We start from the raw sequence: 72,089 nt of genomic DNA, 5'->3' as shown, positions 1-72,089 counted from the left end.
GTTGAATGAAGCAGCTGTTTTTTGGTATTGTGGCTGCTCCTGAACAGTGAAATCTGTTACATAATTTGACAAAGGAAGGATTAAAATCATCTGTCACAATTTCATACCAAAGGGAGGCAAAAATCCACAGTAGAGATCATAATTTCAGTACAGCATCTGTTCCTATTACAGAACTTGCCTAGCACAAAGCTCAGATAGACTTATCACTTTTTTCTTGCAGCCTTCATCGGAAATGGGGAGCTAAATTCCTGCCCTAGTTGAGGCAAATGGGTTTTGTTCCACACTGCCATCTTTTGTGTGTTTTTTTTTATGTTCTAAGCCAAAACTGGTCACCAAATTTGCTCATACATTTGGAACACCTTTTATTTAAGACTAGTAAAAAAAAAAGTAATTCCACAATCCCACAAGGCTTTTAATGGCAGGCCTATTTCAAAGCTCTAGGCAGCTGTTATTGATCATTTTGTATCTGAAAAACCTATAAAATAACCTTACCGCTCTGTGGCAGTCTATTAAAAATGTAAAAAAACAAACAGTCTTTTCAATTCAATACTATCACTAATTGCAATACCTTAGTTTTCGTGTAAATGCCCAAAAGGTTAAGAAATTAAATATCAAAGGCTTCACAAAAAATAAAAACGTAAAATACCATTTATGCCACTAAGTACATTCCTCTGTCACATTTCTTTAATAACAGCTAATGCAAAACATGTTATATAACATGCAACACTGTAAACTGAAAATGTCTTGGTATACCAAGTGGCTGACTGGTCATAGCCCCACTGACTCTGGGAAATTAATCCTTTCACAATGGGATAGAACTTGCTATGTCCTTCTCTAGATTCAGGTAAATCTACTCAAAGCTGAGACACAGCACTTTAATGCAATATCTGTTATTTTGTTTCAAATGGAATGTGCTGGAGCATAAAGCCTGAGGAAGAAAACAAGTGTAACTGTCTAAATGTTTTTGGTCTGGACTGTAAAACATGAAGAAGTCTTACAATAGTAGGAAAACAATAATTGCAGAGAGCTGTCAAATTCACATCATTGTTTGTGTATTGTCAATCGATTAATTGTATTGTTATGACTTTTTTGGGGGGGTTTTAATTTTCTCAAAACTTACCAGGTGAATGCAATGCAAGGTCTGAGATGCCTCCCACCAAAACAATGATGGACATTGTTCTATTTTTATGCTTTCAAATGCATAACAATGAACCAAATTTGAAGAAAAGGAAAACTTAAAAAAAGGAACCGTTTGCGCTTTAAAATTATCATATTCAGGTTTGGAAACATCTGTAAGCAGGATATCCTTGTTACTCCCTGAAGAGAAAGTTGGGATGAGAGCTTTGGGTAAGGACACACTAGGGAGACTACAGGTGTGTTGTGTTCCCCTTAAAATGTTTCTCTTTCCCCTCCCTAGGCCCTTCTTTCCTACGTGACCCAGAAACTGATAGTGTTAGTGCTTTCATCTCGCCAGCTGTCCTGATACTGCAGGAAACACAAGCAGCTTCAAGGCCCCCTACAAGGAAACGCTGTCTGAAAAAATGTCAAGAAAATCCTATCAGGAAAAGTTTTTAATGGCACAACCTTTAATGCCCAGTCCACTACTCTGGCGCAACAATTGTCTCAGTTCTCTTCTTCTCTGTCTCCATCTTTCATTCACTTTAAGTCACTTCCTGATCGGGAGACAAGTGGTATAAAGGGAGGAAAGGAGAGCAGTAGGAAAGACATATTCAGTCAGCACTACATCTGTCAGTGTGCGTGGGAATGGATCTGGAGGAAGCTGCAGGAAAAACAAAAAAAGTGCAGTTTAGACTGAACGAGAAGAGAGTGAATGGACCGGGGGATGTTGTGCTGTGTTTAAATTGTACCAGCAGAGGGCACCCTGCACCCAAGAAAGTGCACATCATGTCTGAATGACAATGATGAAATACTGTAGTCCCGACATGACTCCTTGATATTTATATAGAACATTTTCATGTGACTCACATTAATATCAATCCAGGGTGTACATCACTGTGTTCGGATAAATTGTGAAAAAAAAAAAAAAAAGTCAAGAGTCAAAGAGAATTCATTTCACATGCTGTCAATTTAATACTTAAGGTTTTCAACAATATAATGAAATTGCAACAAAAGACACAGAAACACATTCAAGGACAGTAAGTGCATTTTAATGAGCTGGAGAACAGTCAATAAATACCTCTCCCTTTCTTCCCAGGTCTGAAAAAACTATAAAAAAAAGAATTCATATTTTGGCACTTTCAAGTCAGTGCCATGCCTGCAGCTACAAATTTCACACTTCTGAGTGTGCAGGAAGGATGCTTTTGAAGTTAAGATGATTCACTTTCTCATTTAGCACCATTTTCTTTGGATTCAAAAGCAACTCAGCGGATCGCCAAATAAATCCCTTATCCACACAGGGGGAAGACGTTACCTCGCTCACTGATGTTGTGTCAGCTCTATTATGTTTTCAGGTTGATGCTAACAAGGGCAAACATGTTTAGGGAATAGGGACTGCCTGCCACAGCGCACTAGTTTATTAGAGCGTGTGGAGTAATGGGAATGATTATCGGCTTAGATTGAATCATTATGCTCTTGTTATATTGTAGTCTGAGTAATCTACCAAGCAGGTGCTAAACGTTCTCCTCTTTGTTCACGTCTCACTGATGGCAAGACATTTATTTCATTATTAACTTGCCATAAACAAAAAGTAAGTAAAGAGAGAATAATCATTAGGCCTGGATACTGTTTTTTTTTTTTCAAATGTGACCAGTGTTTCACCAGTTAATAGAAGAGGCTCTGGTAGAGTGAATGCTCTCTCAGTAATCCCCGTCTTATTTGCATTTCAATTCTTTTGCTTTTCTCAGCCTGGAAGCTAATCCAGCGCAGTCTGAATGTAGCCTAAGCTTGCATCTACATTTCTTAAGTTATCTCAACGCAGAGATACTACTGTCTGTCTGCCATAATTCCTTAATTTATGTTATTCTATGAAACAGACAAATCCTAATGTCACATATTCTTTAAGCGCTGATGCAACACCCCTACTATCACTTGTCACTGAAAAAATCCACTTCATAGACTTGCGCGACTTGGATCCCCTGACAGTCACAAGTGAGGAGAACAGGTACGGATTAACCACATATATGCAAGTGATTTCTTCTGGAGAGACTATACGACAAATGATCCCCATCACACATTTCGCAGCGTGATGGCAGTAACTGCTGCCAGTATCCTGAAGGTTTCTTTATCACTCCCTCCCAGTGCCACTTCCTTTTTGACCCCTTCAGTGGCATTCAATAATGTGTCTGGATCCCTGCCTTTAAGATTCCAAACACACACGCTCTGCTAAACCAACTGCTGCAGGGACACGACTGATAGGGAGTGTTTGCATTCAGCACTTGTCTTAGCTGCTATTGATAGACCTTTATTAACTTAACCAATTTCAAGATTTGCTTGGTTTTCTCATTTATCAGAGGATAAACTTTTTCAACTCTAGGAGACAGTGGATTTGGCTCGATTCTGATTATTACCATAGTATTTTTTTGTGCTTGTTATTAAAAAAAAATAAAGACAATGTTCGAGGGAAATGTCGAGCACTGTTATTCAAGCTGTACAGTTTCTCATGGACAGGGAAATATAGGATATGTCCATTGGACCAGGGGCACTGATATTCTCTTACAGCATTTTACATGACGTAGCAGAAGATGCTAAAGATTTAGGTTTGCTATCCATGGAAACATTAGCAACTGGCCCATAAAAAGATCCATGACCAGGAGGCACATTAATGAGAGAAAGTTGAACATAAAGAACAGTAATAATGATAATATGCAGCTTGGCAACTCAGTTCAAAAGTTCAACAGAAATAAACATTTGCAAAAGAGAAATTCCAGTAATTAAAGCATATGTTGTTGTAATTAAAAATCCCCTCACTCATACCGCAGAGACTATTTTTAGCAAGACTGTAAATAATGAAGGTATAGGAAAACAACAGTTCTGTGTTGTCAAGCTAATTACCATTATATGTCCCCCTTCTCTGTGCGAGAAGTTCAAGATGACACTTGTGCAAGCAGCATTGTGTTGTATAACTGCATTGCTGTCCCTCTGAACTCATCATTTGGTCACACAGATCATTACAGCTCAAAGCAAGACTGACATGTGTACAGCACATTGACTGTAACGCAGTTCCACTTTGGCGTTCGCACAGAGGTCATATCATGATAATACTCCATAATCATGTGAATTCGAGTTGACATATCGGAAGACATTTGAAAGTCAGTTTTGGTTTAATGCAAGACTGTGCAACAACATGCCATAATGTTATAATATATATATATTTTTTTTCTTATGTCAAATTAATTTTTGATGCTATTTATGGCTGGAATTTTTTTCAGCGAAAGCAATTCCGCACACTGTAATTGCTTCAGTATTGTAATTTCACTGTCACTGATGGGGTTGGGCTTGGTGCAGGATTTAAATTGGCTGTCAATACACAATTCACAGGAAGTGATGGATGTACAATTTGGACATAATGTTTAACACATTAGAGACGGACAACATTGTTGTCTTCTTCATTAAAACGATGATGCACATAGGCTACAGCTGGTTTCGATGACTGTATAATTAACACACACTTGCTATTACAGTCAGTAACCACAGGGGTCACAAAGTCGACCAGGATTCAAATCTAGTATTTACATAAAATCACTGTATAAAGTTAAGTGGCCAAATGTGTTGGCAAACAATTGGTCTCCACTAACTCCCGGGGGAAATATCTGGCTCTTTAGCTGCTAAATGTGCCACTATGTTCACCAGCTTGCTACTGTTTTTATTTGTCTGCTGTTTGGTACTGGGCGATAGAGCACAGCTGCCAAAACAATGGGCAGAAAGACACTAAAACTAATACAAGCAAAATACAGCGTTAAGTTTATTGATGTGTTGCCTTGAACCCTGAAAACACAAGAATAGCAGCGAGAGCTCGCAAGCTTAGAGCTTCAGATGATGACTGATTTATTCTTAAACATGCATATTATGTGGGTTCATGTATTCTCTTTTAATCATTCTCAGCTGAGTCACTGTTTTGAAACTTCTGTCTGACACATATCAGGTCTCAGGATGCTTAGTCTGCAGGATCAGTGAAGATGAGATGGGCTACGGTTGCAACGGACAGAACAGGAGTTGGAATTTTTGGGATGGATCAATGATATTCTAATTTTGGACACATTTAGCAAAAGCTCAGTGCACCAGAATTTCTTAAATAAGGACATGGAGCACTTGCAGGGTTTCAAATTAATTTGTAAGTCTATTCAAGAGCACTGGGTCATTTCCTCAAAGATACAGATGGCACGATGGTCCTTTAAACACGCTGAGAACCTAATTAAACAGCAGACTAATTAACAATTTATTAATAAGGCTGTATGCCCTGACAAGGATCTGTTTTCAAGCTTGGTAAGATAATGTGAAGGAAAAACAAGAATTATGAAAGAAAATCTTATCTTTAAAAATATTAACAAGATTTTATTGATATATTCAGGCATTTTCTTTCAATTTTGCTGCCAGTCAACTTCCACATTTCCCACCATACTATTTGTTGATGTTTGAATGTTAAGCTCGTCCAATGAGTCACCACAATATTTTTTGGTCTTTCCTGTATTAATCAGCTATTTAAAATAGCTAAATCCAGCTCTGGCACATAGAAAATAGAACTACAAATAGAAACAACTAATCTACCACAAATTACTATAAGAACAAATATACAGTACATCAATAAAATTAGGTCATGGGAATACGTTTGGTTTCTTCCCAATAAATCTGCATATATGATTATCCTGTGCTCACATATAATTAGATATACAAAATATATACAAATACAATGATATACCGTCAAATATTGAAATATTAATGGAACAGAAAATGGAATACTGAACGGCTTTATTCACCTTATTTATGTTTATCTTGCTTTTGTTTGTTTGGTTTTTGTATTTCACACTAGAGGCGCTTCAAGCAAACAGACATTTAACTTCCTGGTTAATATCAATTTGTGACTGTATTTAATGTTGAGTTTTAGATTTTAGGACATGGGGAGCTTCTGGTTGACAAAATAACAATGTATTTATGTCATGCATGAGAGCAATTTTTAGTGCCATCATAAATAGAAGCAGAAATGTCACAAAGAGGTGATGCAGCTATTGCAACATCAGGAACTGGAACAAACGTCCAACCATGAAAGTTTAATCCTACATGCCTCTGATGCTCTCATGTAAAACCACTTTCTCTATTCTACACTATCAGCTTCAGCTTTTTGGTCTAAAAGTCGGATTTACTGTGAAATAGAATTACAAAATACTGCAAAAGCATAATAATAATTTGTCTCATAAAATTAAGAAGTGTATTACGTATTATCCATTAATTGTGTACCACAGGATGATGAAACCTGTCCTCTGGCTTTCAAGCACACGGGAAACCACCTTCTGCTTAATGGCAATTCATATTTTAGTCTGTAATTAGACCTTAGTTACCCCAGTAGACAAATGTAAAGTGATGTGTTAACGATTGCATAATGATTAATTGCATTATCTCAAACACGCAGGGATCAGGTATTGAGATGTGAAGGGGGAGTAGTTACAGAGGCAGACACACAAGCAGCACACTAGCAAACACACACACATGTCTACAACCACTACACCGGTGCTGTTTGTGTAAATGAATTCTAGTCCTTACTACATTATATTATGCAGAGGCATGCTGATGTCGACAGTCCGACGTCAGTTGATGAGAAGGCTGGAGAAATTTAAAATCTTTCCAATGTTACAGCTTCTATTTGTAAATCATTGATGAGTTTTACAGTACATTCACATTGCCTTGACACTGCAAAACATTGTGCTCTGCTGCACATTAATGCAGAACATTTCCATTTCATGACCGCGGCAGTGGGGGGTGTGCGGTGGAAATAGTGACAGTGTATTGCAATGTCTGTGTTATTCCCTTACAGAGTAGACCCAGATAAATCAAACAGGAATACTGTACTTTCTGAGTCACAGCCACCTTATGACAAATAAAGACCAATGGCCATTTTGATTGAGTTGTGTGCGAGGACGGTATTTTTTCTCGTCTGGAGTGGGTGCAAAAGTGCTGCTGTCAGACTGAAAGGAACTTTTAAAATTGGTGCACGGTTATCAAAAGGCCAAAGTGGACAGTAAATAAGAAGATCTACCGAAAGGGAAAGAACAAATGTCAGGGAACAACAAGAAAAAGTATGAAATCTGCAGAATCGAATGACAGATTGAAAAATAAGAGCTATTTTAGGTTGCCCAGAAATGTCAAGTGTTTAAGAAAACTGATATTCCAGATCTGTTTTGCAGTGCACGGATGTATTCTTTTACATTCCCAGAAATAATAAATCAATGAAGGAATGACGCGCTGTGAGGATGAAGGACGTTTTTTCGTTGTTTTGTTCCCTCACTATACTGTGTATGCACACTCGAAGCCAATGCAGGTTTCCACAGCTGCTGTCAAACCCACATATTTAATGGATTTGACAATGATGGAAACCCAAAGTGGTTGACCTCATTCTTGAGAATTGATGCATTATGGCACCTTCTGATCAGAGGGAGTTTTTAATGATTTCTGTCTTTGTGGCTTAATGCTTATCAACATATCCTGCTGCTGATTAGACCCCAGTCCTGCTTTAATCCGGACAACTTAATTATACAGTAGATGTCAGACTTCCAAGGACACTTTTATTCTGAGTGTGGTAAATCCAAGTGTGAATATTTGATGTTGCCATCTTCCTGTGCCATAGAAATACAGTCTCAAGGGAAGGGCAGAAGGGCATATATGCAGAGTAAATGTGATATATACAGTACATACATGCATGAAAAAAATTAATGTTTAAAGATTAATTATCTGAACCATACTATATACACAACATAAGGAAAATGTTTTTGCCATAATGTAAAGCCAAATAAATTTATTGTTGGTGTAAATATCCTCCCTGTGATATCTGTAAATAAGCACACGTCCATAAACAAAAGCTGCTGCCGCCATCTGCAGTCATCACAGCAGGTGGTGTTGTTGTATGAGCAAGAGCTTACGTTGATTAATGTAGTTAATATTGCTCCTGTCCTAATAATAAAATTGTAGTGTGATACCACAGAAGAAGTGATACACGTTGCTATAGCAACCAGCCTTTTCCCTGCTTAACTGTTTTCCTGTGAATGGATGTTGCTTTGATCTAGTAGCCAGTGGCTAGGTGAGGAGTTTAACTGTGTTATAACCAATGGGAAAATTCTCCCTGTGGGGAAAAAGAAGCCATCAAGATAGAAATCAACACTCAGATTAAAGGGGACGAAATCTGATGTAATCTGTTGGTATGAGTTTATAATCTTCTAGAATCGTTTACCATCTTTTAAAGGTCTGGACTATTTTATTGCATGACATTTAACAGGACACTGAACCAAAAAAAAAGAAGGATTTTGAATTAAAAGATACTATAAATATGCATGTAAACCTCCACACAAACTCAGGTATTTTCAAATATGCAGGGGTATGTGATGAATTATTAACAGACATTGTGAAATCTAAAATAGTGTCTTTGAATAATTTAGCTTACATTCTTATGAGTTTCATATTGTAAAACAGTGTGGAGATTGATTTGTGACCATATGGTTTTAAAGACTTTGTATTTATTTCAACACCACTTTAAATCTATTGCAATTAGTTTAGCGGTGCAGAGGAGCTGCATTTAGTCTCATCATAAACCAGCTCAGAGGAGGTTTTTCACACACTCGGTGAGCTCAGCTGCAGCAGGTGGCTCTGGTGTTACAAAGTGGATGAAAATATCTGTTTTCATGCTTTCCAGAGGGGTGATCACTTACTTTGCACCTGGGTGTGTCGCCACAAGAATGTACTGAATTTTCCGGGATCTATGCCTGTGGCGGTAAGCTCACATTCTTCTATGACAATAAACAAAATACAATGACATGTACCTTGTTTTCTCTATGTCATATAGACACACAATTGAGCCATCAGCTGCGTGGATCAGGAAAAAAAGGAATGTTTTAACTAGGAGGGGAATTTATTCTATTTTTCAAGTAGGCACGGCTGAGCATTGTGTTGTGTTAAGTGATCTGTATGGAGTGTGTCAGGCCTGCAGTCACCTGAGCTGTTGTAGCTGATGCTGCAGAGGCAGATACAGCTGTGTTCAGGATTCATCAGGGATTGAAGTGCCTTCTGAAGCTTTTTAGTGCTAACCTCAGCTACATTTGTGGCGCTGCACTCGAGCTTGGCCTTCTTTTTGATTGGAGCATTCCTTTTGTTTGAGGAATGCATGATAGAAAAAAAGGGTTTTCTAAATGTTAAATTCACCATCATTTAGATATACTGTAGATTGGACTTCAGCCTTTAATATAACTGAGAATATTGTTTGTAAGCGTGAATGAAAACTGATGCACTCATTATGCACAAAATTCAGAATCACTTCAATTTGAAAGTCCAATGACAAATTTCAAGTAGATATTCCAGTGTATTACCTGTCTAATATTTTTATCTACAGACTCAACAGCTTATCCGCTGCATATCAAATGTTCGGTAAATTGTCCTGTTTGTGTCAGCTTAATGTATGCTCATTTTAATGTAGTCTTGCAATGATTCACATTGACATGACAGTTAGTAGACAACTAAAATAAGGTTTTGGCGTAGGCACAATCTGAAAGAGGGTTCAGACTTCAAAAAGAACTCAGGGCATATGTAAGCCACTATTTGTTGATTTTTTTATGATGTTTTGGCATCTTTCAAATTACTCTACAGGCATAAGTTTTTGTTTGTAGAAAAATGAAACAATCCTTGTCAAAAGTCTTTAAGTGGTTGACTGGACGATTTTGACATGTCTTTAGGGAAATCTGTGAAATCTTGGCAGTCGACCAACAATAGCCTGTCAATTATCCAGTCAACTGAGAACAACTGAAGTAACGTCTTCCATAAATTGCGATGAGCTTCATCAGTATTACCAGAGCTGACACATACAGAGCTCTGACAGAGAGTCGTCTCAGTCTTTTGGCTTGTTAGGAGTTGTATAGCTGCATGATACTTGAGGAACTTGAAAGAACTGTTTTGATGCACTTGCCACCAGTGTACAGTACACAGCCATCAGCAAATAACGCTTCCCAGTGTAGTTAATGAGGAAAGATATGAATGGTCAAATGTAGTTAATGCTGAGGCATTGGCTTACCACTCTTTGATGTGCTGCTTTTTGAATATTAATGATATTCATGACCTATTTGCTACTTCATTTTATGGAAATTCCTGATGGCCTTGTTACCCTGATGCATTCATAAAGGATATGAAGATGCTGTTGGCACAGCAACAATATAATTAATAGGGGAGTGTGTGCATAAACTTCTTAACAAGGCCCAACAATTTGAAATTAACACAGTATTCACAGTTCTCTTGGATGTCTGAACAATTGTGAAAATGAATGTCAAAGTCCCAGTCTCATTATATTATAACAAAAAAAAGTCAGGGTGAAGACATTTGTCTGACAGCTTGTATATGGCAGTCCTCCCTGGGGTTCAGGAGATGGTTACCCAACACCCCCACCTTGCCATCTGTCTGGATCCATTGTAGCTTGCTGTAAATCCCACAAGCATTCTCAAAGCGAAGAGAGACAGAAACACGGAAAAGTGCTTTCAGGAACCACAGCACACCCTGAGCCTGTCACGAGAGTTGATGACATGAGAGTCCTGTTGTGCCTTGAACTATACACTGCTTAAAAAGTTCTCTTCAAGTTTAAACATAATAGTGCCTGACCAGCCGCGAACCGCCAGAGAGGAAAGTTTTTCTTTTAGTGTTTGTGGACAATGCTGAGTACATAAATATCTCTCTGAGTGTTCTACGATGCACTGGAAAAAAGGATGACCAACAAAACTGCTGCTACACTTGATTTTATAGTGGTGCCTACGTTACTTTATAATTTATCCCAAGTGAAGTTAAGTAAGAATGGCTTATGAACAGCAACACATGAATAAGAAAAAGAAAAAAATGCAAAAATGCAAGGATAACTAGCAGGTATTTGCATTTTCTTTTATAAGACATCTTAAAGATAACAATGATTTAAGTGGACAATAGCCTGTGTCCAACATGTCAGGGTTTATGTTGCAGTTTTTTTTTTAAACTGTGTCCTGTGCTGTTAAGTTACTGAACCGGATGCCAACAGCGTGCGTGGTGATGAGGGTCACAGTAGGTTTTTCTGTCACCCCAAGTGTTTATTCTACTGCAGTGTCCTTGAGCAACATACCAAATCCTCATCAGTTCAGTCGGTGTTACATTTCAGTTTAACGTGTGTATGGCTTTCAGTAATAGTGTCTAAATGTGGTTTGGTTTAGCTGTATTCAAACATGACAAGACACCATGAGGAAATGAACAATTTATATGATTCTCCAAAAAAAACTTGAAATACTGTTGCTGAATTGAAAATCAAAATAGAAAATGATACCAAATGAAGACAACAAAGTGAAGCAGTTTCTCACATCAAAGGTGCACTGCACTCACAATCCATGTAACTTTTGAGCACACTTCTACAGCTATGTACTGTACCTTTGAGCACAATAGTTAGATAAGAGGCCTTGGCGCCAGCTGGTATTTACTGCAGTGTGCTCGCTTCCTTTCAGAGGGTTATGATTTAGGTTTTCAGATAGTATTACCAAACAAATTCAAGGCACTGCAGTCTGCAGAAGTCTTTTCCACAAGTCTGTCCACAGGAACTTCAGCAATGACAAAATACAGAAAAAAGTGATTTTAAAACCCAAAGATAATCTTGACATTTATGAACTAATAAAAAAAATGCTTCAGAAATTACAAAATGAAACAGATGTTTTTGTCCTATAATTCTAGCTCCGAAAAACATTTTACCATTGTATGTGGTGTTCCCCAGGGGTAGATTCTAGGCCCATTACTGTTTAATTTGCACATGTTGCCTCTGGGCCAACTTATTCAAAAACACAATGTCACACTGTTGGTGGGTGCTGTCCCACCCTCATGCCCAAAATAAACATTCTGAGAAAACCGTCACCTAAATTACTTGTAACTATACTGATTTGGAAAAGGTAGTCAAATGTAGCCTATGTATTTTAGCACTGGAAATAAACAGTGACAATTGTCAAACTTAAACACAGACTGATTGGAGATGAAAAGTCGATACAAGACATGAAATCCAAGTAAAGTAATATTCACCAAGATTATTTAGTAAAGAGGCTCACATGAATATAAATCATAGACTAAGTGCACAATCCAACACAATACTGTTACACAAAAAGAAAGCATACAAGCCCACGCAGTAAAATACAGACACATAAGCCCACGTAGCTACTGAATATTAAGATTTGATTTGTTTTTACTCACCAATGATTGTACTTTTTCATGGGGAAAGTGTTACTCCATGCAGGCGTGCGCTTTTGGAATTTACATCCAGGTTCACCATCATGAAAACTCCGTACGAAAACGTGCAAAAGCTTTCAAAGATTCTTGATCGTGCTTTGTTAAAGGAAGTGGGGCACCCATGTCTTTCTCTGTGGTGCAAGCCTCACAAAATACCTTGTTTTTTGTGATGTTATAGGCTATCAAGGGAATGTTGTTTTCCAGCTAGCTTGAAAAGTCAGTCCCTTCTCTTGTCCATCTTTGCTGCTGCATTTGTTGTTATCTTTGTGGCTGTTAGTAGTTTCACTTGCTGTTTTTGTGGTTTTCTGATCACAAATTAGTAAATTTTGTTCAAGCAAAGTCTCTTTGGTCGAAGCAAGTTTCTAGCCAGCCTTGTCCTACTTTGGCAATTCGCTTGACCCCGCTATGCAGTGCACGCGCACTGGGTGCTGGGTCAGGTGGAGTGTTGAGTGTGGTAAATGCTAAATTGGATTAATTGGAAGGGGCGCTCTGTGATTGGTGGTAACAGGTAGAGGCAGGGGGCTGACAGCCAGAGCCCCTCAGGCTCTGCTGCATGGATGTATTATAAGACCTGGATCCTGGATCTAAAAATGGCGCCCATTCAGTTATATAGGAATTGCTCGCCTGGCGCATACGCAGAAAAAGTTTCTGGCTTCTGGGTTACTTCCACGTTATGCAGCCCACAAAAATAAATTTGGCCCCAATTGCAGATTGCGCACGTGGGTGATCGGCCCCCCGAACCACCCACAGTATCGTGCCAATGGGTGCTTCAATGCTATTTTCTTTTAAAACTGAACTGATTACATTATTTTTAGCTGCGCCTTTCAGTAGTCTGGTTTGCTGGTCTTAACTTACATTTCATTTTGTTTTTATACCTTTTATTGGTTTTAACTTACATGTCTTATTATTTATATCATTATATATTTATATTTTTTTTAAATCTTATTTTATTCATACTTTTTTAAGTTTTAATTTGCATGTCTTATTAATTTTTACTGATCAGTTGTTGGTCTTAATTATTTTTTAATTTTAAATGGTTTTTAATTCATATGTATCATTCATATGTTTGTTTTCATTTGTGTTTATTTATGTTTAATGTTTTATCTTCACACTAGCCACATAGTCTTAGTGGTAACTCATGCTTTCTGCTTCCACCTGAATGAAATGTGCTATATAAATAAATCCTTGCCTGCTTGATATAGTAGTTTACCCTTACACTTGTTACCCTGCACCTTTTTCTCGCTGTTATCACTTCCACTGACATTCATTGTTGGTTATTAGAGGGAATATAGGACTGAAGTGATATTACATGAACTCAATTTAGTATGTTATTACAAATTAGATATTTGCAATGTCACTTTAGGTGTTTCTCTTAAAGAAATACCCAATAGGAAATGTGTTAGGGGAATAATTGTTATAATTTCCCTCACCAACTATAGAAAGGTATGATCATATTTACTGCTACTTGTGAGAACAAGCTGAACATTTGAACATTAGCAGATGAGTGGTTAGCCGCCTTCCTCCAGTTGTCAGTATGGTTTTATGAGATGGCCAGAAGACGGAAATGTGCAACAGTGCAGCAGAAGCTACATTTAAATTCAGGCTGCCACAGTACATGGGCAATCTGTAATAGTCCACTCATACATCACAGCACTTGATTCAACAGCTTTACAAGGAGGCCAGATTTATTTTGTGTGAAAAACTGGAATTATGAGACTTCCAAGGTAAAAATGTATGTGTGAAATAGTACAAAATATGACTAGAATTTGTTTTGGCTGTGAAAATATATTAAAGATGACTAGACTTTAGATATAAATGTAAAATCCTGCCCTACAGTTTTGTTCAAATTGTCAGTTGCCATTGCCTCTGTAGAAAATCATGCTCTTTGTGACTGTCTCTTGTCTTGAGTACACCATTATTGTTCAGGCAGGGCTGCTTTTACATTGTGAGATTTGTGTCTCTCCTCTCTCTCAACTGAATGAGGAAACACAAACAGGGCCCTTTCAGGTCACATCTTTTTCAAATCAGGAGGAGACGTTGCTGTAGTGGATCGTGCTGGTGTGCTGTGTTTATAAATAAATCCGCCAAGAGACCATGTTTTGATAAAAAGACTTATTTTATAACATATTCACAAATGCGTTATGTTGTCCATCTGGGCCTGTTTGTTGTCACTATAAATTACAGGCCAACAAGCATGCCGGTCTGTTCTAGCAGCTATAGTGACACTTCAGGCCAAGATACAGAGAAGGACGCGCCCTTGATGTGCTGAAGAGCCATGAGGAAAAAGGGGCTGATAAAAAAGAGTATGGGTATTGGGCATGGACAGAGGTTAATGCGAGATGAGCGACTCTGCAGGGCAGCATGAGCTGCACAGTATGCTTGTGACTGAGGGAGGGAAAACATGATATTCAGAACTGCGGAATATTAGTAATTTTGTCTGGATACAGTCAGGGAATCTCAGAGAATGATGTAATGCATACAGCCAACAGTCTAGCATTTATAATATGGAGCACTCAAGAGCTATGAAAGCCTCTTATAAACATTAATTCACTGTATTCACAACACAACATTTTATTTAGATTTTTTCAAAAGCTTTTCTCTTTGCTTGATGTGAAATATCATTCTCATGTTTAGTGTAGAGTACTAAACGGGAGGATGAAGAAGGATTTTGTCACTTTTCTCAGGTTGGCAGTCATAAGCCTGGATAAGCCCTCATAAATATTAGTGCGTCTCACACATACTGTTTCCAGTTGTTGCAGATATTTTGGCAAAGTTTAGCGGATCCCAATTCCAAATCCTCCTCTCTAGGATTGGGAATACCACTCCATCCCTGCAGCAATTTCCCTTCAAATCAATCTAAAACAATGGGCAACCCCGACGTACATTATTTACAAGCACACTGGACATAGATAAATGGCAGTTTATGTTCAAGATGTAGCACATTAATTATTACTGAGGACCTTTCTTTGCTTGTGAGTTTTGTGAAGGTTTTTGAAACAAAAAATGTTGAAAGACGGAAAAGAGTGGGTAAAGGTATTTCCGCGTTGGCTGGCTGAAGTCCTTGAGGGAAGCATGAATACACTCTGAGTCAATAATTTATGCATCCAGACACACACATTCAAACACTCACACACATAAAGTGAGAGTGAGAGAATCGGTGCAGAGCTGCATAGAGAAACAGAAGACTGAAAAAGCTTCAGGGACAGAAACATAGTCTGAGACCAACAACTGGAAGCCATACATATGTCGCCAGATGTGAGATTCTATTTTGCTCTCTACTATGAAAGAAATAGAGGTGTATCAGGGAGGCTTGAGTCAGTGGTATTTCTGCTGTGTTTGCTTGCCTGATGTGAGCAGATAGTAAAGGTTTTCCTTTTGGTGAATGCTTACAGTCATATGCCATCTTCACACTGCCTGACACATCTCTTCAAGCTTACATAATGCAGATCTGCCCTAATTTCCCTCTCCCTGGCCTCCTCTGGGGTCTTCACGAAGCTAAAGCAACATAACACCATCAATCTAAGTCAAGGGTCATCCACAAGGGTTAGGGTGTCTTATTGAAATGGACACTTTTCAGACACAGATCCTGCGTCTGAAAGGACATGTATTTAATGCAAGTCATCTTCAGTCTTTGATATGCAAAGTGTACCATTTAGCAGCAAGCGACATACAGTAATCACATATCTGTCAAAAAGCTGAGTTACAAATTAGTTCTTACTTAGTGTCGGCATAGTACCTCTTGCTCTAAAATTGTTTTTCTGTGTCAGGTAATTGGATGTTTCCATGGATACTGTGCCTCCTGAAAGCTATGTCTGCTAAGAATATGGTTCCTCTGTAAGTGTCTGCTTGCACATTCATGCAGATGCGATCATACTGAACATTTACAGTAAAATTCAGATGATCTTATTCCAGCTTTAAACACATCACATTTAGCACAAGACACCCATTCTTTGTTGCTATGAGGAACCGGAGATCAAACATTTTGAATTCAAACTTGTATAAGAAACTCAAAATGTGGTATTTGCACATTTTGCAATACAGCCCTAGGCATGTTCTGCTGCTGCTATTTGTGCAGCTGTGTGAACACTTTGGGCATTAGATGATTATTTCATTTATACATGAGAGAATTGATCATTTAAGTTCTTAGTCAAAATGTCTTTGGGTGATACTGAGTAAAGCAAAGGCATCATGAAGTACGAACCATGCCATCTCGATGTTGATTATGTAACACAGCCGCTCTCGTTATTCCCCATTTGCCTAATTGAAACCATCACAATGAACACTTGAATTGGATATTGTAACTTCAGTAATGCTCTCAAAAATGCCAATGGGGTTTTGGGTAACATTTTCAAATCCGTCCTCCATGTGCACTATGACATTTACTGCTATACCACAATAAGGGTGGAGGGAAGACAGAAACAAGGGTATATCAAATGAATGCATATCTTTTATTCATCAGCTAACAACTAAAGAAACAGCACACTGTAGATATATTTACCCCACATATTCCTAGTTGGACTGCGTGTTTCTGCAATACGAGACCACGTTTTTGCTTTTCAGAGCTGATGCAAGTTTGCATGGAAATGCTGATGAAGTGTTCTATTTACAAATCAGAGGCTGACATAGAAAATCACTGTTTCATATGAAAACCAAACAAACAAAAGCAAACATAACAACAGGAATACAAATAAGACACTGACTGGACTGCTTCTTCTCTGCAAATTCAACATTTGCACATATACACAGGACAGCCACATTTCAATTGAACATATTTTTTGGATCATCAGTATTTGTAGTCTCACGTGGGACAAAAAAAAAAAATTCTTGAATTTGGTCGTTGATTACAAAAAGATGAAAGAGAAAAGACATTATTACAAATTGGTTTTATATACAGTTAATGCTGTGTTTCCATCACACAGTTACCTTTGCAAGATTCTTACTTAAATAAAATGTTAAAATTGATCTTCGTAGGATTTCCCTCTGAATGCACTGGCAAACTACTATTATTTGCCCTGCGTTGATGTGCTATTCACTCATCTGTTGCATTAGTTTGGTCGTACAAAATTTTAACCTGACATTTAAAAAAGAATCATTGTAGAACTGAAAAAATGAACTAAATGCCGGACACTGTTCATAATAATAATTATAATTATAATAATAACATTTTGTGTGTATCTGTCTGTGCATTTTTGCAGGTTTACAGTGTTTTCACCACTAACTTCACAGCAACATTTTGATACAAAAAAAAAAAAATCCTACACATTTCAATGTACAAACCTGTGCAGGCTTACATCATGCATCACTGTGTAGATTTCATTTCATTTGTTCTGAGGAATTTCCAATGAGCAGAGACAGGTCAGGTGACAAAAAAATCACAGGATGACTCTGATCATGTGAAAGGCAACAAACCAAGACTGTATCCTTGATAAACAGCGTGACTAATGCTGCAGTGTAATACTTGGTGACATGCTGACAGGGTCCAGATACACCATGCCCTCTAATTAGCTGAGTTAAGATGACAGGTTCAGTGCATAATACTGCATATGATGTGAATTTACTCTGTGTATTAAACTCTCAGGGAAAGTCACATTTCTTGGCTTACACTATTGACCCAGAAATTGGTTAGACTGCATTATGACTGGATGATGTGCTTACTTTCCTTTAGAGCATAGAACATTTTCATGCATAAAGATGACTCCATCCATTCAGCTGCTGCATTCATTTGTTGTGCTTTTCAATCTATTAGCTAAAGCTTGTGCGCCCCTTCACACATGTGTAACAGTACCCATCAATTCCTCCTTAAAAAGAGAGAAACAGAGACTGCTATTTAAGTCAAAATTCCACACAGCCCTGCACCAAAAAGACGAGACAAACAATGCCAAGTAATAAGACAGTGCTTTTCATTATAATGCAGTACGTACAAATCCACTCCAGTATTCCCATGAAAACACATGTAATTAAAATTATCTGAAGCTTTAGAAAAATGATGAGCTGTGGGCATTTTGTACAGATTGTCTACATATAATCTATATCTATGCATAGTGCAACATTTTTTTTTATACATGTATTACTTGTATGTATGCAGTTATCAAACCTACTTCTATGGCTATATGCACGTTACCATGTTGTGCATTTTGGAAAGTGACATCATTGTTGACCTGTAGAAGTCAATAGTGCATTTTTTCTTAAAGAAAAAAGAAAGAAAGACGAGGAAAAAAAAATCGATATCCATATTTGTTTGTATAAAAATATGCAGTCATTTAAAATATTTTCATATGGTGCTGAGGCCCATATAAAATTTGAATGATTTTCAGCTGAATTCCAAACAGAGGGATATGGAGATGTATTTAAATCTTATTGTATTGTAAATATACTCAGATGTATTGCAACTGCAAGACAGTTGCAGAAGTATTCAAACATATGATAAAGAGAACAGGTTGTAAGGGTGTGTGTGATATAACGCAGGACTGTGTTTTCATGTACCCCTTGTGGGTTGCATATATTATCAGCTGATTCTGAAGTGCTTTGGTCGTGGTACAAATGAAGACACTGATTACAGTATAGTTCATCAATTATGAACATGAAGTGTGTTTTGAAGCTGTGAGCATTTGCACATATCTGTGACAAATGTTATACTCCAACAGTTAAAGCTAATTATTTCTGTTATAATACATCTGAATACATCTGAGATTCTAATCTTTTAGTTACAACATTTCTGAGTACAGTTACAATACTTTGATATTCAACCCAATACTAGTGCAACATGTGTCCATAATCCACAAGTGAAGTTGGTTTGTAGATGGGGAGGCTTTCGGGGGAACACCACTGATTTTCACAGATTACCCTGCATTATATGCAGTCGGTTGGTTCAGTATATTTTAAGGATATGCTAATTATTCTCGTCCAAATCTGCAAACACAAGACCAGGGATTTACTGGCTTTATGATCTGTGGTTTGAGTCATTGCATTCGAATGTATTTTATGAGCTCATGCTTTTAATATTATCATCCCAGAGCTGTGCACCCAGGAGGACTAACTACCTCTCTCAGTGGCTCCATATTTCACTGGAGCACAATATCTGTACAGATGTAGAGGCTACGTGACTTTCATCTACACCTACACACAGGTGAGATTTACTTGCGGAATAAATTTGATTTAGTCTCATGTGAGAGTTTCACTTTGAATAAATTTGAAAAGACAGAACTGGGAGTAATACATTTACAAAAACCCGGTTTATTTTGGGATAAGAACATATCATCTGCACGCTTCATTGACACTTATGCAATGCAGCTAATTTGAGAGTAAAAGCTCAGTCTCACATTATTGTCAGTGAAACAGCTCCAGGATGTATTTTATTATGGGTTGAGTCATAACAGCCTTGAATCTTGTGGTTGCTCATTCGTATTTACAAATTTTAACCAGACTGTTAAACACCATGGGGATAAAGTGTGAAGTGATACTTTGAAATGAGTAGCGTTCCCCTTTATTAGTCAATTCTGTAAAGCATGATTCACAGATATGCATACTGATGCGCACATTGCACTGTACTAATAAAGGTGAGAAATTAGTTTAAACATGTTCTGATTCCTGATTAAAATGGACACATTGCACCAATGCATCCACTCTGACCGTCCAGGGGCCAAGTCTCTTAAAACTGTGTAAATGTGGTTCGTTTTTCAAGAACCTCAAGGTAATCAGGATCAATGTGAAGCTTTGCTTTAAGTTCCCAGTACTCGCTCCTGTTGGGCTCCACATAGACAGTACTTGGTGCTGTACAATAGAGTATTGTCTGTTGTATTCTCTCTGGGTGCATGTATTGATGCCGTGCATCAAAGTCTGAGGTATACTGACTCGATGTATGCGCTGCATGCCTGCATGGTAGCGTATTGCTGTAGCGTGTGTGCTTGTCAGGCTCATGAACGTCTCTGTAGTAACACGGATCATCTTGGTGAGGGGTGGAGGGTTTGTTAAGCGGCTCTGGAGTAGTGGCACTGTATTCTGAGCTTATTACATTACTGGCTGCCTCTTCATCTGAGGTACCCAGAAAGGCGCCGCTCAACTCATCAAAGTCTCTAAATCCATCCACTGACTTGCTGTCCGTCGGGGTGTGGGCTGTAGTTCTGCATGTGGATTCTGTGGTAGGTGGGATGTACTCATACACATGTCCAGCAGATGTTCTGACTTTTGGGATGGATCCCTTTTTGTAAAGGCCATACTCCATATTGAGAGAGCTAATGCAAGCATTCATGGAATTATTCTGCTCATTTTGGCTCTTTTGGCGTCTCTTTTTCATTGCCACAAACAGTCCTGCAGCCACAAACACAGACACAATGAACATGAGGAGAAGGGCAAGAATCATCACAGATAAAGGAATGGCACTGTATTGTGTGTCAGAGTCCAAGGAGGTTTCTATGGTGATAGTGCTGCCAGGAAAAGATTCTTCAGAGGGTGGGATCATGGAGGCAAATATATCAGAGTTATTAGGGCAGAAATTAGCTGTCTTAATGTATCTCATATCTTCCCCAGCTAGTCTCTTGGGCGAGCCACAGATGACATTGTTTACAACTGTGCCTGTGCTAAGCTGCTCCAGCCACATCTTCAGCTCCAGTATGCTACATGAGCAATCCCAGGGATTCTCAAACAAGTCGACTTGCACCAGTGCTGTAAGCTGATCCAGCACACCACTGACTGGCAGATATCGCAGATGGTTGTTGCGAAGATTTAGTCTGGCTAATGTCAGGCCATTAAACGTTCCCACTGGTAAAGTTTTCAGGAGATTATTGTTCAGAAAAAGAAGCTGAAGTTTGGGCACGTGCTGAAAGGTATCAGGAGCAACCTCTTTAATGACATTGTATTCTAAATATAAGAACTGTAGGCTCTCCAATCCATAAAACACGTCAGCTGTGAGATGGTCTATCAAATTCCCGTTAAGGTAAAGTCTCCTTAGATGTGTCAAATCGCCAAATGCTTTGTCATGTATGCGAGCTATTCGATTGTTACCGAGGTGAAGCAAATCTAATCCGGTTGCCTCAATAAAATCTGATCGACGCACCACAGGGATGTAATTACCTGTGAGATACATCTTTTTGGGATTGTAAGGTTTGGGATTTAAATCAGAGATATGCTCAATCTTTCGCTCCTGGCAATTCACATTCAGGCCTAGGTCTGAAATTTGAAGATTGCAGGTGCAGGCTGTCGGGCAATCTAAAGGCACGGGGGATTTGGTCTGATATGATATAATTTGGCCATAATTTTGTGGTTTATTAGATGGGACACGAGCAGTGGGTCTTGATTTTAATTTGCCTGACTGTCGAGGTGCCTTGGTGGGTCTTGATGAGGACCGCGCAATCCCAGATGAGGTGAAGGAGGCTGTAACTAGAGCTGGCGTGGTCCTGTAGTATGCATCACTGCTCAAATGTGGCAGGGGTGGCATCTCATATTCAGCAATGGCTCTCCTCGGGCACAACTCCTGTTTTGAGACCTCATCAAGATCTCTCCCGTGAAGCCGAAACGGGAACTCGCAAACAACATCGCCGACTAAAGCTGTGTATGATATGCTCTCCAGCCAGGTTTTCAGAGCAATCAGCTCACAGGAACAGTTCCACGGGTTCTCCTCCAGCTGTAACTCCACAACGCTGTTCATGTGCTCCAGCAGACCTGAGTAGGGAAGCACTTTGAGCTGATTCCCCCTCAAGTCCAAATGAGTCAGTGGCACAAACTGGAAAATGTTCACAGGCAGAGTAGATATTAAGTTGTCATTTAGAATCAGGACCTCCAGATGTCGAAGTCTGCTGAAGGCATTTGGCGCCACATGAGTGATATAATTATAATCAATCTGTAGATATTCCAGACTTTCAAGGCCAAAGAAAAACTCTTCCTTCAAGGCATCAATTTTGTTATTGTTGAGATGTAATCGCTTTAATCCCTGAAGTCCATTAAAGGCTCCTGCTTCAACCTCAGATATGTCATTATTCCCCAGATGTAATATTGTAAGTCCATTGTACTCAACAAAATCATTGGCAGACAGCTTTTTCAAAAGATTCCCTGTAAGCAGCAGATGATACTGGGAGAAGTACACTGGGCTTATGTCTGAGAGACTTACAATCCCTCTGTTTTCACAGCTCACTGTAAGTATCCCCTCTCTCTCCTCACAGGCACACAGTCTTTGACATATTTCCCCATAACTGCCAAACATCTCAGCAGTGCACACTGATGTTGCACTCAGCAAAACATATGAAATCCAAAGATGCATTTTCCTGCAAATGACGGCCGAGCTCACAGTCCTGCTATTAGGCATCCTCAATGTCATCTAGAAATAAAAGACATACACCGTGATGTAAAACAGGCAGACTGCAAATGAAAGCAACTTCCACACAACAAGCTGTAGCCTGCATGGAAAAAAAGTCAAAGCTTCATTTTTGCTGTTACCCAGGGGTAACTTCTGGCTGTGTGGCTGCTGATTTAAAATGGCTCAAACAAAGCAGGACAGAAAGCAACTCCTGCGAGCTATGTAAATAACAAAAAAAGCAAGGTCAAAGCGAGACATAAGCACAAAACAATGGTCTGGATCCGCTGTGAGGGGAAGCCATATCGCGTTTTCTTGCTTTAAACATAAAAAAAATAAAAAAATAAATAAAAAATGCAATTAAATACTGGTTTGAATTTACAGCTATGTAAATGACAGAAGGCTTGCTGATATTCTGCATCACAGTGCACGCCTTGTTAGACACGAGGCAGCCTGCATAATTTGTGTTTAACTACTGGTAGACATACATACCTCACGCTCATTGATGGAGATGTCGGCTCGTTAGGTATTTCAGCGCATCTTTTATCTTTAATCCGACAAAACGAAACAGGAAACAGGATCTATTCGGCGCGAGCACGTCCGTCGTCTCTAATGCACTTGAGAGGATGAAAGAAACGCTGATCAACCATAACTGCCAAATGCTTCTCTTTTAGCACGCCGTGCCGGAGGAGACACAGCTATGCCTGGTAACAAAGTTGCTTATTCTCTCGCTCTCTCGCTCTCTCTCTCTCTCCTCTCTGGACGCTCACGCACGCACGCACGCACACTCACTCGGTGGTCGCGAGGATGTCAAGTCATTTCATGCACAAAGAATCAGCGCACTGGAGCATCATGCCGAGATACATTCCCCAAAAGATGTTGACCTACCTACGGAAAAGATGTCCCGTCTCTCCCCCCCCCCCAATCCAAAAAAAAAAAAAAAAACCAAACAAAAAAAAAACCATCAATAATTTACCGGGCAAGGCGCGTTCCTGCGCTCAAACGGTTTGTTAAACCGCTTATCATGTTATTCACTCTAAAAACAAAACGTTACATCAGCTTTTCTTAATCTGTCAATCCTGTAACAGCAGGTGTCAGGAGAGCGGGAGGAAAAACCTAAAACATTAATGTTACTGAGTTTTTATTTTTCACCTGCAGGAAGTGGATCTGTCCAACATCAAAGTGGCTGTTTATTTACATCCCAGCTGCTTCTTTCTTTTTTTTTTTTTTTGGGTGGGGTGGGGGTGAGGGGCATCCCACCTACAAAAAGCTTTTCCTTAATACACAGTGGAAGCTCTTGCCCGAGCAGACTGTTAAACTTTTGCCAGCCAGAGGTCAGAGGTTGTTGGTTTATGGGTCACTCTGAATATATTGTCGATATCCAGGCAACAGAAAACAGAAAAACCCCTCCAGTGAACTGTCACACTGATCCCATCTCAACTCATCAAGAGCAGCACTTAAGTACTTATGGGTATAAGGCCTGTGCAGAACCCCCTTAATAATCATGTCATCCATTTCATGATACATGAGCACAGTGTGCCTTTGCCATGGTAGGATGTGTATTGATCAACCCCACTGTGGCAGCAGAGAGCTTGAAAATGAAAAGTAATGGGCTACTGATGAAACGGTGCAATGTTTGACTGTTGGTTTATGAAGATTGAATAGTAAAGTATGAGTCACACTGTGGCTGTGACTCACTGCTCTTACTGAGTGTGTTTTCACCTGCTTTTAATGAAAAGCAAACAGCTCTGGCACGACTTCTGGCAGAGGCTTAATTAGACTAAATTATTCAGCTCTCTCATTTTGAATTATCAGATGTAGCATCTGAACTGGCGTCACATGTTGCGCACGAAAATGCCACGCCGGCTTAGCGACGGAGGGAAAGGTAAAGAAGGACACCTGTCATGCCCTTCTCAACCTGATGTGGCGGCGCTCATGTGGAAACATGCCAAGGATCGTTGTATATTGCTGTGTCCTCGTGGAGCTGTATCCATCATCCTCTCCACTTGGCTGTGGTTCACAGGGGAGGAGAGCAGGCACATCAGGGACACTGCCTGTGGCTCATATTAAAGAGTATGAAGGCTGCATCCAGCCTTCGTGCAATTCATTTGTGCCTGTTTTTCCCTGCCTTCATTTGTATTGCATATTGGGCTACACCCTCAGCATTAGCTAAACCCCATAATTACATCACTTTCTGTATACATTAGCATTCATGTTTATTGCAATATGATAAGCAAAACGTGTGTCTTCTTGCACTAAAATAACTTTCATCCCAAACATCTTGAAGAGCTTTTTTTTTTTAAATTATTATTATTTTTAGATGATAATTCAAAACCCTTTCAAATTTGGTTTGGTTCATTTTGTGTATTTACATTTTGTTTACATTCACTCTCTCTGCACTATGATACTCATGTTTATCCATGGTCACAATGTGCAGAGGGAACATGAGGCACACACACACACACGCATGCACGCACGCACGCACGCACGCACGCACACACACACACGCACACACACACACACATGCACGCACGCACGCACGCACACACACACACACACACACACACAGGCTATGCATGATACGAGCCTCATTTAACGTCTCTCCAAGTCTTCCATGACACTGAACATAATCTTCACCAACTGGGAGCAGAAGAAGGCACTCTCCACACGCACACACAGACCCACACACACGCACGCATGCACACACACACACACACACTCACCACACACACACACACACAAAGGGAATCAGCATAACAAATGACTGGAAGAAAATGATGACGTGTAACAATTATGTGCTCCAAGGTCAGAAATACACAAATGGATTTGGAGCCATGCCACAGAGGATGATGGGTAGAGCCTCTGATATATGTTCCTTACAGATGGTGCGTCGCACTTTGTCATCTGTGTCCAGCTGGAGTATACAGGAACAATCGGCATCCCAGTGAACTGTTCTGCCATTATCTGGCAGGAGCATTACTGTCAGGGCTCTCACAAGCCTCTCTGGCATCAGAAGTGATGTTACACAGCAAACAACTACAGCACTGAGCTTTTTAAGATTACTATGTCAGCGTGTTATGCAAGGTTTTTTTTTTTTGGTCCTGTCATATTATCTATCTTTTAGTCTTCACAGACAACACTTTAAAGCTTTTGGCCTTATTAATACTTGGGTTGCACTTTATAATACAGTCTGAGATTCAGTGTCATTTTATTGAATCTGTTAGCAATAAAATACTTACAGTTCCTACTGGTAATTAAATGTATGTCCAGTGGAAGAAAATGAGAATATGGGGCAGTAATGACTGGGATTTTAAAATGAGAAATATAAAACAATACAGGGTACAGTACTAGAAAAACAAAAATGCTGTAAACAACAATCATATTCTGCACAGCCGAGTAATGGTGTTACGTAGCTCACAGTTGCTATATGCTACCAAACAGCAGGGGCACATAAAGATAACACAAAGGGGCTTTTGGAAAATTTCCTACATACGTTACGGACGAACATTATCTGGGTCTCTGAGACCATTGCCAATAGGGAAGACACACATGGATGTAACTATTAACTTAACTAAGATAACAAAATGGCAGTTTCAACAAATAAGGCTGACAGGTGGAACTAACAAGTACTAAATTAAGTGAACAGAAAATCAAAACTCCAACAGAAGACAACGAGTTGCAAAAGAGGAGGGAGCCTCCTGAGTACCAGGATGGATAGGTATTTTATAATCTATGAGGAGGGCAGTGGGCAGCTGCCTCCACCTCCCTGATAGCCTGCGGCTCCACCCAACCTGCAACATGAAAACAGAGGACACGCAACACAGCAACAACACAACACACACACACACACACAGGCCCTGGGGCTGTCACACTGTGGCCTCTGTTCCCAGTATGACAATCAATGCTGGGATATACAGCAATGTAAAACTTACATACAAAGAATAATGAGGATCCGATTAATAAAACAAAATGACACTGTAAATCACAGACTGTGGTGGTCTACATGTGAACTGTTGTCATATGAAAACAGAAAAAGAAAAAAAACTCCTTTTATCATCACTTCTTGTATTTGTACCCTGCCCAACAGCTAAAATTGTGCTTGAGGCCCTGTGTAGAAGCCTCTAGTACTGAAACAACCTGTGACCACATGCAGGAGACGAGGCTTTGAAAGGCCTCTTCAAAGCAAGTGACAAGGAACTGTGGGCTGCAAGGGCAGGACACTGCAGACAGCCTGACACACTGCATCATGGACTAATCCTGGAAAACACTGCGTCTTTCATGTCAGGGACAGAGAGGACCTGCGGTGGATAGAGAGGGAAGCAAAAGAGGAAGATCAGGGGAGGGTAAAAAACTGTAACAGGAGGAAGACTCAGGACAGAATGCAACAGAAGAATGGGAGCGAGTTTGTTGGGGCATGAAAAACATTTCTGGATACAAGAAATCTAACAGCAGGCAGTCTGAGAACATGCCTCCTAGGGTATATCTGGTCTCCCTCGAAAAGGTGGGGGTGAGGAAGATGATGGCCACATCATCAGCCATCATGGATGACACCTCTCACCCTTAACATGGATCCCTAAGTGCACAGGGCAGCTCCTTCTATGGTGCATCTCCATAAATTACAGCATATTTTTCATCTCTCCTGCCATGAGGTTTCAGCAGTCAGTACTGTTCTCAGCAGACCAAATTAATCCTTAGACAATAAGACATAAATCTACATAATAGCGGGTTTTTGAACCATTAATATCCACTATTATAATCATCAAGCATATCTGCTCAAACGTATGCCGCAGCTCAAATGCTATTCATTAGGTATTTTTGATCTAATGTAGTCTGTTTCCCCCATTATTTCAGTGACAGTCTCATACATCTTACTTCTTATGGTTCTTATGTTTTTTTTTAAATTTAATTTCACACACTGTATGTCACACTGTGTGGGTTGGTATGACTTTTTATTGTACATATATGGCTGCTCTCTTCATCGTGGTTGTTTTGAAGTGCGTAGAACTTCTTCATCTTCCAAGCCACCCTGTCACCCCTCCCACTCCACCCAGCATGACTCCACCAAACAGCACACCCTCTTCCCTCATCTGCCCTGACACATGACATATCCCCTAACATCACCAACCTGGCACCCTGGACTGATATTAAACTGGACTCCTGGGCTTATTCCATTTGACCTTCAGTGGACTTCCTGTTGTTTTTTTTTTTTTTATAACTGGCATTTTTCTAAACACAGCTCCTAATACACCCTCAGCCACCTGAGGGAGGAGTGTCTCTCTTTGAATTAGTTTCCCTGTGGTATCTCTTTTTATTTTTTCAATGTCCAAAATTTGTTGTTGCGGGTCTTTCCCTGGAGCTGTTGCTACTGTGAGCCCATGAAGCACATTACGATACTGATGTCGTGTTAGCAAGGACTCAGTTTCTTGTTCTCTTTCTTTCTTCCATTATGACACATTGCTGTCATATTCCTGTATTGGTATATTGTGTATAATACTGTCTACCACATCCTTATTGTATATATATTTGGTGTATACATTTTCTGACCTATTATTACCCAGTTACTGTAACACTTTGATTTTCACAATAAGGTTTTTCTTATTTTATAACAGCCATAATTGCTGTGTTTGAAGTCCGTCATATTTCCATTGAGTGAAATCAATGTGACAATAGCTCTCCCACATTTTGTCTGGGACTTACAGGAAATGTTTTGTTATAGTCCATGAACCTCATTGTGGATACCCCATGCTCATATAACAACAAACAGAATCAGAGCCTGTGTTTGTACAGGTTGCCACGGCACCACCTGTTGGCCAAATGTGAAAAATACAGTCTGTGAGGAGTCTCACTCACCCAGGTCATGGTTATCCTAGAAGAGTGGAATTGAGGGCAGCTGGGCTTGATTGCCGATACTTGAAGATGTTTCACCTCTCATCCAAGCGTCCTCTTCAGTTCTGAAGGTATAAGAAATAGAAGAGTGACTGAAACTACAGGATAAGGGAAGATTTCCTAATAACCATTGTTGACAATAAGGAGCAAAAAGTTTTTGGCAGATAGTGAGGTAGCTGTTAGACAAGATTCATTTCCAGCAGTCATTTTGTAATTTTGTCAATTTTGAATACATTTTGATGAACCAACTTACTTACTTAGTTGCTGATCTGTTCATATTAGTTTTCCTCCATATAGATGACATGGACATGGCAGTTTGCAACGGGAAGTCAATGCTGTGCTTTTCCTAAGCATTATTTGTGCGACAGAGAAGAAGAAGAACACAACATCATTATCTCTCATCACAGATGAGGTCAAATAAAATTGCACATCATATTTTTGAAATATGTGAAACTGACAAAAGAAAAACTGAATTTATGTTAACTTGCTTGACCTTTTTAACAGTTGAGATGTTTTGTTGAGAAAACAAGAGGAATGCCTGTTGACGATGCGAGTCCGAGATAGTGTTAGGGTGAAACAGAAAATGCATGTTTCCTTGCGTCTGCTCAATTTTTCTTCATTTTTTTGTTTTTATTCTCATTCTTATAGTGATTCTTACCATTACTCTTCTAATTACAATTATATGGTTGCATGCTCAATCAAAACCAGACCAAGCAACCGAAAAAGAAAACAATTACATGTAATTTTATGTCAAACCTCAAGGTGTCACTGCAGACTTAGGAAAGGAAATTGTTTACCTTCTGTATTCCTTTGTTACTCCTTGCCATCATTAGGATATATGGACATTTACTGATTCACAGCTGGAATAAATATAATACTAATGTAGACTGATTATGTCAACAAAAATAATTATATTGTGCATGGACCAGCTCCAACAACTGTAATGTGATTAAATGCTTTATGCAGTTCTTGATGCTATTATTTGCAGCCTTTTGTTTGAATTTAATATTCTTTCTGTTCAAAAATAGCACAATATATATTCTGTTTCGAGTGTTTATTCCCCTTGAAGTCTGTCATAAACCAGCAGCACAGCCTGGGAAAAAAAAAATCCCCTTAATTTGATAATGACTTCTGTGCATTTCATTTCGTTCTGCCACACATATTTTGAAGACGAACACTGCAAAACATAGCAAGAAGTTAATTTGGTTTGTGCAGGAAAAACACGACACGCATTAACTGGCATTTAAGTATTTTAGAAACACTATGACAAGAAGCATAAAATAATGTCGCCTCACTTGACTGAAAAAATAATATCCAAAACACCGTAAGCCACCACTTGAAAACGGCACAAGGTCTGTGTGTGGAAATCAAAAGGCTGTCTGGGAGCACAGCTATTTACTGTCTTCACAACTCCTGCTTGGGGCTGATGGGAGCAAGATAAAGTCTTGACATGTTCACTAAGGTCAATTGCTGTGTGGTGTCTGTGTGTACCCAGATACCAGGAAGGCTTCCTACCCTCTTAATTAAATACTGCATTCACCTTATCTCAGTTCCTCATGCTGACAAGACTCTCCTGCAAACTAAAGACATCTTTTCTTTGGCTGACAGATCAAATGCTAATGAATAAACAAACAAGGAAAAAATCACCATGCAAGCTCCAGAATGAACAAATGTGCTGTAGCTCTCTGAGGATTGCCAAAACCACACCGCTAATCTGATGTAGAAAGATCTCTGCAGGCTTTATCTTTGACTTCGATGACTCAAGAGCCGAGGTAATTACCTTGGTCAGAGAGGTCGTTGTGAAACATAATGGAAAAGTAACTGTGTGGGGAGATGAACTTACTTACATTTAACTAGGCCGGAGCAAGGACATCACGTCATGCATGGACACAATGGTAAGAGAAGAAAGAATAGGCTGTATCAGCTTGGTGATTGAGTCAGATCAGTCGGTATTGTGTTGTGTCATTACTGTCACCTGCATGTGTGACAATCAAAAATGTGACAGTTGTCTTACTTTTGTCTTTGGAGTAATTGATTTAAAATTAAATTCTGCTTAACACAGAGCTACTTTGATTGTCGAGTGTTGATACTTGTGCCTACTTTTCCCCACAGAAACAGGTTGTTACAGAATTCCCTACAGAGAGGAGACAAACATTGGATTGTAAAAGTGTGGCAACAGAGTACTTGAGCTTTATTTAGCTGTGTGCTTTTAATTCACGGGGGGATTGGGTGCAACGCTGATTGTTCACAACCACAGCATTAAAAAAAATGGAGGCCTCTATGATGTTGCCACGGTAACGCACATTGTGCCTTTAATGACAGCCTCTGCTCACATCTTTTTAGTGATCATTTGCAGCCATGATAGTATTCAACTTGCACTGCACTGATTCTATGTGTTATTTTAGTTATAGCTTTGCATATGTTTCACTCATTTAATGTTTTTTTTTTTTTTAATGGGAAACATACTGTATCATTCGTTTAAACATGACAACTAGCTCACAGTGTGTGCATTTGCATGCATGTTGTGCCACCCTGTCTGACAGTGTGTCGCTATGTATTTAAGAGTGTGTGCGCCTTTGCATGCATGTATCAACATGTGTTGCTGTTACTTGGTGTTGTGTCCCTGTTCCGCACCAGCGGTGATCGTTCGGCTGACCATCACCTCTCTCCCTGCTCCCTTGTGGATTTAGTTATAAGGCAGAGAAGAGCACCAACCGAGACGACATAAACAGCATGAGTATTTCTATCACGTTTATCATACCATCCAAACAGTTATGGAGTTGCTTTCATTTTCAGCTCATATTTGTATAGCCTTAGGCAGTAACCCAGAGTAATACCTGGTGGCAGGCAGGACTCAGATAGTTGTACATCACTGACGTATTAATGTCTCTACTCAGTTTTGTAAAATGTTATTCCCCCTAATAGACTAGACTTCTTGCTGCCATTCATAATCAATATTTCATCTGGATATGCATAGAAATAAGAACATATGCTGGTTTCCTCAATTTGCCTGAATTCTCTGTATAAGATGACAGTCTGCGCTGCATACTTAATTGAAAATTCAAAGGATGAGGGGATAATAACTTGCCTCTGTGTGTGCTTGCATGTGTGAATATGTGAGAATCTGCAGCCCAGCAATACAAGTCAAGGTCTTCCTAAAATAGAGACAAATTTTCATTTTAACAGATTATTACCCTATTAAGTCATTTGGATATTGATAGTGAGCAACTCACATGAAAGCTCAGTCTGTTCATCTCAGCACTGAGCTCTATAGACTTTATTTATGGCTACCTTGAGGCATCTGTGTGTGTTTGTGTGGTCTCTTGAAAACTTCGCTCAGTCAGCAACAGAGGTGTTATGAGGATGAAATAGGCACACATTACTATGAGTTCAGAGATAATCTTTGGAAGTTTAATTTGGCCTCAGTACACCCTTCTTCTTCTTTTTTTTTTCTCTCAAAGAAGAAGGTTTGCGTATCATTTAAGCTCCTGGAAATTACACACTCAACGCTTTTTCTTCCTTAAAACAATATTCTTTGGGGGTTTATTTTGACCTGTTGGAATTTCAAAGAGTATATTCCAGCTGTGGGCTACCTCATAGGACCCCCTAATACTTAAAAGGACCATGTATTCACATATTTTGGGGATTGTTTTGGGGCCTTGGATTTTACAAAGACTTCAAAGTATAATGGGATAATTATTGCACTTACCACCAGAGGGAAAGAGAAGGGAAACAGACACTGAGACACAGAGAGAGAGAGGGGCTGGGAGGGAGAAAGGGAGTAATGAGTGTTCAAAATAGACAATAAATCTAATAGTGTGCAAATTGAATGGAAATATGCTTCCACAGGAACATCAAATCTGTGATTATTATTATCAACTTTGATGCAGTGCTTTTTTTTGTTTGTTTCTTTAATGACAATTTCATATTGTTAGAGTTTGAAATTGCTACATTTCTTTCCCTTTAGCATGGAGAGCCCGGCCCAGGTAACACACACACACGCGCACGCGCACACACACACACACTCGCACAAAAAAAAAAAACAGCTGGTGCAAGCATGGCTGATAGCAGCGTGCTCACGCTGATTAAATTGCAATCGATTTCTGCAAAATGTCAGGAAACGCTAGGGTCCAGTGCCATTTAATGTGCGTCAGATGAGAACTGAAGGTAAGGGTATGTGTTATCACTCATATGTCACAGAATGTGGAGAATGACAGGGTGGTGCCAGGGGTTTAATTGGCGTTAACACTTGTAGTGTAGAGCTTGCAGGCTCAGTCTCCTAGGCAATGGCCAGTCAATGCAAGTCAAGAGAAGCACTCAACAGGCTTTGAAGGGAAGCAGTTATATTTACTTACTGAGATGGATTTGAGGGGGGGGGGGATTATTTTTTATAAAGCCTCACAACAGTCTGGAGAGTGATGGGAGGCACGGAATTCAAAAGAAATAAAACAGAAAACAATAACTTGAGTACACACAGATCAGAATCAGTCAACACTAGGGCTCTCCTGAGCAGAAGAAATCCTTAGCAGATAAAAACTGATTTTGTTGACTAATAAAACAGAGCCTATGATCAATATCGCTGTAAATTGCTTTTGTTGGATAAGGCGCCACCAGAACTGAATAAATATAATCATGCAAAATAGCCTCTCTAGATCAATTGGTTATCTAGAACCTGTTCACACATGTGGCTATTGTTGCAGAGAGAGATGCATGAGTTGCTATAAAATAACTCATGTACAAACACAAATCAAGAGCAAAAAAAAAAGACTAACAAAATTGACTTAAAACATCCTGGATGACAAAAACCATAAATACTAATTAGCCCAGTAATTGACCAGGAAGGGACGGCCAGCCCTGGTCAGCCTGCTCATTTTAAGATTTCAAAGACATGAGAATATTATTCTTTTGAATTACCTAAATGGCTTTGCAGGAGGAAAGCCATTAATCAAAAGCACCTTTTGGCCATGGGAAATAGTTCCATAGAAAATATCTACAACCCTCTCATGTCAGCGCCGAGATTTCTAGCAAAGCTATAAAGCACAATGTCATGAGTGACTGGCCCCACTCCAAACCCATTAATGATGTGATGATTGAACTCTCATGCACAGAATAACCCAAGACACTCAAAATGTCATATCAGGTTTGTCAGCAAAGATTGTTCTGACAGACCAAGGTCACATGCTGGAGATGTGGTCCCGATGTCGCTTGTTAACTTTGTGACTTTTTGAGTAACAATGCTTGTATACGATGAGGTGTATTTTTTGGCAAATGATAGACAAGCTAGTTGCACACACATCCCACACATTTGGACCCTTAATCATTTTAGTCACACATAATAATTTTCCGAGCACATAAAGAAAAACCTGACTGACACTCTATGTTGACCCATTAGCCTCTGTCATATAGAATAACTCAGAATCACAATGACACATTAAAGACCCGCAGTGAAACACTCACTTCAAAACATAATAAATCTAGCACACATGTAGGACCCCTACACTCTATACGGTGCTCAAGTGGCTTTACTCACATTAGGCTGGAATGATGGAGGTTTGAGTTCGATTTCTTAAGATAGCTACCACGAAGGTTTACCCATTTTGAGTGAAATGATTAATGCTCTACTAATGATTACATAACCTGTCAATCTTAGCAGTACATATATTCACTTCGATTTGTCTATATTTTAAATAACTTATCCCAGACACATGGTGGTCGACAAGGGAAAACGTGCTGCAACAGCCAAAAACACTTGCAATGGGAGAAACAAGCTGCAAATTCATAAAAGATGCAGATTCAAAAACACATACGAAAATACAAAACAAATACAACAACGGCAACGTGCTGCAAATGAAAAAAAAAAATCATGCTGCAGGAAGCCAAAACAAAAACATTCGCAGCAAACAAGCTGCAAATAAAGAAACGGTGCAACAACAAAAACACACAAACCCCCAAAACAAATGCAGCAGAAAAAAAGCGCTGCATATTCACACAACGCAACGGAAGTGCTGCAGGCCTCTAGGATTAGCGCTAAGTACAACACCTTTACCATAAGCTTGAGCTTCTGACCCGAGAGGCCAGACCAAACATACTCTATACAGAAGACAACGCATTACAGGCAGCGCCAAAGGTTTAAAATGGGATACACTTCCTGTCTCATATAAGTGGGCGTGGTTGTGATTGCTTCTCCACGTCAAAACACCACTAGATGCGCCTACCTTGTCGGCCACCGTACAGACTACTCTTTAGAATGAAAAGGAATACACGTTTACTGTCAGTATTTTTAGGAGTATATAAACAATATCAACCCATATGACTGAAATAAATAAAAAACAAAATTAAGACTAACTAGACCACTTTAAACGGAGTCCTCCTCAAGATGCACACCAACCGCTTTTTCCGATCAGCAATGGTGTCCCCTGACCTTGCAACTAGCAAACTTTAGCATAGCACCGACAAACTGAAGAGAGTCCTACCCGATTAGCAATGGCGTCCTCTGGTCTAGCGGCACGCCGCCTTCAGCTTAGCACAGAAACACTCGTGCTGTCCATATTGTTTGGAACTGTTACCTTAACTACTTGTTTAACTATTTACATCATATCTTGCTTATGACTACGTTATCTAAACCTTTCCGTTAACAATTGTTCCTTTTGTTAAACTAAATTATTCTCAATTTAATTGCTTTACAGAATTATTGTCATCTAACTTTATTAGGAACTGACATGTATTAATCCCTTACATTTACACTGGGGCTACACAAGGGTTTTTTCTCAGGATTTTCACAGTCACATGAATTTCCAAGTGATAAGTTACTCTGCAAGTGTGGAGCTGTGTTTCATTCATGTAAAACGCTTTCGTCTGGATGCTGTCCTCCTTTGAATTGGCTGGGGGGGATCTCCAAAATTCCCACATGAACCGAGACAGATAAATTAAGCAGAATTCAGTCAGAAGCTGTCTCTCAAACAACAACAGATAATTTATTCTCCTTTGTTTCCTTGTTTTTCTTCTTCTCCACAAGGGGTAGGAAATGCAAACATCCAGCATGATGAGTGGGCTAATTCATCACACAACAATCAAGAAGAACATCTGATGGAAATGATGCATATTATATTGTATGCGAATTATATAATTACTGTTATGGTATGGGCATGTGTATAGAAAGTGGTGAAGTTGAAATTCTTTACAGCTCGCAAGCGTGATGAGCAAGGTGGGGTATATGAGAGGGCGAACTGGATGCGGGGGAAGGTGTTTTGTGTATTAATTTACATTTTTTATTTTGTCTGTCACTGGTGTAAACATGTGTTTGTGCCATTGTGTGTGACTTGCGCAAACACTTGTCAATGAAAGGAAATTATTCAGATGCCATTTCTTAGATTTAAATTCTGTATATTTCTGCACTGTATAGTTTGTCAGAAGATACATTGCTATTACATTAGTTTTCTTCCAATGAAATGGCCAATTACCTTCTGCACTGCGGAGCTGCTTGCTCTCAGTTGTTGGCCTGGGGAGGGTGAGGACAGCCACAAGTTTCATGGATCAGCGTGCTTACTCTCAAAACCCCAATGCAATGAGTGGTAGTTTGCTGAATGGTGACAAAATAATTGCTGTTTTATTTTAGCGTTAAAAGGATGAGGTGATCGAATCCTTTGTAGCGAGTTACGAGGCTAAATTTAGCTTAGAGTACTGGACAGAAAAAAACCCACCAGTTATCATACTACAGCTTTTCAGAAAGGCTATAAAAGAAACTCTGTGTGAGGAAGTGTATTGTGGAGCTGAGGCCAGGAGAACAAAGGCTATCATAGAAAAAAGGGTGAGACTTCTGTGCTCTATGCAAAACTGCCTTAAAATAAAGTTCTTGAAGTAGCTGTCAGATGCTGCACTGAAGTCAATAGTAAAACTCCCATATGAGGTCCTACAGCGCTCACTTTTATTTCCCTCAGCCTGAGAAAAAGCCTTCACTGTCCTGAAAGTATGGCGATATTGCTGTCCCCACATGTACTTTCTCCAGCAATATTTTAAAGATGGTCTCTCAACTCAGGTGTCAGCTCGAACCTCTGTCACTTCATTATATGCCAAGTTTTCTTTTAGCTGGATTATTACACATCTCAGCTTGTCTCTCCCGGACTTATTATTTCTCTGCTACACATTTTCTTGACCTCGTGACATGTTTCGATCAAGGTCGAGGAAAAGTGCTTATGAAAAAAAAAAAGAAAAAAACAACAGTATTCAGATCCAGCTCTAATCTCCTTTCTCAAGATGACGAAGGAAAAAGATCACATATGACAGAAGAGTCTTTATAATGGATTGGAAAAAAAAAATGAAAAAAAAAAGATGACGAGAGCCCACGCAATCACTCCACCCTCTGGTGCAAGAACTAAATCCCCAAAGGAAACTCCTCATAAACATTCAATTTGTTCAAGGCAGCTCAAAAATGTGTTCAGCTTCTCATTTATTGTACCTTTGGTGCATATCCAGTGGAGTGCTGTGGTAGCATGTCGACCAATCAAATAACCTGGAAGCAGGTCCGCTGCCTCTGCCATGGCTGTTATAATTTCCACCTCTCTCTGACAGGCCATCCATTTCCATTTAATTGAGGTAAATTCAACATTAAATTAATTGTACATTAATTTCAGCTGATTTGGGTTTAATCAGTGGTGTGATTTGCTTGTTGAGATCAGCGGGAGCGTTCACAGAGCTGATGGACTGTGAGTTTTGAACATCATGCTGGATGGTTACGTTTCATATCCCCTCACTAAAGGGAGAGAAAAATAAGGGATCAAGGGAATGTAAATGCTCCCTCACCTCATCTAAGCCAAAATGAAACTACACTTTGGCTGCCATTTTCATCCACACACATGGAGTCTTCAGGACAGTGGAGAGTGAAGAGAAGCACGTTTGGCTTCACATCCAGCCAAGGATTCGGAGATAAGGGTTCATACATTTTGTCAGTGAGGCTTTTGATAGATGTCTTGAAATCATATTTTTGTCAGCAGTAAAATAATTTACGTTGAAGAGGTAGTAAACTAAAAGTATTCAGAGTTGTAGTGGGTTTTTTTTGCTGTTGTTTCTTTTCTGGGTCAGATACAGCATCCTTGTTGCAGACAGCCCATGATGAGAATTGAAAGGAGAGTGGATTGGACAGGAGGTATTGCATCAGTCTAATGGTCTAATATGGAGTCTACAGTGCCAGTTAAAAGCATGCAGGTTTGAAATGGGGATGCAGCTCACTTGTGTGGAGCTGCCTATGGTTTTTTTTTGGGCTTTTTCAGGCTTTAAATAAACAGTAAACAGACCTCAAATGATTTGACTTTGGATGTTTGACAGCGTAATTGTTCCACACAAGGACTATTTGCAAAACTTAATTGATGAAGGTTTCATTTTACTGTGACAAATTCTGGGAGGAGAGCGGCCAGATGGGCAAGAAGCACAACTGTCAAAGCTGGATCTCACTGTAGTCGCAGCTCGGGGGTCAATATCGCAAACAGTGTTTCGACTCCAAAACAAACAATTTTGATCCGAGTGCTCCCACTGATCCAAACATTTACTTATCCAAATTTACTTCCAGTTACTGCCTGAAAAGACAAAGTAGGCCTCTGCCCGGCAGAGTGTGGATGCTGTTAAAAAGATGTTCCAAATGACTGATGACTAAGCATTTGACATGTTGTCCAATGCCTTGTTCTTTGATTGTCTTTCCTTGCTTTCACACAGTGCTCCTTCTGACACAAATTTAAGATTCAGGTCAACGTTGAGACCTTTTTAACCTCTAATCAGCATACCTGTAGCAATATGCAAGCATTGAGGTTCCTGACTTTAATTATGGACTATTATTATCTTTGTGGGATGTACACAGAGGTCATTGAATCTTTTCAAATTGACAGTTCCTTTTTGTTCTCAGCTCTGACTAATGCTCTGTCTGAGATGTGGTGCAGAGAAAGAAGAGCAGCGAAGAGGCAGGAATTGCTGAAGCCCAACGCAATGCATCTTTCTATTCAATATCTTAGCACTATCTGCATGTGCTCAACAGTCTAGGTATGATTTGAAATTGTGAGAAAAGCACAGAAATAAGCCGAAATTGTTGATTATTGTCCATTAATAGATACTTCCAACAGCGTGCCGGCTCATTTTAGTCTGTTTTTTAGTAATTACAGTGACGATGAACGGAGAAGAGATGAACGTGAATTGAGAAGAGAGATATAATAGCGTTGCATGCAATTAGATTCAAACCCATGCAAGAGCTGAAAATGGATGATTTCCCAGGGGGTTGTACTAATCCACTCAAGCGCCATGGCACCTTGTCATGCACTTCTTTAAACAAATCATATTTTTATCCTGGCGTAAGGTCACACTATTTACATGCATTTCTGCAGCTGCCAAAATTATTAGATTTGGCATCACTTTTAAAAATATTATAGACTATAAATAATCTGTGCTTGTGGAACAACGGCACCGTGAGACATCTGTGTCAAGTCTGCGGGCCTCAAAAATGTCATTGTAGTCGATGAGTGTGTTTTGCGAGGCTCCAATATCAAGCAGCTGCTGGTGAAACTGAAAAGACTGGCAACACTCATCAATACTTGTGCATAAATTCAAGTACATAGTGTGTGTAATGACTCAATAGGTTCCACATTATCACAAGAACCACAGTGCTGTGCTCCACTGTGGTAGCACGGATGCTTACCTTGTGTGTTTGTCTGTGCTGATAAAATGATGTACGAGCTGTCAGTGGCTACATGTATTTGCATGAAGAATCTCATTCTTGACTGAGTTACTCAGTGTATGGAGCTGCTATAACTGGCCTAGAATACAGCATATAGACAAACGCTCTCATTATGAGGTTAAGAGGCTTGGATTGCTGTGATATTTACCCGACTTGCACAGCATTATGGTTAACCTACTTTTGCTCATTCAAAGAGGGAGGGGGTAGCTGGCAGCTGCTTTTCATACTTTTATGCCAGCGGACTGATATATCTGCGGGTGAGACACCACGATAGGTGGATAAGGATTTTCTCTTAAATGCTTTATTTATGATGACAGTGCCTCTCATTTGAGGAGGGTATCAAAGTTGCATGAAAACAGCTTAACCTATGTACCCTAACCAGAATATGGCTAATAGCCAGATTATCTGTGTATAAAGAGCGACTGGTGTGTGAGAGACTTTCTCCGGAGCTCTACTTGGGATCTTTCAGTCCCTCCCCTTACTGCAGCCAGTGAACCTTAAAAGTCTGTTGCTGTTAGATTACTTTGCTGATTTGTAACCAATAGATGACCCAGAAAACTTCATTTTAGTCACACAGTGACATGTTTAATGTTTTATTGACTGAGCAGTGCAGTGTAATGATAAGACTGTGAGTTACTCATCCCGGGCTATCAATCTACTGTAAACTTCTGAGCATTACAGTGCATCGACTGTAGCACATCAGCAGAATGAAAAAAAAAAAATCCATATTTAGCATGTTTAAACCAATGAACAATAAGGAAATCAAAATAGCCAAACTACTGAAAATATTGCACAACAGCAGAAAAGCATTTTAGGGTAATGCTTAAGACAGCAGAAGAAAAGGCGATGCGGGAAGCATTTAAGTTCTAGTGCTAATTTAGGGTTGAAAATTGAATAATACCAGTGCAGACGCATCTTCCTTCTGCCTGTATTTCACATCAGATGAGACGTGCCTGAGAGAGGTGATGCATGCAAATGAACTTTACTCACTGTTATCCTTGTTTTATATATAGACGTGTAGTGCTTTCTGTGATGTTCTGACATCCAGAGCTAAAAGGTGTTCTCGGTTCTTCCGGCTGATCAGACTGCTTTTGGCTGAGTTTTGCTGAGAATTATGTGAGTTACCAAAACTCTATGTACTAATAATCATAAAGGTGTAAATGAGCAGGAGAGTGAGGGGGATGTCACTTGAGCACTGGTCTGTACACACCCACGCAGTCCTCAGGCGAGCATAATCAGCCAAAATAAGTGATAACACCTGTGTAGGTGGACTATGGGTGTATAAGGGCTTTAATGTCAGTGGAACTTCTGAAACACATCAAACTTTTAAATGCAAGAAAAAAAAACTTGACATTATCTTCTCCACAGCATCTGGGTTTGCTTTTTTTTTTGTTTGATTTTCCGATAGTATTTTTCACACATGCAATGGTTTTTTTTTTTGTTGGTTTTTTTTGTTTTTTTGAGAGCTGATTTTCAAATCAAGGAGTGTTTTTGAGTGCACAAAGGAGAGGTTTTGTACATCCACAAGTACAGCAACACAATGATGAGTAACTCTCACAAAGTAAACAACTGTGCACTGTGACACTGTAGATCACCTATCGCTGAGCTGTTTCAGATCTCTGCAGCATGAATTGGAAAATGACTTGAAAATGGTTAGAAATCACTGGCTTCACATAGCATGTAAGGATCAAAAATACATATGTATTTAGTATGTAAATGAATGCAAAAAAGCTCACTCACACTGAAACCACCTCCAAGTAGAGCTAGCTCTCCAACTGTAGAGCTAACTAAATCAGACTACATGTTAATGAGAGCTCTCCTCTTTAACATAACAGTTATAAAAGCTACACAAATGCACTGCATACAGAGGCTTTGCGACATCCTTACTTTCACTCTTACCTTCACAGCGCCAAACAGCTGAACAGAATGGAAGCCTGCTGTGTCTGAGAAGCAGTCATGCCTGCATGACACTTAATCGGGCCATCCTGTTCAGTGTCTACCACTTTAATCAGATAGACAGGTTTTGCTCTACACCAAACTGTGCATTGATTCAATAAACTGTCTATCGATTTTAAAAGGCTGGGCATGATTCCATACAACATCTCGCTCTGTCTAGTGCCTCCTTCCTCCCTCTTTCTTTTACCTTTTAAATTTTCCATCTTATTTGTGATGGCAGACAAAGCACTTAAAGGGTGAAGCTCTTTAGACTCAGGACTTTGGAGGATATGACAGAGCGCATTAGCTTTTCCACTTTATGCAGATATTGGCCCACTTTGTCACTAAAAAGGCGTGTGGAGGACTATTTTTGCCCAATTCAAAGTAAAGAAAGTGTGTCATGACCCAGTAACACATAGCGAAACCTGTGTGAAGTCCTGCCGGATCGTTCCCTCATGCTATATCCTTTCTTGGCGTTAAACATTAATCATGATTGACAGATTGGCATGCATTTGAACTCCTCCCAGAGGAGAACGCCATGAGTAACACGTTTTACACAGGCACTCAAAATGAAATGGTTGTGTAGTCTGGAATTTTCTGTCAGACAGGGTCAATAAAAGGGGTGTTAATTCCTGTGGGTCTGAATGAAAACTAAATGCAGTCAGCAGTGTCATACTCCTCAAAGAACTGGGGCAGAACAATGTATAAAGGACAGTATTTTTGCAAAAGCCTCCCAGACTGCCCTGTCAAGTCTGTCCCCAGTCACAAAGGAAAAATAAATTGTGAAAGTGCAGTTGCTTCAACACATGCATATTATTACAGTGCTACTTTGAATCCAAATTAAGTAAGTCATTACTGAATAGTCAAAGTTGGCATTTACATTTATTTCCATGTCACTGTGCTTGGTAGAAATTTAACAACACATTAATCAATTTGGTTAACTGTTTGGCTTTGTCTCAGCGTGTTTTCAGGAGGTTTTCACAATCATCTCCGTTTGACCAGTGTACTCTTAGTTTCATCAGTACAACAGCTTGGATTTCTGTCTGAAGAACATAGGTGCTTTTGTGAGGACAATGATAAGATGCCGCAATGAGGAGAGTGAATATGCTATCTTTCCACATCCCCGAGTCCAAGCAAGTCAAGTCACCCTTATGAAAAATAGTCTGTCGTTACACAATGTGGTCTAAAACTGGGAAACAGATGGATAATATATTTTAACGTTTCAAGGTCCTTAATATTTACAGGAATAGTTTTACATTTTGGGAAGTACACTTATTTGCTTTCTTGCTGAGAGTTGTTAATGTGAAGCTAAAGCCCACATCCTGTTAGTTTAGCTTAGCAAAAAGAACCCTGGAAATAAGCTAGCTTGGTTCTAGACACAGTGCTAACCATAGCCTGTCGTTTTCCTGACAAACAAGCTACATGCTGCCATTAAATGTGTTTTAAAGTTGCTAAAAGGCCTGTTTTTTGAATTTTAGACAGGAAACTAGCTGTGTCCCCGTGTTTCACATCTTTTTGCTTAGACAGACAGCTGCAGGCTATAGCTTCACATTTATTTATATTCATGAGAGGTATTGATCTTTTTATCTTGGCAAAAAGGAAAAATCAAATTTTTCCAAAATGCTATTAACTAATAACTATTCTTTTAATCCACAAAAATGATAGCAAACACTCATTAGTGTCATCTTTTAGCTCATGTCATATCAAGGCATTTTGTCACTTGGCGTGACAATTTTGGGTAAAAAGTAGACAAAGTGTGACAAAGATTCACACCAGTGAGCGTTTCGATCACACTTTCAACGATTCAAACAATTCTTTCATTAAAAATGAATGCGTGTGTTGAATGAATAACCGAATCAGTTAATTAATAGCGTGTATTATAAAAAGTAAACAACTCGTTAACAACAAATTCAGAGGCGGCACATTTAAATGACCTAACTGCACACAGTTTGATTGATGTGCAAGTTTGTTTTCAACGTTATAAAACAAATAATAATAATAAATCCAGAAGCAGCATTTTAATATTTTCGCCCTGCAGGCATTCATGCTGTGTTCAGTGACGTCTCTTGGTTAAAGTGAAAACTACACTCTCAATATTGTTTATGTGTTGTGTTCACTGTTGTTTCCCCACCAACAGTTCCCAGCCAAGTGGAACCATCTCCCATAGCATTGGTGAAGGTGGAAGACAAGCTCTTAATCGGCTGTGTTATTGAATTATTGAATTAAAAGCTTAAGTACTCAGGGTGAGCATGTCAATTTTTCACAACTGAATGGTACACTGCTCATTCCATTTTCATCTGAATAGATCATTTGTGTATGTAAAATGTAGAAGAATGGAGGTATTACACAGATCAGTTTCATTGTCTGTAATTCCCTTTCACTATGACTGTAATCATTCTGAGAGACAAGTCATATTCATCCAGCACTGCATGCTAGTCCTTAATCTGTATTCAGTTCCCCCCGACAACATAGCACTTTTTTTTTTTGTCAAGCACCAGTATTGTAGCTTTGTGCTAATTAAGAAAGGGGTTTTCTTCAAAGCAAATTTTGCGTAATTGTGGCAAAAGTGGAAGTTTAACCTGTTTTACATCCTTCAGTGCTACAGTGTTAAAAAATCGGAGGAGTAAGTGTCGCAGCAAATGGTTCATCCCCTTTCTACTTGACATTCTGCTCACCTGTCTTCATCCCCCGTGTTCTGAGAACCCTGGGACTGATACAGATAAAATGATGTGATGTTTCTGTCTGTATTTCAATGGGATGAGTTGCTGTGACCCACGCAATCTCCCTCTCAAAGAGTATTTCAACTTATGCAGATGAGCTCATCAGAGCTGCCTGCTGAGATGAGACATCTAGGTCTGGAATTGTGTCAATACCAGCACCAAAACAAATGCAAATCAAAATCCAAATTAATGTGTTTTCCCTGAGGAGAAACTGAGTCGTACTTATAGTCAGCTCTCAGTAGATGACAGGATTCTGTTATCCAGAGCTCATGAAAAACAAGGCATTCTCGAACTGCTCACCGAGCTGGGGTACAAAAGTCAGCGTCTCCAGATGGAGAAACTAAACTTAACCAAGTAAAAAGAAAAAGGGCTTTTGTGTGATTGTTTTACAGATGAAAAATACAAAACATTTCTACATTGCCAGGATTCCTAAATTTAGTGATCTGTCTTGGTAAACATACATTTATATTTATACTTGATCGCTCTATATGGATTATGTCGAGCAGAGTTAGTAGGTATGCTATATTACTCTGGCCACAGCAACATTTCTGTCCGTATCTTCTGCTGGAATGAATGAGCAGAAAACAGGTTATGTGGGGAAAGAAATGAGCCAGTGGATGGATATCAGAGGTTTAGACTCTTGTTATATGTCTGTGAACCATGAACCTGTCAGTGCACCTTCCCTTTCTGTATTTAATTCAATAGTAAATAGTGCACACTGCACCTACACAAGAAATTTGCACATGTGGGCTTATGAATCTAGCGAGGAAGAGAGATTAACATCTTGTGCACCCAGTGACTATGAAATGTCAGATATTACAAATATACCCTTGAAATCTTTTCGATGATGATGTATTTTTTATTTGTTGTATAATTCTCTCTCTCTCTATCTCTCTATTTTATATATATATATTTACATGTGATAACCTTTAATGCATTATTTGTTCAATCTTTTGCTGCTGCAATGACCCACTTTCTCCCACAGGGATCATTAAAATTTCATTTTATCTAATCAAAGAATTCGTAGCAAAACGTCTTTACTTGTAACTGCTAGTTGCAGCTGAATGTTAAGTTTTTCATTTTTTGTTTGATTCATGTCTTGCCATTTGTCAGACACATTCATATTTAAATAAAGCTGTAATCACAAGCAGACATTAACTGGCAGCAGCTCTGAAGACTTTGAATAGGAGAGCAAAAGCATGAGCAGGATTTCTATCTTGACCTTATGATGTGTACTTACAGCACATTGTAGGCATTGAGCAGAGGAAGTCAACTCATCTTCTGTTGGGTGCACTAATACACAGTGCCTGTTTTTATTTGAGCTTTTAAAAATAAATAGCTGTGCAAAATGTTGATTTGTGATTTTTCTTTTGAAGTTCCTCCAACTTGGATCTAGACTACAGCTAGATAACATGTGCTGGTATACAGAATAGAGCTGAAGTTGGAACGTCTGAGGAGGGATTTTTTGTCATTAACACATTTAAGCACCTTGTAGACATATATACATTTCTTTCACATAAAAAAAACAAAAAAACAAAAAAAACAAAAAAAACAAAAAACAAAACACGACAGCTTCAGAAGTTGTCACCGGTCAAAAATAACTGCCTTCCATGCACACAGTGTATAGAAATTTAATAAAATACACAACAAATACAGTAGCCCACATTCACGTGTAAGCTCAGCTTATTTTCACATAAACTGCAGAGAGGACGACAATAAAATTACAAATACATTCTTAAAAAATTGTTTTTATAGGAACCTCAAATGGTTTTATGAAAAGGGACATTCCCTGTTGCACCACCATTAACAGTTCATAAGACACTTCACTTTTGTATTTAACGTCACTGATATGTATTTCAGTTGCCTGTGATATTCAAAGAGATGTTCCTTATACACTAAATGGAGACAGAAAGCTTCACTGTACAAAAGCAGACAGGACTCAATAGCTTAACAGTAGCAATTTGTTCAATAGCCTCACAAAATTGGAGCTTGAAATGTGTAAAATACAGACATCTAAATTGACAGGTACAGTACACCATGAAAACACTTGAAGTCAGGTAAGCTCTGATTTTTTCCCCCCAAAACCTTCACAGCAGTCAAGGACACACATTTCACCTAAACACAACAAGTCACAAACTCAAAAAACATACAAAGCAGATGGTTTTTGGTTATACAATGCGTGTCTGGACACCTCTGTAGGTCAAAAAACAAAACAAACAAAAAAAAACAAACGAACAAAAAAAAAAAAAAGAAAAAAAAAATCATCTCTTCCTCATTAATCTGTGATATCATCATCTCACCCCTGGCAGGTGAGGGCAAGCAAGCGAGATCACCTGACCTGTCAGTTACCGGAGTCCCGCGGGTCGAGGACATAATCTGACCCCCCACACTCTTGGCTGATGACAGAGCTGTGAATGAGACCGCTTGACAGGGACTTAGGCCTGAGCTCACAGGTCAGGTAGGAGGGCTCCTCCAATTCGGTGTGCAGTGGGGAGCACTGGCCATCTGGTGGGCCATAGGCACTGCTGTCTGAAACCCCCTCCCTCTCTTCTTTGGACTCATGGTTGGCCAAGTCCAGGGGCATACTACTCTTGCTGGGACTACTGGACGCGGATGGACTTTCCTGTAGCGGTGGGCTTAGTGCACGCTGCGATTTTAAGTAAGGTTTGACATTGGCCACGAGGATTGTACTGTCCCGCTGTTCCTTTCCAAACGTGCTGAGGGTTTTTCTGCTGCTGCAGCTGATGGTGCCATAAATCTCTGTCTCTACCATGGCATCCATTCCCACAGGGATGAAAAGGTTGGTGCGATTATCGGCGCTGTCTGCTTGGCTTCCTACCCGTAACTTTGGCATCCAGCATCTGTCAGAATGTCCCAGTGCACGACATTCATCCGTGCAGTGGACTGATTTGTCTTGCTCTGCAAAAACAGTTAAACATTTGTTATTGGACCCTGCTGGGGTAAGAATAAACAACCTAGAAGAAAATGTAGATGGCATTTTGAAGGATGAGCAACAACAATAAAACACTGCAAACAAACACAAATTCCCGTACTATTCTTGAAATCCTATAGTGGCTTTGTTGATATAAGTTATTTAGTATGCATCACTAGAATTTCTCAGAAAATATGAACCAGCAGCCTGTTTGTAACAGATATGGGAGAGTTAGATTTAGCAACGTAAACACACCCTTATCCATTCTACACATGACTCAGAATGCAAATGTAATGATACAAAACAATGTTCTAGGAAAAAAGTTAATTTTGCTTCCTCACTGGTCAGTGTAGCAAATAGTCAACCTATTCATGAAACATCTTGCGCATGCTATTCTCAACAACAACATGTGTGGGTGTTTCCTGGAAAATATCATCTGGTGCAGAGGAAGTGATGTGCTTTTCATGTTTTGTTTCCAGCAGCAGTTTGTGTGAAATAAACAGAAAACACACACACACACACACACACACACACACACACACACACACACACACACACACACAAGCACAACTGTGTAATTTGCATGAGCGGCGATATTTATCATTTCTGGTCAGACAGTGGTGAGAAATTCTGTAGTTAGGATGTTTTTAGTTAGCATATTGTTAGGCTTCATTATTGTCATTTATAGGTGTTAATTTGATTTTTTTGGGTGAAAATCAGTCAATCAAATCTGGAATGAAACATCCAAGTGCAACTGGATTTCGGAAACGCCATTACATCAGGGGCACAAACACTCATTAATTTGACCTGTAGTATTTTTTTCTAATTACTTTGAGAGACTCTGGTGCATAATCAGCAGCTCATTTGCATTTCCTGCCCATTTTTCATTTCACTTCTTGTTAGTGGACTCATATTGTGACCTGTCCTTGCCACAAGAGCACCTCTGTGATCTTGTTGCTGCAAAAAAAAAAAAAAATATATATATATATAACTACTGTTGAATGTGTGACAACATAAAAGTTGAGCGGAAATTATTTTCATGTAACTTGGTCTAAGGATAGCTGTAGAGCAGTAGTTGTATAATATGAGGCACAGAAAACATGCAACCATCCTTCTTGACCTTATATTGGTTATTGAAGTGGGGCCTTGATTAAACCATGACTATATAGCTTCAGCTGCGTTCTCAGGATTGTACAACATGTATGTGAGACCTTGTATCAGAGTCAGTACTAAGGCTTTATCTATGTGCCCTAACTCAGTCTTTTACATTTCATACCACATATAACCCTGGCAGGCAGAAAAGAGCGACACATAGAATGGACCAATTTCCATGGTGTTATTATGTAGAAGGTGTCATTTCTTTTTCTTTTTTTTTTCTTTTCCTGTAGCCACTACACCACCCTATCAAGATTAATTTGACATTGATTCATCGAGGTGTTTTGCATGTGGAGGCATGAAGCAAAAATGTCAAATGTGTCTTTGTAAATTGGTAGAAAATTATAGTTTTCCTACATTTGTTATACATGAGAGCGAAACAGCAATTTCATTTGTAAAAGTATAAATTTAATCTCCAAGTTGTTCTGTTAACTCATTTAACTTTTATAACTGTGTTTTCTTTGCTCTGATTGGCATCCCTGATGATCACTGATTTGATCAGAGTTTTGGTTGTTTACTTGCTTTGGCCATGTCCAACTATAAGAAATGAATGAATGAGCATGTAATACACATAAAGACAAATACACATACAAAACCAACACACAGCAGCAAATATAAAGTTCTCACATCTAGTTACAGTCTCACACACTAAAACTACACATGCTTTCTCTCATCGCCTCTGCAAATGGAAACCAAAAAATTACAGCCAAAGCTTTAAACACAATATTTCATCCAATCACAGGCTGATACTACACTGATCAGATCTCATAGCTTTGGTCTAAAAATAAGGCTTCTCTATCTCACTCTCATGCCATTCTATGATATCAAAGACCACGAGCAAGTGGCTAACTGTGAATGAGGCACTTGATCTCATTGTGAAAACTGGCTCTGGTGAGGATGGAGCCTGGAAAAGGGGAAGCTCTACATGACGAGGCTCTTCCTTAGAAGAGGTGGGGAGATCCTCGTGTTCAAAGGCAACAGCATCTTCCTCTGTACACCGGCCTTGGCCAGTTTGCTGGAGGGTACATCATAAACCAGAGGAAGAAGTTCAAACAAACAAAAAAAAAAAAAAGAGGAAGAAGAAGAAACCATCTTTGGGACACAACCCCCAAGAGATGTGAACCCCAGCACACATACAATGCAATGCTCATTCACATGTCCATGAACACCTACACAAACATACCCACACATGCACTTATGCAGCCAAAATGACCATGTTAATTATACTATGACTGGGCAGAGATTTAGCAAATTGATTAAGGCTCTTCATTTTGCTGTTTTCAAATGTTTTTGAGAATGTTTCAAATTTGTTGCAATGTAAACATATAGATAAAAAGTATTACATTTTTTTCTTTATGGGCTAAAGCTACAGTCGTTTGTGTGTGTGTGTGTTTATATGCACAGTAAAATATTTTGGAATAATGGCTGTCATTTTGTGTCATGTGATCGGCCCTAATTGTAATTGGAGCTGTCACTTTTTGTCTGTATGCTGCTTTTTGTTCACACAGATGTTTGCCTGACAAAGACCTTGTAGACACATTGCATCAATACTTTTTTTTTTTTTTTCTTTGTGCAAATTCCATCATGTGGGAAACCCTCCTTTTCTTTTGTACGCTGAGTTTTTTTCTTCTGCAGCTGTACCCAGCTGCGTGAGCTCACTAGCCACCTTGTTTGCTTTACATAAACAATGTTCACATGAAAACAAATGGGGTTTGTCTCTCAACAAAATCAAATCAGTCCGTTTTAACCAGAAACACAAACAGTTGATGCTTATTTTCTGTAACATCTTTTTAAAGATTGGAAGAGTTTTCATTTGTATACTCTTTTAAAAAATGCAGTGTATAATGATACATGAATTGTGTTTATTCTCTCAAATGAAAGAGCTAAAATCTCAACTACATGAGGCAGGTAAATAACATATTTCAGTAATCAGCTCTAAAATTGTCAGTGCTGATTACTGTGGGGGATTTAGGTCAATTTTAAAATGAATGATTATGGAAAATCATACCTGTTTACCCATCTTAATGGGAAATTGACTTGAGTCTTTTATTGTATCTAAAGCCGAATTGTGATGTTGTTTGGATTTATCGTAACAATGTTTTTGTGGGGCCCTCTTGGCCAAGTCTGTCTGGAAAAAGATATTTTAATTTCAATGAGACGTTTATCTGGGTAAATAAAGGAAAATGAAATAAATGATCAGAATCACTCGTATGTATTTGACATGAAGATGGTTTAAGGTTTTAAAACAAGTTAGATCACAACAATTATGATAATTTGGTCTATTGTGCTTTATAAACAGTTATCATGGCGATAAGGTGCCAGCTAACAAGCAGCGAAGCCGTTAAAGTCTTGAAGTATGTAATAAAGTAGGGGAAGTAAAGTCTATTTTTAATAATTGATCAATTTTAAGTTAGTGGCGCACCAAGATGTAACTATAGTTTTCTACAAACCATTTTTACACTTAAATTTCTGGCTGCATACTGTGATCTTTTTTCCTGTCGTGTCACATGAACTTATACATGGTTCCATTCTTTGCATGTGCCATTCTTACACGATCTTTGTCAGGACTAAGATCAAGAGAAAATACTCATTTGAGTTCAAAATGCATTCCACATCAAAAAAAAAAAAAAAAAAAAGACTAAATGATGGCTTTGATTTGGTAAAACCAGAATATTAGAAGTGCTACACTTTGAAGCATCTATACTCCAGATCACAGTTTGCCCCCCCCCCCCGCACTTGTGGCTCTCCGTCTCTGTTCCTAGCACCATACAGAAAAGTATTTTTGTGGCACAAATACACGAGGCCAGAACAATAAGCATGAGCGAGGAGAAGCAGGGAGATGCTGAATTCATTTCCATGGTACCTCTCACTGCTGCAGAGGAGCTAGCAGATGATGCTGATGCAAAGGGATGTATGTGCTTATAAGGTTCAGCAACAACAGAGTAAGGATTTTTTTTTGTGTGTGTGTGTGTTATTGTATCTTCCTTTATAACAACAAGTAGTTGAAGGATTTTGTCTGCACGTTTACACAAAATGTAATTCTTAATGCGGTGACACATTAAATCCCGCTGTTTAGCATTTATGAGCAGTCTGTAAACACTAAATAAATGGTTTACAACACACTATAATGTAGTTGTAAGCAGATAAAGTCATATCTGACATTCATTATCTGTTTATAGCCTCCACTTATGGATGCCCACAAGTTATAGCTGTTAACAAAAACATTAATAATCACTTTTATCAACTTACAGCTACACTAGGGTTAGAAGCGATTTATCAAATATTTATGAATACTTCTAGGGGGACATCAAGTGCTGCCATTAGTGCTTACGAGGGATAAAGATTTGTGTTATTTTTCCCATTATGATCCCACCCTCATGATCGCACACTATAGCTTTTCTAGCATAAAATGTATGAACAAGCTATTAACTACAAGTACCAATTCATAACAAAACAAAGTATTTCACACTATTCTTAGTAGATGTACAATCTGCATTATTTATAACAAAAATGTTGAAGGAAGAGGATGAAGAAATAACGATGCTTTTGTCTAATGTGCCCTGCATTGTCCCTTAATTTCCATTTTCCGTTTCATCAGTGAATAAAAAAAAAAATGTGTTAAGTAACAGCTCTAAAATGACAGACTCATACAATGGCTTTATGCAGTATAGTCCACTGCATATACATTGTCAGATAATAGATCAGGACAAAGTGACAAAGTAGCTGTGATCTTATGGCTGACTGTGAACGGAACAACAACATGCTCCAAAACAAAGAAACTGACTGCCCATTATAAATAGAATCAGAAAAAAGCCTAGCAACATACCCACTGTGCATCTGGTGTCTGTGAGAGTGAATAAATATTCAGAGTGCATGATAGTGGAAGCTGCACAGGTGCATATATTACCTGTATCAAAGCAGCCAGGAGACTACAGGGATGGTAAAGGTAAAGACATAAAAGCAATACTACTTAACCCACAAGCTTTTGTGTTGGTGCATTTGGAACTAAAATTCTGTGGTGTCTCCATTTTGGATAATAGCTCTATCTTGTCAAAATCTACAAAACAGTGGCTTTGTTGTTCAATAAATGCACCTGTGTGTGTGTGTGTGTGTGTGAGTGAGTGTATATGTGTGTGTGAAAGAGAGAGAGAGCAAGAGACAGAAGGAGTGCGTGGGTTGGAGGGTGATGTTTCTGTGTGATCAGGTCTAAGGTATGATGCATAATGTAGATCTTAAATCTTGTAGTCAGCAGACAGTGACACCATTTAATGTTCAACTGACCAACCCCACAAGAGAGAACGCCATTTAATCTTGCCATTAGTTTTCCTCTTTAACTAAATTCTCTCACATACAGGAAAAGCATTAGCAAAAGCCATTAATATTAAAAGCAACACCTCACTTCTTTGCATTTCCTCTATTTCTCTTATCTTACAAACACAGCTCTATAAATTAACTGACATTCCTGTCCGGCAGGCGTCAGCGCTGCACATGTAAATATTCAGTCTCGCATGTACAAAACATCTCTTTCAATATCTCTGCATGTGATTGGCCTCAGAACTTGGACTGAATCAGACTCAGAAATGTGCTGCAAAAAAAATTGTGATTGAATTTACACCTCCCACAGAGTCAAGTTTGGTCTGCCATAATTCCTCATGGCGCACAGACACACACACACACACACACACACACACACACACACACACACACACACACAGAAGCACTCTCACACATACACAAAAATGAGATAGATAGAGAGAGAGAGAGAGAGGGGAGAGAGAGATTCACACATCTCTCTGGCAGCCACAAGAGTGTTCCCATCTCTGCCCTCTTGAGCGAGCCACAAACAAACAGTTCATAGCGATGTAAATGGTGTGGAAAGTGCTGCTGCAGAAGGACCTGATGACCACGGCCATTCTCTTCCAAGGCTCACACGAGGAAATGAGAAACACCACCACTTCACTGAAGTCCCCGCATTATCTTTTATCTCGCCAGTGAGAGTTGCTCTCATATTTTCAGTTAATATCCACAACAGCTAAATATATCAGCCCCTATCAGGTCGACCAAGGTTGCAACCGACTGACAATCATCTGTGATTATGCTCCTGGAAATCGGGATCGTTTGAGATTTGTGAAATAACATTCAACATTTCTATTTTCAGTTTTAAAGTAAAGCTCCTTTCAAAACAGTGTAACCACGGCAAAACTGATAATGACTGAGAAAATCTTCTCAAGCAAAGGGTGGAAACACTCTGTCATGTTGCACCAGAAATACCTGTCATTTTGCACTGCAAGTGTCTATCATGCTTTCTTGTCTCTGTCGTGTTGTTGAAGACATGCATGCGGCGAAGCTGTGCTCAAATAATGACATGATCAAAAAAGACACAGACGGAGGCACACTTTGCCATGCATATGAGTTTGTTTGATGGCTAAATCAAACACAAGATGTTTGAACATTCTACCTTCAGCCAATGGACTCTTTTATCCTTTTGAACTGCCATCTACCTTCCACTCCGAAGCCTTCATGTCATCTTTGCAACACAGCTCAGGCTGTCTGCAATGTAAAGCGGTACAAAGTAACACTACCTGCATCTAATAACAGTCTCGATTTACCTCTTCCACGTTAAATGTTAAATGTCTCCATCAGCTGTACCCAGGTGCTGGTGGACCTTCCATTTAAACACCAGCGAGCTGCGTGCATGTTCTCAGTGCATATAGTATAATTAATGTCTGGTACAAGAGTCAGTTAGGCATCTTCCAGATGTCAGGAACAGAGTGCGTCCACTCACCCTGCTCAAAAGGCTGGCCATTAACTGCTGTTGCTTTCATCTTGAGGGCCTCCCTGGCAGACGTGTCGCAGTGTGAGCCTTTATTAGTATCCTGGTCACTATCAGCCTGGTCACTATCACCATGGCCACTGTCTCGGAGGCTTGCTCGTTCTGCATCCTTAAATGTTGAGCTGCAGCAGAATGGAAGGAAGAGAAAAAAAAAACATAACTTGCCATTACCTCTGCATGAGTGTTCATATTTGATAGCCATAGTCAGCTGCCTTGATACAAAGATGAAGAAGCTAAATGCACTGGTAAGGAAGCCTTTGGATAGACCTCTTACCTTTGAACAAATGGTTGCCTGCTGCCAGCGTAATTGGACTCTGAGGGAAAATTTTCTGTCTAGAAAGGAAAGAAAAATGATATTTTGCATTGATCATGTTAAAAATTTCATGCAATTTTCAACAATAGCCTGAGAAACATGAGGTTCAGACAGGAAAATAAACATTCTTGCCTGGTTTTCAGAGTCTTATATTATTTATTATGGCACCTGAAAGATGTCAATAAAAGCCAGAGAGCACCTGCCAGTGATGACGCTGTGATAAGAGCACATCTCCATTGTGACCATATGTGCCTCCTTGGCAAGGCAAAGGAGTAAAGTATTAGCCACTGTCATCAGCATCCTTTTTTTCCCCCTCCTATCTTGAGAATAATGTGTTTGTGTTGATCACACCCACGTACCCTAGTGACTGGTGACAGTGCCAGGCCTTGTCATCTGTGTTATCATCTCCAAATGAGACTGTCTGTGAGACTGTCCTAGATATTTACATCGTTTACAACAGATAATTCTGGTGTGCTACACAGCACTACAAGCCCATGCTGTCAAATTAGCATGTTAGCTGGCTTGTGTGTTCAACCCTGCCATCTCTACAAGGCAAGGCTGCACCCTATTAATGGCCTTATCGTGCCAACTTTGGATGCGGATGGGTGGATCTGGCCCATATTTGTGGGGAGCGAAAAATGCGATTGTAAGGTTATGCTGTGTGCATCTAGCTGCCTGGTGCACATTGGTTCAGTAATGTGATCGGACAAGCTGCTCAAACACCTGTCCAATCCCACATTTCAGGCAGGGTTTTGTTTTCACTCTATAGCAGTGGATCTGGCAGGGTCACAGCAGCCTTGTTCAAGACTCACACTGTTTGCATGTCTAACTGAGAGGACTTTCTGATTATGCGGACCACCTGTACCATTTTGCACGAGTAGACTTACAATGCAGCAGTCTCTAAAAAAAAAAAGGAAAGCTCTCTTTAGTGAAATGCCATTTAAAACACATGAATATATTCTGACACCAAGTTGCCATATCATGCTTCATATACAGAGAATGCTCCACACTGTCATAACAGGTGGAGAAATAATGATGTGTGCTCACAGTGACAGAGTTTCTCTTTTTCAGTCGATTACTTTTCTTTTGTCAGATTTGTGTGGTAAAGCAGCGGGTGCAGATAAGCGAGAATAAAGGGCAGATAAAGAGTACGGTGCAGCATCCTCCTTACCTGTATCACTGACATCCTATTCGCTGAAGTGTCTGTGCTAAGCCCGGCAAAGCTGGAGTGGCAACCTGCCCTGGGGACTGTCAGGCTGTTTGGGGTGGTTTTCAGGTACATGACTTCTGACCTGGGCAGTGTGAGCGGCAGAGGACTCTGGTAGTCAAAACATATTGGCGAAGTGATGAGTGAGGGGCTGCTCACCACATTCATCCGGCTCGCAGAATCTCTCTCCTCCATCTCACTCTGCACCAGCATGATGTCACTCTTGTTGATCCTTTTCTTTTTGCCCTTCCCCACTGGAGGATTGGAGTACTCAGCCATGCGGCAGTTATAATTCCCAGTCTCCTTATCTTGATGCTTGGACTTGACAGCGATGGCGGTCATGACTGCTAAGAGCATGACAGAGATAATGCAGAGGGTAACTATGAGGGGCAGGGATACGTCCCAGTGCTGCTGTTCCCCGCTTGCGCTGGAACCCCCACCCGGCGCCGTTTCTGTGTTCGCCCTAATGATCAGCTTAGCCACGGCAGATAAGGGGGGCTTGCCATGGTCAGTTACCTTCACCACCAGCTCAACCACTGGGGCGACCTCTTCCCAAAGAGCGTGGGCAGTCCTGACCTCTCCTCCCACCGGATCCATCTCAAACAGGTGGTCGTCATTTCCCTCTGTGATCTCGTAGGTCAAATGGCCACTTTCTCCGTGGTCGTGGTCCACCGCTTTCACTGTCGCCACGATGTATCCAATACCTACGTTCCTAGGCACTGGGATTTCAGCTGTATCATTCTGCAGGAGGGGTAAAATGATAACTGGGAGATTGTCGTTGACGTCAAGAACATTGACCCTGACTGTAGAGGTGCTCTCCATGTGAGGAGATCCTCCATCTTTAGCCTGAACTTTGAACTCAAAGGATTTTGTTTGCTCATAGTTGAAAGAGCGTGAGGCATATATGGCTCCATTGGTGGGATTAACAGACACATAGGTGTACACGGAAACATCTCCTATATGCGACGGCAGAATGGAGTACGACACAGTTCCATTTCGACCTACATCTGGGTCGTGGGCCAGAACGGAGCCCAAATACTCCCCTGGGATGTTGTTCTCAGGCACCTGTAGCAGATACATAGTCTTTGTAAAGCGTGGCGCATTGTCATTCTCATCCAAGATTTTCACAGTAAAGGACTTAGTGTAGTTCAAAGAAGGGATCCCATTGTCTCTCGCCACTATTGTTACATTGTATTCATCTTTCATTTCCCTGTCCAGAGGTCTGTCAGTGAGCAGCGTGTAAAAATTATCATTGTTTTCCTGCAGTCTGAAGGGTACATTTCCCAGCACCCGGCACTGAAGTTGACCATTACGGCCAGAATCTTTATCTGTCACTCTGACCAGTGCTATGACAGATTCTGGAGGTGCTGCCTCACTGATGGCTCCCTGCCGGACAGAAACAAAACTTATTATTGGCGAGTTGTCATTCTTGTCAAGCACTTTCACAGTAATTTTACAGTGGCCTGGGATCGGGTTGGGCCCCAGATCCTTAGCCTGGACGTCAAACTCTATGATTGGATTCTCTTCATAGTCAATTTCTCCCTGGACCTTGATGACGCCAGTATTGGGGTCAATGGAGAACAAATCTTGGATTCTCTCAGAAGCATATCCAGTGAAGGAATAGACCACCTGCCCGTTGCTCCCCTCATCTTGGTCAGTGGCATTCAAATCTATAAGTACTTTCCCAGGAGGGGAATTCTCTGGAATCTCGATCACATAGGAAGATTTTTCAAAAACTGGGCTATTGTCATTGGAATCAGTCACTCTGACGTTAATTTGCATGGAGCCTGATCTTGGATACTCCCCACCGTCAATTGCTGTGAGGAGAAGGGTGTGATGACTCTGATCCTCTCTATCCAGAGGTCTCTGGACCACCAGCTCTGGATATATAGTCCCATCACCCCTCACTTTTAAATCCAAAGAAAAGGTATTGTAATCATCTCTCGTGACCTGGTAGGTCTTTATCCCATTCTCCCCAGAATCTGAGTCATGTGCAATAGTCAGAGGGAAGCGTGTGCCAGCAGCTGCATTTTCAGAAATATCAATATTAACATGATCTGAAGGAAAACTGGGCGAGTTGTCATTGATGTCCTGTATATCAATCTTGATCATGCATATTTCCTTGTCGTTGGCAAACACCTCCATAGAGAGCTGGCACTTTGGGTTGCGCCTGCATAACGTTTCCCTGTCAATCCTTTGTTTGGTGAAGATTAGTCCACTCTCCGGGTCAACGTCCACCAGATGTGGTGCAGAATTCTCCAGCACTCTGAAGTTAGATTTTTTCCCTCTCTCCATGGTCCCATATCCGGCATCTTTTGCTATATTGCCTATAACAGTGCCAGGTCCTTGCTCCTCCGGGACAGAATAATTGAGATTTTTCAATGTCAGGGCTTTAACCCACAGCAGAAAGAAAATGGGTACAGAGAGACGCATCCCTTCAACTGGATATGCGGTAGTGGCAGACAGAAAAAAAAAAAAAAAATCCTCGTTGACTTTCAACCTGTTGATTACGCCAAACCTAGAGGACTAAACCCAAACCAGGCGCGTGGTTGACGCCGATCTCACACTAATTAGGTATTAAATCGATTTGTGAATCGTTATCTCCTTTCAGTCGGTATTTTAACCTCTTTCACATGCCGTTCGACTAGGATGAACTCTTTCTGTAAACAAAGATGACCGCCCGACGACACATAATGCATGAATTAAAGATCAAATTCAACATAGTGTACGACAAATGCTTTGTTTTTCCTCACAGGGGGGGTTGACTTAATGAATAATCGATGACTATAAAGTATTAATATTCCCCACTGCATCCAAGGTTAAAGGGTTTGAATCTCTGTGGTGAAGGTTAGACCGTAGCTTACAAAAGCGCATTGCCCTCATGCGACATCTACACCTAGGCTACAGCAAATACTGACATGCCCGTTCAAAATGCAGCATTGCCCGATGTTACCATTCACAATGCATTTACTTTTTTTCCTGTGCGGCACACTGTTGCATATGGGTTCTGCTGGCGTAGCATATACAGCCTGCCCATGACACAAAGTGGAATAAAAGCAGGATATAGAGCTGTCACTCCTGGCCAACCTTTTGTGTTCCCGTCATTCAAGAGCATCTATAGCACGGCTGCGACTTTTGCCCGATGACTGTCCTATAATCAGTCCAATAATCCCATAATCCAGTCCAATTGGACCCAGTGCTCTCGCATCCTTCATTCGGACAATGCTCATCTGCACTGCCCCCGCGAACGTTGCCAGAGAGAGAGAGAAAGAGAGAGAGAGAGAGAAAAAAAGAAAACGTGAAAAAGGGTGCTGGAAGATTTCAGATAATCAAAATTAATCGCTTTCCTTGCGCTCAGTTCTCTCCGCGTCAACTGTTGAAACCCGCTCCCTGCACAGTGAGATCTGACCGGAATCCTCTCGACGCCTTCTTTAAAGCAGACTCCACTGTATTTCGTGCTGCATTTAACATAGTTTCTGATCGTCTTCCAGCAAATGAGTGAACAGTGACAGATCTTTGCCTTGGGGGGGTTTCTCCAATAGGTCTGGCAAGATCGCATGAAGAAGGGCTGTTCTAGTGCTACGTGATTCATTTACTGATGTGCGCGCACAGAGTAGCAGCATCAGAGGGAAAACGTGGCTGGAGGATGTTGCTCCTAATACATGTGGATGTGAAGCAGGGATTATGAATAGATCGATGAAATCTGTTTGGCAGGGATGTAGTAAAGAGCAGACAAGTGGTCATTCCAGGGAGAAGTGGATCAGATGGGCGATGTGGTGTGAAAAATGTAACATTAAAGCTGGCAAAATGTTTCAGGAATAACTGGGTATCCTTTCCCTCAGAGTGCTATGCTCTCCGTATCAATGGAGCTCTTTGGATATTCAGAACTAAAGATTCTTATCAATAATGAAAACAACACCACCTGTCTTCTGTATTGTACCTCGTTATCATTAGTTTTGAGAGAGCCACAAGATAAAAGAAAAGACAGACTGTGGGTGTTTTCATGATAATCTCTGCAAAGGACATAAGAGAATTGCTTTTTCTTCTTTAAAAAAAGAAAAAAAAGAAAAAAAAAAGACCAGGCTTATTTCACAGCTCAAATATCACAGCTGTTGGTATAACCTGCCTTCTGTAGCTTTTCACACTCGCCTTCAATCGCCTATTCACGTCAATCGCATATCTCATATTGAAAAGATGGACTGACATTTAGTTCACTCACTATTTCAACAATATTTTTGGCATTTGCATTTTTATTCTCACTTGACCAGATCTCAGAGACGCACGGGGCTCCTCATGGTGATGCCGGTACACCCTATGAGAGTTAATTCTGAGAGGAAGCTGTGTCAACATTAGGCCAAGATCAGTGTGGCCTAGTTCCTCATTTAATTCCATGTTGCTCAGGATCTAAATCAACCTTGAGATGTCCCCGAGTTCATTCCCATTGTCTGAAACATGGCTGCTTTCCTCCTCTGGGGAGCATCAACTTTGCCTGGCCAGGGTGCAGCCTGCATAAATTGGCCATTTCTGCAGGTAAGAGATAAGGACAACAAAGGGAAACTAATTATCATTCAGTCTATGTTAAAACCTCAGGAAAGGACTGCTATTGACAATTGTGTCTGCATTGTCACAGTCATACCATTTAATATGATCTGAACTCTGAATGAGAGGGTGGTTCATATCCATAATAAATAGGCCACAGCCTAATGTGTGGCTTTGGCTCCCTTGTTTTTGTACAAACTGACAACTTTGTCATGGATAACTTTCACTAATGAGGCCGCTGCACCTGCCCCGGAATGAACCGCAATCTCTGCTGCTTTGTTGGCAGTAAAAACACACGGATGCATCAGTTGTTTCATGACGAATTGATTTTTACTTGAAAGCACATTACTCCGACGGTGTAAAATCATACCTGTTGTAATTCCGCAGAGGTTGAAATGACAAACAGTAGCTATGCTCATTTAAGCATACGCACAATATCTTGGCATCTCTTTCATGTGATTCACTTACCACTCTGCACAAGCATGATTAGAAGTGAGATTAAGTTGTTTATCATTCTGTTTTTGCGCCCGTTGCTGGTTGCACCACACCTCAAGCTGCACACTGGAATACTGATGGTGGTGAGTGGGAATGATGATCAACACAAGCGAGTGAATTTTGCCGCAGAGTAAATGCATGAGAGAACACGGTCTGTTTGGAACAAAGTTCTCTGTGAGACATTGTGCAGACATGTTAATTACATAGATTCAAAATATGTACACTGGGGTTAGTAAACAGTTATGCAGGAATTTATGAACATCTTCCTCATTAGTCACAGAGAAAAACTTAATAAGGTTCAGACTGTACACAAGAATAACAAAACTTTGGATTGCTCAAGTAAACACAGATACGTCAGTTAATTAAATACCAATCCCACCACTACTGCAGCAGATCAATATTTCTATTCAGTTTCTTAAAGCTTGCTATTATGTGTGTTCTACCCTTTAATAATGATCCATATCCCCGAATAATCCATATGTCAGGACTCCTCGACAGAGTTAATCGGTCAGTTCACTCAATTCAAACACACACACACACACACACACACACACACACACACACACACACACACACACACACACAAATCCCTCTTGGTATAAAGCCATATAGAGAGTTTTAGTTTTATGTGTCATGGTTCTGAGAAATTTACCCTTGAAACTGCTGCAGTAGAATGGAAGTAAATGGAATTTCAGTTTTGTTGCTCAGAGAATTGAAGAAAACACATCTTAAAAACTTATCATCAGGATTTTTTTTTTTTCAGTAACAGTTTCCCAGTTACTGTTACAATTTCTCTGTGCAATCCAGAGAACATCTTGTCCGCACTTTTCATGGGGAATATATCATCAGTAGAAAGTAGTTCAGCTTGAAACTGGCCACAGAGGTCTTTGAATTATCCAGAGCGACCAGGACATTGTTTCTTTTAGAAAAACATGTTGTTGTTGTCCTTGCATGTAATTTTCCAATGCTTTGACTGCCTTAAAAAAACACTCAGCTCACTTCTGTTCTGTCTGAGTGGTGGCACATTCAGACATCTTGAAATGCAGAAGATAGAACTGACACTATCTGCATGACTCAATATCACTAGGGGCAAGTAGGAAAGTGATTATTTTGTGAACTGACCAGTAATGTGTCCAGTAATATCTTATTTTCCTTTAGTCAGTGTTTGTGGTGCAAAATGTGTTTGTTTTTTTTTCATAAAGGATAAATGTGTTGGTATTTTATATTTTTCTTAGTGTCAACAAATTCCTCAATTTGCTCAAAAACAGAAAAACCAACAATGAATTGAGTATTGATAACATGGTTTATTCCTCTGAGCCTAGACAGCTGTTGATGTCTAAAAATGTCTAAAAGCGAATCAATGACCCGCACCATCAGCCCTGTCTCCTAGAAATTACATTCATATAGTTGTATATTTTTCCTAATTACCTTTTGGTGTCAAATGGATTATTTTGTTTATTCTGAGTGAATGAAGCACTACATTTATGAATGGCACCAGACTTGCAGGGATGTGGTTGGGGTGGATGGTGACCGGGTTTGCATCCTGTCTGGGGTTAGGTTAGTGGTTAGGTTAAGTTTAGGTAACAAGAGCATTCTGGTTAAGGTCAGGGAAAAAAATATGCTTTTAGTTAACTGTACATAAACGTCGTCTCTCAAATCAGTACATTATGTTAATAGAGCATGAAATCAGGTCTACATCGCATTTTGAACGTTGTATATAAACATCATGTCTAGCAGACAGGGTTGACACTGTTGCACTGGGTGACAAGATGAACATGGGGGTTGTCCAGCTGCCATGACACTAGCATACCAAATATGTATTAATCCACAAAGAAAAATAGTCCCCAACAAATGCCATATTTTGTCCTGTTTGAGTAGCATTTGCTAAAGCTGTCCAGCTGTTTTAGGAACTTATTCAGTTCAGTTTTCGTTCAATTTTTTTTCATCAAACTGTAGGTTTTATTTGTTATGAGTGGTGAAATGAAGAGAGGTATACTCTTGAGGCTTTGCTAACAAAGCCAATTACAATGAGTACAGAAAAATGACAAAAAAAATGAAAAAAAAAATTTAAGAAGAAAAAGAAATTGTAAAAATATGTAATATATATATAAATTTCCAACGTGTGTACCGGTTTGGTGTTTTAGGTGAGCTCTTGTGACATATACAATATTGCCAGTCTTATTCTTTAAGTTTATTTTTTATTTTTAATGTAGTTTCCAACATACCTTTACTGATATGTGTTAAAATTTAAATCACACTCAGGGTTTTCTTGAACGTCATTCCCTTGGTTTCTGCTTTGTCCCCGAATTTTGTGAGTATCTCTACTGTCATCCATCGAATAAATGCAAACATGTCAAGAGAGACATCATTTTGTTTGATTGTCTGTGGCACTATATGCAAGTATAAGATAGAATTTATTTATTTATTTATTTTTGTCATTGGTTTCTTTTATGCAGTATGACCAGCAGTATGACCTTTCACTAGTGCTCACCAATTCTCCATTTCTCTAGGTAGACAATTGTCACATCCACCTTTCACCTTTACAGGCAGAACTGATTGCTAGACCGTAGATGCAACAAAAACAGCCTCAGACATCTCACAAGCCTTGTTATCATGTTACATGTCGAATAAATTATTTTTGTTACACACCAGCTGTGGTGGTGCATGTAAATGCAAATCCTAAGGGTCAATGTGCCAATTCTTCAACATTTCTATTCTGAATCGAAACTCACTCAAGCCTTGCTCTCCCGAGTGTATGCTTTAAAGAGTTGGTGTTTTTGCATTAGATTTTTTGAGAAACTCTCTGGTACCCCAGGAGCTAAGACGACCCTCTGCCAAATTCTAAAAACTGAAAGTCCAACTTGAAAGCATTTTGGATTCTTTATAGCATCCAGTGGAGTTTCGGTTGGTGGTCGGTAAGATGGGTTTAATAAATTCTGAACCTAATCTGCATTTTGAGGGGAAGGAGCTAAGAGTGTGACTGTCTGCTGAGAATGTGCCTTTTAAAGGGTTTATGCAAATGTGCACCTAAAAACTCACAAATTACCTGCTCATCAATCAGTCTGGAAAACAACCGTGTAATACACTGCTCTGATCCAAACACAAAATACATTAGGATTGTAAAACTAACGGGTACTTGCTGGAGCAGAATTCACATTCAATTCACATCAAACATTTGAGACTGGAATCATGAATATAATTACGAGAAACAAGAAAACAAACCACATAACCTGCCATGCATTAACAATCCCCTGAGTTTCTGTGCAGTGAAGAATTGAAAGGCAGAGTCTGAGCACATAGTGATGATCAGGGGTCAGAGTTACATGAAATCATTTCATACAAGCAACTAATTGCTTTTAAATGAGCCAAAATGTTGGTGGGTCAAATATGTTAAATAATTAGTGGTAGCATGCAAAGTAAGGCTTCACTTTGTTGTCGTTGCTGGTTTTATCTCTTATTCAGCAACAACAGAAACAACAACCTTTGTTATTAAGGAGATCTTTAAGCCAGACTAGTGCACACAATACTAAAACACAATCAGTAAATAAATAAAACACACACGCATTATAAATATTTCAGCAAATCCAAGCTACTTAGCATTTAATCAAGTACATTTTATTAAGGAATCTGGAATTTGTATTACAAATTAGTCATGTAATTGTAAATAGCCTGACTTGAGTATTGCAGCCGTAAGGAAGAATCATACCCCTCCTGGAGATGCATTGATTATTCACCTCAGTAATGACCTCATGTCCTAACTTGTTAGATTTCAGAACTCTAAAACTTACAGTGTAGCTTTAGAGACTCAAGCAACAATTTACTGATGAAATTTCACAAGCTTACAACACATGTCCGCAATTACTGATGGCGTGTTTGTCTTTGATGATAATAGGAATATCCTGATGTGATTTTAAGTCTGAAATTTTGGTTCAAGCCCTCCACCATTCAGCTGAAGGCAATTTTTTTTCCCCCGTCTCACAAACCCATTATAACATCTGAGCATCTAGCCACAGTCCCGAGGAGTCAGCGCTTACCATCCAACCATTCAACACCTTAACATCTGTGCCGGTTCACCCTAAAGATAGCACCCACCCTGGGGTGAAAGACTGGAATGGTGTATGACATCCCATGTGACAACTGTGGTGACCATTACTTTGATTAAATGGAAAGCACCCAGGGCTGGAGACTGAGCGAAAAGGGAAAACAGACAACACCGGCTGACAGTGAACACCGGACCAAAATCGGACACAGCTCAGACCGGGAAGAGGTCAAAGGTCGTCCGTAAGAAGGCTGGAGAAAGGTCAAGAAAGCTATCTATATCCTACATCAGGGAACCTGCAAGCTGAAAATACCGCTAATGACAAATATGCTCTCAAGTGTAGCACTGTAGCACTTCTTTTAATTTTGGCACCCCACATAAGCCATTTTATGAGTCATCCCGCTTTCGTGCCTTGTCACTGTCTAAGATTGAAAGGAATAGGTTGACATTTATTCACTTTTCTTTACTGGAGGTGGAAGAAATGATTGGTAGCACTCTCAAGCCTGTGCATCACGAATGAGGTGATAAGCTTAGCATAAAGACTTTGTAGAATAAACCTTTAAAGCTCACTAAATAACACAGTGTCTCTCGTTTGTTTGATTTCGACACAAACGGTCGTGTAAAAAATTGCAAACAAATGTGGTTTTAGAAGGAGTTACATGGTGCAACTGTTTCTTTATCAATTTGCCCAGCATTTCTGTGCAGCATCTTCTCTCGTTGCCTGGCAACCACAATGTGATGACAAGGTAGCCAAGAAAAAGTTACAGCACGTAATTCCCCGTAAATCCACAAATAGCCATTTTTACATTTGTGTTTGTGTAGAGATTCGAGGGATGTAGGCGTAGATGTATATTTTAGGTCAGATTTACATCTCTGTGCTAAACTATCTAAATTTCCTCATGGCTTCAGCTCTATACTTGAAGCACAAACATTATTATAACTATCTAACTCTCTGAAAAGAAAATCTATTTCACCAAGAAGTTGAACTGTGCCTCAACGGGACTTTGGGAGTGCACAAATTCAGAATAAATTGAACAAAAACATATAAATGTTTTAAATATATTTTTATTTGTGTTTGATTTTTGCACCAGAAAAGATCCATGTATTATCAAGATAAATATAACATGTGTGCCACTTTATTTTTGGGACCTCTGTCTAAATTTCACTGAGCTGGATCTAGTGCACAGCCTCGCGAAGGTTGTGCCAGATGCCTCATCTCACTCTCAGCTCAAGTGTCCCACATACAGTGTGAAAGAATTGCTGGTTACACTGCTCTTAGGACTGGCAGAGAAGCAGCAGGTTAGAAAAAAACACCTCCCAGGAGAAATGATTCAGGGTATTGGAGAACCGGAGAGGCGAATAAAGTGAATGCAATTTCAAAGGGGAAATAATGGAGGTCATGGCGTTTGATGTTCCTGTGCTGGCCACGAAAATAACTTGGTTGATGATGGAATCAATCACACCTCCATGGCACTGAATGTTAATGAAGATATGTTTAGTTGTTTTTTTATGCATTTTTAATAGCAGTGTTAACATCAAATCTAGCCATCCATTACCCAGAAGAGAGTGAAGTGTAGTTATCTGCAGCGTGCCGTCTGATATCAGCTGACTGAAGCAATAACATTTGAAATGTGACGGCTGCTGTTTTTTTTTTTTTGTTTGTTTTTTTTTTTTGTGCTGTTCTTCTTCTTGTGTTTTCATTGTGATGAGTGAACACAAGGTCAAAATGGAGTTTATCCTCTGATATCACCTGCCAGTCCAGACAAGAGAAATGCTCACTCAAGGTGACATTACTTTGGTGTCTGTACTCAGCATGCCACTACAGCTTTCATTTCCTGTGAGCTAAAATTTACAACTTATCCTCTGACAGGAGGAGTAAACATCTCTAAAATGACCCAGCCTGTGATCTTCTGCTGTAAACAAAAGAAAAACCTGCCTCAGCCTCCATGATCCTTGACAATCCCAAAGAAAACAACAAACAAAGCGCTTTTTTTGTTTTTATAGGCTACATTACACATTAGTCTAAAGCTCTTCAAAATGGCTTTAAATTTTTAGGGTATTAATCAAATAAAACAGCAAAATGAATTTATTATAATATTTGTGATGCTGACTAAATTTCTGTCATCTGTGTCAGATTACTGGAAGGTGAGAGGCATTCAACGAACAGCGCTTGCATAATCAGATGGAAACAGTGATAACAGATGGTTACAATAGCAGAGTGATTTGGGAGAGCTCATGAAATTTCCTTATTCGTTCTGCAGTGGCACTTTATCATAGGCCGGGAAAGTTATTTAGTATGCAATGGATCAATCACCATCCTCAAAAAGTCATTTAAATTAACTTCTCAGGCAGATATCTATCCAGCAAAATGGCCGACAGAGGAAAGGGACTATCAGAAAATTAAAAAGAACATAACGGTTTTCTGTGTGAAATTGAAATGGAACAAAACTGAGCAAAGCATCAGCCATGCAAACATCCCAAGATGCTCCCCAACAGACTTTGTCTTTTTTTTTTCTTTTTTTTTTGGTCTTTGGATGTTTTTCTTTTCACAGACTCAAACCATGAGGAGCAGACATTTCCTCACATACGGGACACATCATTTCTGCTCTGACAACACATTCAGCCTTTCCAGTGACAATCAGACCAGCAGCCTGCTGGTGATTGTGTCCTATAGCACGCCACAGATACAGCAGTCATCACAGCAATGACAGTTAAATTCGTTTTTCAGTGGAACACTGTCTTATGATGCTTAATAAGAAGTGAGGGTATCTGCACCAAGTATGGCTCAGTCTCTCTTTTTAAATTAGTCCAAAGTGAATGTTTGATTCTCACTAAATAAAAATAAGCCAGTGGCCATGCAGTGCATATCTAATTGCAGATGAAGCATCAAATTAAAATGTCAAGGACTAGTTGAGAGAAGCAGTGGCTACAGAGCTCTAGTGTTTAAATTTATGTTAGAGATTATGCCATTTTCAAGGAAGGTGTAATTTGTGCAGCAGTATTACCGGAGCAACACCATGTTATTAGTTTCGACAATTCTCAGTCATGCTAATGTCGGGAAGGAAGGAAAACAGCATGCCACCTAGTGGGATGTGAATAACCCATGTATCTCACCACCAATTAGTATTAGGCTGTACTGTAAAGTGACAGGAAACTAATTCATAAATACTGTAGCAACATGAAAGAGGAGGGAAGCCATCCACTGAAGAAAAATAAACTGTCAGTCCCATACAGATAGGGGAATGACAACCAAGCCTTTCCAATTACTTCAAGGTTAACTGTGAACCACTAATAACTTCAGGGAACCCGAGAAACAAAACATTGTTAGCTAATTACATAAGCAAGTCATTTAGACTGATTGATGCAACATATTATTCACTGCTCCCTTTCTCTCTCCCCCTCCCTCTCCCTAATTTTCTCTTCCATATAGCAGAGAACAGCATAAAGGCTCTGTTTCCTTTGGCAGCTGTCTCCATGACGGCCTGCACTGACACAATGAGACACTCTTCCTGCTCAGCAGTAAACCACAATCAACTGGTGAACAACTGGCAGAGATTTATCATCATCAGCTCAGGACAAAGGCTCTACGTGTGAGCTGACACACTCAGCAGATAGACAACGGCAGGCAGTGCCATTACTGTTTAAGACAGAGGTCGACCAGGCTGTTACTGAGGTGGAAAAGCTGCAGTGACTCCGTGCGTACATTTATTCAGTGATAAACCAAATTAATATTCCTATGTTTGTCACCCAGATGAGAAGAAGTATTCTGCTTTTGAACTAGTTTATATAGACATCGTGTTTTTTTTTTTTGTTGTTTTTTTTTTGCTCCCTCTTCTGTCGTTGAGGTAACATTAGCAATACTCTGTTCAGTCATACATGCCATGATATTTGTTATTTATGGAGTTGCATAATAACAGCTCATCCTGTGCAAGCCCAATCAGGATTTGAGCTTTTGTTGTACAATATTGCAAATATGCTCAATAGGATTGTGAATAAGTTGTCCCGAGCGTTTTAGATGGAATCGTGAATATGCTTTACGGTAGAAATGAAAAAATGAGAATATTAATTTCTTTCTCTATAGACTGTGTGGGTCGGGCTTTTGGTTCTGTGTAAGATAAAGATAAAAGAGCGGGATTTATGGCACTGAATTACTCGTAGATGTGCTTCAGCTGAAAATGAGCACTTGATGGTCTGATTGCCAGAGCCCATCAAAGTGCACTCATATTGTGTTTGTTCACCAGACTTGAATGCAACATATCTTTTATCCTCCACATGATGCCACCCTTGACTGAGATGAAACTATGTAAACAGGACAATAGTGCTGCCTGGTGAACCTGTCCCAGAATGCATTGGCCGCACAAAGAAGCAATGCGTCTAAAGCAGCAGCGAGAATGTGAAAGTACTGACACATTGCTTCTGCATTACCTGGTGTTGTTGTTGAACACAGGCCTCCTTTGACACTCAGCAGAACTCCATTAAAAACTGATGTTTTATAATGGCGTTGACAAGAGCTCATGAATTACACGTCTCTGCTTTAGCAGAGAAAGATTTTCTACTTTTAATGAACCAGTCCCAATAGCAATAAGCTGAATATGCTATTTAGTTTGTTGAACCAAACTGTTCAGGTCTTAGCCTTCTTGCTTTACACAACTGTGCCCCATATGTGTAAATTATGTTTGGGTAGGCTGTAATTTTTTGAGGTTGCATAGCATAATGTTTCCCCCTAGTGGTACAAGAACCAAAATAGAACAGACATTTAGTGCTGCCACAGGCTGCATACAGTACAGCCTCTACTGATTAATCTGGCCTGTAACACTTTCTCAAATAACAGTGTGAGTCTAGGCAAGTTTACTCCAGCTGCATGAATCTATGATTGCAGCACTGTCTGTGGAATATTCCGCACAGAAACAAAAAGTATTATTTTAAAGGGCCATTCATCTAGATGAGTTGCATACTGTAACTTTCAACGTAACCAGCTTCCCTTTTACTTACATTGTGTCCAGCTCATCAGTGAGAACCTGCCATTTTTCCTCTGTGCGGAACATTTACAAATTGAGGAAGAACCTGCAATAATAATGTAAAAAAAGGTCATGATTGATGACTATGAGACCTCTGCATCAAATCATCTGGCAACATTTCCTTTGAAATGAACCTTTGGATTCTTTTCTTTTTTCTTTTTTTATCACTATCTCTGATGTTAGTATCTTACTACTTCTCTCTCTTTTTCATTATCGGTATCTGACAGCAGACAGCTGGAAAATGAAAGAAATCTAACATGTCGTTTTAAAGCAATAGATATATCATAAACATATCAATCAGATGAAATGACTATGTTCAAAATCGTACAAGCAAAGATGTCTAGAGAGAACGGAACACAGCACCTCATTTGTTATCTTTATACAAATTATATTTGTATGCTCAAAGAGGAAACAAAAACTCATATCATAATCAAAGTTCTTTATTTTGTTTTTTTGCGTTACATTTATTTATACCTAAAATGGCTTTCACATTAGGTGAACAAATGTGTTCAATTTTGCAAAGTTTAGTTGCAGTTTGCACTTCTAAGAATAGTTAATATCACACTTTAATGCAATATTAACACATTACAGTGTTCGGGGAAAAAATGTAGGCAAAAATGTGTTAATATCACCCTTAATAATAGTGTCAATGCAGTGGCTAACTTAAAACAAAACAAACACATGACTTTGCAACAGCTGGACAAAATGATTGTAAGAGAAAAACATCTTATTATTTGAACATCCATATTCTTGATACTTACTTAAAATTGAAGTTAGAGCCGGTACAACTGAAATCGGCGCCCTGTGACCGCAGACCGAGGCTCTGACATGTTTAGCACAGTGGGTGTAGCTACTTTTCCAGGCACGAGCATATGGCATAATTTGGCATAGAGAGAAATTGATGCTCTTCAGCTCAGATTAGCATGCGAAGATTTGAATATTTTTGGAATAATTCAAGTGGGCAGGAAAACAGAAGAAAACGCCCTAAATGGGGGAGTTTTAGGTTAAAATTATAGTTCCACATTTTGGGAAATACACCTAAGCAGGTAAGCGTATTCTCCAAAATAACTCACTATTCCTTTAAATTACTACCAGCACCTGCTGCACTGGCCTGGAGGGTGAATGATTAAACTCTAAACCTGTGTTTGTAATTTTCTCACATTGTCACAAAAGACTAAAGAACAAATCCAGGCATCTAACAGAGGATTGATTCTTTCCACGGCATACTCTTTAGTAGAAATTGTTGCTTTTTCCTTCAACAAATCTCATGTTTTAACTATCCTAAGTAACAGAGATCAATATGGCAGTGAACTTGGTCTAATATAACCTGTAAATGATGCAAACAGCATCTTAATGGCAAATGAACACAGATTCAACTTCTTCTCCTAGAAAAACTGTCAAGTGGAAAAACAAATCGTGGTTTTTTTTGTTGTTGTTTTTTTCACATCAGCCCCACAATTCAAAGCCTCCAAAAGTCAATATCTACACTTGGCAGTTGAGACAAAGATGAAGATGAGGTGCAAGTAGTACAAAACACTGCATTGTGGGATGAGCCTGAAGCGCCAAATGATATCGATTCAGGAAGGCTCCATCTTTTACATGCTGGGTACAATGGGGAATTGTGCCCCAAAGTTGAGATGCTAAGAGGCCATAAAAACATAATCACAGTCATCCAGTTAGCCATTTATCACAAATAAACCCAACACCAACAGGTGCAGGGGATAGAAATGATGTGTGCAGTTCTGACTCATTTGTCAGCGGACTGCTGAGGAGCTGAAAACCGGCTCTAAAACACTCGTTTGTATTACCTGGGGAGATTTCAAATGTGCTGTGAGAGCTGCTGCAGGACATTAATGTGAAGTCCATTTGGATATGAATGAGCACAGTGTCTATCAGCAATGGCTTTTCAAACAGACACACAGACTGGGCAAATGAATATACCTCGTGGCAAATTGTCAGGTCATTGCACAACTATTTGACCTACGAGGAGCATATAAAGCAATGATGAAGGGAGCTATATTGTATTGATTGATAAATGTATTTTCCCTCTGCGTACAATTGGCTATCTGTCAGACCAGTGCACATCACTGGGGGCACAAATATGACCTTCTTTCTTATTGCTTGCCTTTTGTACTGCACGGCCTTGAATCCTCAGTGGAGTCTATGTCTAAAATAAAATTAATAACTTTACAATTTCCAAACTGCAATGACTTTCAAGAATAGAAGTATTAAATAAAACTAGTGGTCAGGTCAGGGTAAATATGGAATTAGTTTTGAACATCCTCTTCTATTCCTGAGGCATATTGTGGCAACGTGTGAGGACTCTGTTTAGTGCTTTATAGTTATGTTAAAAGAATCTAATCCACTCTATTTCCTCTTTTATCACAGCTATCAAAAACCACAAAGCAGGTATTTATGCTTATGCAAATGAGCACAGCTCTTAGCCCCTTTTCCTGCAGATGAACAGAAAAAAAAAAACAATAATGGCTCATGCTGCCATCAGCTTCCACTGATGGCTCTTCCTTGGCAGCAGATTTAGAAAGTATTTATTTTCTCTTCAGGACTGGCCCTCAGATGACTGTTATGTAATTT

The 72,089-nt window shown here is 39.6% G+C and overlaps 3 protein-coding genes across 3 annotated transcripts in view; 1 reads left to right on the top strand and 2 right to left on the bottom strand.

The window, feature by feature from the left end:
• Nucleotides 1-1,039, top strand: part of LOC130178102 (FAST kinase domain-containing protein 5, mitochondrial) — a 4,430-nt gene extending 3,391 nt beyond the window's left edge. The window contains exon 2 of the mRNA XM_056390217.1: nucleotides 1-1,039. This exon is cut by the window's left edge and continues 2,927 nt beyond it. The gene's annotated coding sequence lies outside the window, so the exon portion shown is untranslated.
• Nucleotides 1,040-16,855: 15,816 nt separating this feature from the next.
• slitrk5b (SLIT and NTRK-like family, member 5b) lies at nucleotides 16,856-23,611 on the bottom strand. The gene is made up of 2 exons (XM_056388582.1): nucleotides 23,204-23,611; nucleotides 16,856-22,735 (listed from the first exon to the last, which is right to left on the bottom strand). The coding sequence occupies exon 2, from the start codon at nucleotides 22,733-22,735 to the stop codon at nucleotides 20,075-20,077; it is 2,661 nt and encodes an 886-aa protein (XP_056244557.1). The 5' UTR covers nucleotides 23,204-23,611; the 3' UTR covers nucleotides 16,856-20,074.
• A 21,970-nt stretch (nucleotides 23,612-45,581) lies between these two features.
• LOC130177070 (protocadherin-17-like) lies at nucleotides 45,582-58,977 on the bottom strand. Its single transcript, XM_056388489.1, has 4 exons — nucleotides 55,371-58,977; nucleotides 54,161-54,219; nucleotides 53,839-54,008; nucleotides 45,582-46,885 (listed from the first exon to the last, which is right to left on the bottom strand). Exons 1-4 carry the CDS (start codon nucleotides 57,837-57,839, stop codon nucleotides 46,308-46,310), a joined length of 3,276 nt encoding a protein of 1,091 aa, XP_056244464.1. The 5' UTR covers nucleotides 57,840-58,977; the 3' UTR covers nucleotides 45,582-46,307.
• Between the last annotated feature and the right edge of the window lie 13,112 nt (nucleotides 58,978-72,089).

Source organism: Seriola aureovittata, chromosome 11, assembly GCF_021018895.1.
Source record: "Seriola aureovittata isolate HTS-2021-v1 ecotype China chromosome 11, ASM2101889v1, whole genome shotgun sequence".
In the NCBI taxonomy this organism is placed as follows: Eukaryota; Metazoa; Chordata; class Actinopteri; order Carangiformes; family Carangidae; genus Seriola; species Seriola aureovittata.
The sequence above is the reverse complement of the archived record's forward strand: the minus strand, read 5'-3'. Positions and strand labels throughout refer to the sequence as shown.

Coding starts and splice junctions, on each gene's coding strand:
- slitrk5b (XM_056388582.1), bottom strand. CDS start 22,735: ATGACATTGAGGATGCCTAATAGCAGGACTGTGAGCTCGGCCGTCATT.
- LOC130177070 (XM_056388489.1), bottom strand. CDS start 57,839: ATGCGTCTCTCTGTACCCATTTTCTTTCTGCTGTGGGTTAAAGCCCTG. Junction 54,220..55,370: donor ATAGGATGTCAGTGATACAG/GTAAGGAGGATG, acceptor TTTCCTTTCTAG/ACAGAAAATTTTCCCTCAGA. Junction 54,009..54,160: donor AGGCAACCATTTGTTCAAAG/GTAAGAGGTCTA, acceptor ATTCTGCTGCAG/CTCAACATTTAAGGATGCAG.